The following is a 72,089-nucleotide window of genomic DNA, read 5'->3' as shown; positions in this document are numbered from 1 at the left end:
ACTAAGTCATTCACTAAATAAATCATATCCACTTGAGCCACATAGGAAACAACAATAATTCTGATAAGTCATGCACTAGATAATTCATCGCCAAGTAAGTCATACATTAGGTCCTACATCAAACATTTCCACCATCAATATCAAATCCATCTAATGATTCATATAAGTAGTTTCACATGTCCAACTAAATGCATCAATATTACATAGCGTTCATAAATAAATAACATGGAACTGTAAAATAGAACCTTAGCATAGGTAGCTGTCTAAGTAAAAAAAAAATGGTTAACCCCCATCTCAAAATGATCTACTTTAATTCTGCCCTTATGGATAAGATTTTATTGCAGTTATTGGATGAACCAAACCCAGTTTAACAGATATCCAAATCACAATCGGCTCTGATCTCAAAGCCACCTTCTCTGAAACAGGAGATGACTCAGATGAGCTTCGATGAATTAGGAAACAGACCAAACAAGTTCATCATATTCCCAAATCAATTCCTATTTGACATCTACCTTTCTAAAGAGAATTTGTGCTTGTAACTACAGGAATGACCAACATTTAGCTCATTGATATCCAAAATTACTGTGAACTCAAGCCTCGCTGCCCTGAACAAAATGTTTTGCATGTAACTAAAGGAGAAACAAACCAAAATTAATTTATCTTCACCCCTAATTAGCTCTAATATCACGTCCCACTTCTACACAATATGTTGTTCTAGCAAGTACCAAGAATCAATCCAGATTTAATTTATCTTGTTCTGGAATTCATAACTGATGAATAAGGCAATACACTTGTAACTAAAGAAGAAATCAACAAAATCATCAACTCTTTATCACCTCTGCTTTGACACGTATCCTCCTTGAATAGCAAGCTGCAATTATCTATCCTCCATGAATAGAAACTTGCACCCACAACAAATAATAAACAGTTGAGGCCAAATGCAATCACTACGTTTGAAAAAAAAGAAAAAGAAAGAACCCTACCTGTCGTAGCATCTTAGCCAAAAAAAAATTCTTGTGAATCTCATCTATGAGAACAGACTGCTTATGGTGCCTAACATAATTGGGCCACTTGTGACACTTCTGGGGTTTAAAGGAAGCATTTAAGGGAGAGAGAGAAAAAGAGAGAATGTAGGTTGCACAACTGTAAAGTCAATTGCTAGCAGAGGTCTAACATTAACAAGAAAACATGTGTTGACATCCAACGATCGATATTTAATCATTAGTGAGACATCTTACATTAAAACCTTTGCTATGATTGAAGTTAGTTGCTAACAGACAATAAATTACACATGACATTAACATGGTTTATGACATGCCACTCAACATTTAAAAGAAATGCAATAGAAAAGACAATATAACATCCTAAACAAATTACAGCTGAGAAAGATCCAATATGTTTGAAATCCACCAAAACGATCAGATCATGACTCGATTATATTTTCCATACTAGAACTACCATGTCAAATATATGTCTGATCAACAGTTTGCCCACTTCTTTTCATTAATGCTAGTAATTGTGTCATAATCTAGAGGGTGTTCACATATCCTTTATCTAGGATCCCCATCTATATTAAAATATGATCTGTCAACAAGTAACATTTCAATCCACTAACAAATTTACCTCTAAAGAGTTCGATAAAATGTGCAAAAATTACATGTCATTAATAACAATTAACAGATCCCCCATTATTACAGCCAAAGGCTTGGGAGTAATTAAACCGTGGTCAAAGTTAATCATAATATTTAGCGTTGCAGTTAGATCAAACTTTGGTCCTTGTGTGATAGTATTAGATCCCACATTAGGGAATTCCTAGCCTTGAAAAGGATAAAAAATTTCCAGCTTAAGATAAACAAAACTAAACAATGATTAAGTGTTAGTCTTCAATCAACATTAAGCAAAGCTTAACAAAACATTCCTAAACCAAATCAACTCAGGCTTATAGAGAAGGGGCATATTCATGTTATATATGACCCAGACTGACTAGTAAACCTGTCACCGTTTAAAAATTGTATTCGAATCCAAAACTGCAATGTTGTGAACAAAAATATTCCCTTATGATATAACAAAAGAAATGAATAAATTATATTACCACCACCGCATTCATCTTACAAAGTTTGGAAAATGTCTAAAGAAAGGCTTCTCTATTTGCAAATATATCTATGAATGCATGATTAAATGCATTATAGGTTCTTTGAAGCAATGAATGAGGGATGTAAGAGGTTGAACTCATCTTTGACTTCAAGAGGTGATGCAGTTTCATTCCCTGTCCGTTTGACTTTTGGCATATTCAGACTCTTGTCCTTGAAACCATGAATCTGTAGTATTTGGTTGTCTGCAAAATTGAAATCCCTTTCCATACTCTTCAGACAACGCTCAACAGGGTAATCTTCGTAGTTACCACAAGGTTTGCACCCCACAAAATGAGTGACAAAAGGCCACCTTTCATCTCCAAGTCCAAGATGGTAGGTCTGGATCATGTCCTCGTACTTGTCCACCACAACAACCCAAAAACCATGAAGAAAATATGAGCTTTCCAGAAACACTTTGTCACCCCAAAGTTTTTTTTTTTTTGAGAGATCAATAAATATATCAAGGCAGATTGATCATCTTCCTCAAATGTCAGTCTACCCTCCAAATGAGTAGTCAAAACCTTCCCTGCTTCTTCTTTGATCCTATCCTTTGGACCCATTGGTTCCCATGCATCCAATATATCTAAATACCATTGACAGTTCTGAATAAGGAAGCTGCCAGTATTCAACCCGATCCAAGACTGCTTGCCATAAACCAAATTCTCCCAGCCATGGAGAACAAAATTATAGTTCTTGTATTTATCCAACGACAACTCAAAACCCATATCAGTGAACATAGAATCATTGTCCATCCACCATATCCATTCCACTTCTGGATGTGACATCATAAGCCTTTGGAGTAGAGGCAACTTGGCCCAATAACCAACCATCTCCTTATCCAAATGAGCCATGTTATAGACAATCTCAATGCCATGAAACCTGCAGTAATCAAACTTGTCCTTGATTCCCTTTAGAAAATAATGATCCCCAATTGAGCTATCACATGGGTTGGGTTGGGACCTAGTGACAAGCAAAATCCTAGGTTTTCCATTCACATAACTGGGAAATTGAGGATTTCCTTAATCCAAGTTATTCTTTACTGATCCCAGTCACTGATCTGGGGTCCAAAGTATAAGTTACCTTAGGATAGGTTGCATTACCATCTATCTGCATCCTCGTCTCATTCTCTCCATCAGGATCATCCTTCCTCCTAATCCCTTCTAGCGCCCTGACATTCTCCTTTGCCACCTTTTGGCTTGCTCCACCATCCCCCATATCTTGGCCACCCAAATTACCTACTCCTATGGTGCCCCTGAAAACAAGTATGGTTACGAAACCACACAAAATTATAATTTTCAAATTGTTAAACATTTTCTGAATCGACCTCGCTTTGGGCAGAGCTAGAGATATACCATTTGCAGCCCCCCTCACAGAGGGTAGACCCCTCTTGACGCTCTCCCTTATTGAAACACCAAAAAAAACAATCCTAGATCCCGTTATCTGCTATTCTATATATCTATGTTTTAAACAAAATTACATAAACCTAAACAGGCCTCTTACCTGAATGATCCTGCTGATGACCTCCGAAATTTATATAAAACACGAACTGCTAGTACCTAGGTCAAGCCCACTGGCAGAGTGGATCCAGATTTGTTTATTCAATGAAACTTCTCTAAACAAAAGTCTGAGTACCAGTCTTCTTTACTATAACTTGTTCCATCTTTTACATTGCTTTGCATATGGTGGAAAACTAAAACTGGACATTGCATTATGCTCATATCTCATGGTATCCTTTCTTTATCTTGTTTGGAAAGGGAAATACACTATATGAGAAAAAAAAATGTCAACAAATGTTTTCTGAAACTGTCAACAAATGTTTTCTGAAACTGTCATATTGTACAATAGATGATATAGAAAGTATTCATCATTGGTCAAAGAGCTCAACGAAAAATTTTACTCACAGAATCTTCAGCTCTGAAAGCTTTCCAAACTCAGAAGGAATTATGCCACTCAAAATTTTCCTAAAGATATAAAGCTCTCAGCTGTGTGCAATTTCCCAAGTTTGGAGGAATGGTGCCAAAAGATTGTTGTCATGTAGCACTAACCTTTCTAAGTGACTCAGCTTTTCCATTTCAGGTGATATAGAACCATGAAGTTTGTGATAAGGAAGATTCAAGTAAACAATGCATTTCAACACATTATCACAAGTAACACCCTTCCAACCACAAGGATTTGGATCCTCTTTTTTTCATCGATTAAGAATACCATCAGAATCAATGATTTGTGACTTGAAAGCAAGTAGCACTTCACCATCAGGATTCAATTCATTGCTAGGGTCATTCAGAGTCAAACAAAATAGGATAGAGATGAGGATCGATAGTCTAACTGTCACTGGCACAAAAGCCCATTGATGATATACATCTGCTATGTTAGAAATCTCCTCTCTTCGCCCAAAGCAGTCCTTTCTCAGTTCCTACATTGGATATCCACATACCCTAGCCAGTACCATAGTTCTATGAGATCGTTAGCCTCAAATTGACTACCTTTGCTACTACATAATTGTCAGCCATCCATGAAGTTATTTTATCTGTTTAATCATTAGTCTGTGACAATCCATGTTTATCTCTCTACTTGACCCACCACAACTTAATTGATTCTGATCTGATTTTCAGCAAGAAAAGCTCAGGTCTCAAATTTAACTACGTTATTTTTATTTGGATGAAGAACTATTGAGATAATATAACTTTCAACTCTCTGTAAGAAGATGTTATTGATTGTTCAGCTCATTCATAACACAAACTCTAGAAAATCTACGATAAGTATGATGAGAGCCACAACATGGCAGGCAGAATCCCAGAGGAATATGAGTGCAGGGGTGGATCTCTACTTCAAGCAAGGCCCAGATATTTCAAAGCCTAGAGTTGAAGTGGGTTCTCGGAAGTCAGCCTTCAAGCTCCATGAGAGAAGACAGAGCATGAGAAAACTGGAGATTAAAATAGGTCTAACGTTTCTTCGCCACAATCCTTCAAGTGGGTTGTCTCCCAGAACATCAGGTGGGCTTCGATCCCCTAACCCCCAAGACATTCCTGCACTTGTTCCTAGCCCAGTTACCCCTCTTGGATCGTATCCGTTTGGAAATGGGTATAGCCCATCTAGTGTCACTACTACTCCAACTTCCTGCAATGCTGCATATGACCCTCCTACAACATAGACCCTAGAATTCAAGATGAAGGCAGAACAAAGATCCCTAGCCTTAATCATGTCAGGAAGGGTTTCCCACCCATTCTTTTTAATGTCAAATCTTTCAGCTGTTTTGAGATTCTTTTTAATGAAATCGCTGCCACCAGTGACATAGACAAGGGTTCCCAGAGCAGCCAGACTGGAGAAATATAAACCCTGGTTTGGCCATATATAAAAGTTGTTCTCAGATTCTAAACATCAATCCATATGCGTTGTAACAGCTTACAGTATTTACTTTCCAAAAAATCACTTTTTCTGTAAAATTCAAGCAAGTCAGGTCGCCTAAATGATTGTCCCCAAGAGTTCTTATACCGAGGTAGAGTCATCCAGTGGTATTGGATTTGAAAGTCCTATTTTAGGAGTCTATCGGCAAATGGAAGGCAGACAGCAATGGATGCCAGAACAAGCCCCACAGCTTCTGATCTTAACTGTGCTGGAGTCGCTGAATTTTGGGACAAAATATGATTTAACCCCAACAGAAGGCCACATACAATTGCAATGACTCGAGGCAGATTGGGCTCGTCAAAACCCGGTATTCCCAGAGTAAAGCGGAATACAGATAAGTCAATTTCTGAAGCCATATTTCGATCCTCTTCTCTCGAATTGGTGGCATGAGCCACCAAGCTTTTCTTTCGTGTTCCCTCTCTCTGGAAAGCATGGCATTCAGATTTTTTTTTTTTTTTCACGATTGGGTAGAAACTAGGATTGTTGCATACTCTCGATTTTCACCGTCGTAAAAAGTATGATATTGATATTGGGATTGATATCGAAAAAAATGGCACACCGATATCGAAAACCAACAACATAAATGGGTGGCAGGAAGCGGCCATTACCTTCCCCAGAGCATAAAAACAAAATAAAATAACCACTATATTGACATGACCATGATTCAGGATAAGAAGATAATTTAAACGTGTCCACTTTAATATTACTATATTTGTGGGGAGTTTCCATCGTTGAACAAGTGGGGAGTTGCAAAGTCAACAAGTCCCTCCCTTGGGGTATGTAACTCTAATTCTTTGCCGAGCGAGACTGGTGCTTAGAGAGCAGCATATCCAGCAACCGAGGTTCATATGGTTGTTTATGACTTGAAGTAAAAGAATATCCAGATCCATATTCACCCCAGATTTATTAATCAAGGTGATGGATCGAAGAACCCAAATTTATTAATCAAAGAGGCGGACTATATTTTTTTTTTCTTTCTATTAGGTAGGCTTCAAGGTCCAGATTTTGAACCTGGCTTTGATACCACGTGTAAGACTCGATCCAGGTTCCTCTAACAGAACTAAGTTCTTTATTTCTAAATATAAATAAACGAAAAATAATTTATTTCTAAACATTTAATCGATGACAATTTACCATTCAAAATTAATTTCCAATAATTAAATAGTGAGCATTTCATTTCAATCACCTACATGAGTAATCTTTAAATAAAAGAATACATGTTCTGATAGCGTGGTTGAGATGCCCCTGAGCTCCTGATCCTGCTAGGATGCTCCTCCTGACTAACGACTGGATTTACCTCCCAGCCAACTAGGAAGTAATTCCTAGCCCAGGAAACCTCCATAGGTTCCCTAGCCCTCCGAGCCCAAGTCCAACTAGATGTAGTGTGTCCAAGATGAATAATACTCTCCTTCTCTTCCTCCTCTCTTCCCTACCTTACTCTCAAAACAATCCTCCAAAACCACAACCAAACCAAAAGCAAGACCAAGGATCCCCCCTCCTCCCCTCATCCTTCCCCTTTTATGCCCCCCCTTCTCCTCTCCACCTCAACCACCTCTCATTAATGTCATAACTACTCCCTCATCCTTACATTTGACTTCTCTTCTCCCAAGTAAACATGAGAGGACATTTGGGGATGTGATATGAATATAAAATTGGGTAATTAATTGGAGAGGACCATGTCTTCTCCCAAGTAAATATTTTGGGGATGAGAGATGAATATATAAATTGGTAATTAATTGGAGAGGACCATGTTTTCTCCCAAGTAAATATTTTGGGGATGAGAGATGAATATATAAATTGGTAATTAATTGGAGAGGACCATGTCTTATCCCAAATAAATTTGAGAGGACATTTTGGAGATGTGGATATTTAAATTGGAATAAATGGAAGGAAACCATATCCTATCAAAAGGTAAATTTGAGGAGGTAAGTTGGGAATTGAATAATAACAAAACTTATATCAGTAATAAATTTATAATTTCACCAATATAGGTATGTACCAATATTTCTTGATAATTATAAGTCAATATTTTAAGATCATTTAAACACTTAGTAAAATTTGCATGAAAAGATTAAGTAAGGCATTACAGGTAACCTAAAGGAATCAACAACTGGGTCAGTCTCGTACTCATGTGAACGGGGTTGATTTCTAGCCATTACTGTTATACCTTTAGGGGCCTACAACTTGTCTTCCTCTCCATAGACTGGGTCACGATCAACGATTGAACCTTGGATCTCTTAGCTTGCAGAACTTCACATCACTTTGATCACCAATAGAGCTGCCACTCCCCCCCCCAATGCTCAGATCCATTTTTATGACCTGTAGATTTTATATTTATGACATGTTTGACGAAATGCTTGTCATGGCTAATAGAGGTTATATCGAGTATTTGTATCAATGATTGAATTAGTAGCCTTATTCCATTGTTATTTATCATTTTTGAAAGTTTCATGAAGTTATGAGCATTGGACTGAGACCTGGCCTTGAAAAAGTGGCACAAAATTCGGGGTCGCTAGCTCAAAAAAGGCTGAAAAATTTCACAGTCGCTGGCATGCCTTGTTGTAGGAGCAACTGGAAGGCCTCAGTTGCATGCATGGCTTGTCATGGGAGCGACTGAGGGTCCATATCAGTGAAATTTCAAGTTGTCTCAGGGGTTGGTCACCTAGAAAGGTTGGTTGACTCCTAAAGGTTTTGTAGCATGTGTGGAAGGTCATAATGGTTTTGTTTTGTCAATTCCACTTCCTTAACTATACATCGGGAGTTGAGTCACATCATAGTAACCTCTCGTCACATGTTTACCCAGATGGACCAGTTAAATTGGGAGGAGGGTGTTACACTAATGGTGTGCCAGAACCTATGATTGAATTTGAATAATTGTCTAAGAAGTTTTATGTAAATGATGTTTGCATGATAAATTGAAATATATATTTTAACTTTCACATGATCTTACATGAACTTATGAGTCATTTCTATGTTTGTTGGATTATATGTTTTAATTATGAAGATTCAATTTGTTTCAAATATCCACAATGCAACAATAACTTTGAGAAATAATCTGTGTCTTTTTTTGGTAACCTAAAGGAATCGACAACTGGGTCAGTCTCGTACTCATGTGAACGGGGTCGATTTCTAGCCATTACCACTATACCTTTAGGGGCATATGACTTGTCTTCCTCTCCGTAGACTAGGTCATGATTGAGGGATTGAACCTTGGATCTCTTAGTTTGCAGAACTTCACATCACTTCGATCACCAATAGAGCTGCCACCCCCGCCCCCCTCCTCCCCCACCCTTGGACAATTTTTTATTTTATTTTATTTATTTATTTATTTTTTATTCAATTTACGGAGCAGTATCAAGATATTTTGATTAAAAGTAAAAAATATTAGCAATTAATGTTTAATTTTAAAATTATATGGTGATGTTGTCATGATATTATTTATTGTTATGATTTGATAGACCATAATTAAAAAAATGTTGCAATTTTAATGCCCCATTAAAAAGGGGATACTTTAATTTGATAGTTGATTTTTAAGTTTTCGTTTCAATGGAACAAGTTGCCTTAGGCTAAGATTTCAAAAGATTATTGTTATAATTTGATAGACCATAGTTAAAAAATTGTTGCAATTTTAATGGCCCATTAAAAAGGGGATACTTCAGTTTGATGGTTGATTTTTAAAATTTTGTTGCAATGGTACAACTTGTCTTAGGTTAAGATTTCAAAAGAGCTATACTTTTAGCCTTTAAAATAAAAATTACTCTTGGTATAATGACTCTTTGATTTAGGTGTTCATTTTTAAAGTTTTTTTTAGTCATAATATTTGGTCCATAATGCCATGGTTGAAATATGTTGAAAATTTAAGGTTTTTTGTACTCATGATATTTAGTTTTAATTCCATGGTTGAAAAACGCCAAAATTTTAAGTTTTTTCAAAGTGATAATTAATTAATTAATTTTTATTATTATTATTTATTTATTTATTTATTATTATTATTATTATTATTATTTTTATCTCTAACGCGATGGTTGAAAATAGTTAGAAGTTGTGATATTTTATCTTTAACGCCATGGCTAAAAATTGTTGGAATTTTAATGCTTTTCAGCGTCATGATATTTTATCTTTAATGCCATTTCTAAACAATGTTGGGATCTTAACTCGAAAAAAAAAAACGATGATGCAACTGTTAGCACTTTGTAATTTCCCTAGGCTAAAGAAGGAATTGCAGAGGTAACCACAAACCACTTCTAGGTCATAATCTAGCCCTTCTCACATGGAGAGGGCTCTCTCACTCAGGTTACATAGAAAATATGATATTAGGCTAGGTAATAAGCTCAACAAAGTTTGATTTTTAAAGGTTTGTTGATGAGAAAAGGGGCAGATCCATTGGGCATGGAGTCATGTCAAATCAGATTTTGTCCAGTGAGATGATGGAAAAGAGAGGGTTTCTCCACAGGGGCAAGGTAGGAAGCTTTGGTGGTGGATTTAGATCAAATTGTTGTAGGAGGTGAATGTAGAAAAGGTGAAAAACTAACACATTAGAGCATCAAATCATGGATGAATTCTAAAGTGTTGCTTTTAGCTGAAAACATTGATAACTTGGCAAACTAAAACAAAGCATTCATTAAAGATGAATTTTGAATTAATCATTTGGTTTTCCAAGCAAGAAGATGCACATTAAAGAGATGTAAACACATAGATTAAATTACAAGACCAAAGGAGCACAAAACCACCAAAATTCTGACTCAAGAATCCCTGCAAATTTCACCTTTGTATTTCATTCATTCACTGGAAAAAAGTCTTCAAAAATACAATGCACAAAGTCTTATCCTCTAATCTCAAGCAATAGAACCATTTACAATGTTTTTTATATCTTTATACATCATTAAAGATTCGATCTCCTACCCTAGGTGGTCGAATTCATTGACCAAAACCAACTTTAACTAGATACATCCAAATACTAATGCATATACTAAAAAATAGGATTAGTTTCACCTACTACCAATCACTATGTAATACATCATTGACTTAGAATATTTGCAATTCAGTTTTAATTACATCTCCTAAAATAGAATGCCACCTATCCATATGATCTAACTACTTCTAGGAGCCAAAATTCGAAATTTGAAACCAAAATAGAGTTGACTGTCCAGACTCGCAATGCATTAGGCAGACTCACTGCGCATTGAAGTGGCTTCCATGATTTATATAATTGCGGCCCTTATCTATTAAAAAGAAGAAAATGGGTATGCTTTAAATATCCATGTGATGGTGATGGTCCTCCTAAACCAGATCCAAAACACGTATAGACATCCCTTCGACATTATAGAGTTCAGGCTTCTGTGATCCATATCAAGATTGTGAGAGATTTTTCAGCGAAAATCACATGGAGTATTATTTGTCGACGCGTTTCGAACCAACTAGTGTGGTTCATCGTCAAGACAAGTTGAAGAACAGATCCAGCTTAGCATGATAAATAGCCTGAGCAGAGTCTCCAACGGCTAGATTGATTAACGACTAATTTTGACCCTAGGAGCCAGGTCAAAATTATAATTTATTAATTTAATATTTTTACTATTTTTATTATTATTTTTCTATGGAAATAAGATAAATTAGGTAAATGGTTGGTTTTAAAGGAATTTATTTATAAAAATTAATAAATATAATTATAATACTAGGTTATTAAAAGTTAGGGTTAATCATTTCAATGGTTGATTTGAAAAGAAAAGAAAATTTATTTATTTATTTAAATTATTTAATAAATTAATATTGGTATTATACATATATATAAATATTTTTATACTTAAAATCATAATAATAGGTTGACGAGTATTTTTATTCAATCATAGATTAATGGTTAGTTTATTCAAAAGATGTTACGTTAGTTAGAAAATTAGTTAAAAATAATTAGATTAGAATATCAACGTAAAATTAGTTATATAAAGGACCTTAAGGTAATGTAAAATATATATAAAATTAATTGAAAAGGGAGCTGATTTCTAAGTACTATCAAACTTAAAAGAAAATTGGAAAAAAGTAATATTAAAATTTTAAAAGGGAACAATAATTAAATAATATTAAATCAGTTCAAAATAATGTTAGTTACAAAAAAATAATAATAAATTAATTAATTAATTAATTAAAAATAAATAAATAAATCAATAAATAATAATAATAAAATAAATAAATAAATAAAAATAAAATAAAATAAAATAATAATAAATAAATAAATAAATAAATAATAATAATAATAATAAATAAATAATAAAAATAAATAAATAAATAACTAACCTAAAAAAAATAATAAATAAAAAATAATAATAATAATAATAAATAAATAAATAAAAATAATAAAAATATAAATAAAGAAATATAAATAAGTAAATAAATAAATAAGTAAAAATGAAATAAAGTAATAATAATTAAAAATAAAGATAAAACCTAAAGAGGAGGGCGGAAAAACGACTAGGACGAGAGTGCAGGGACCCAACACCTACTGACTTTCCAGCCATCCTCTCTATTGAGATTGCTTGGTCTCTTTTCAATCTCAAGCGCTTCCCTAAATTTTCGATGATGGAAATGCGAGACCTTAGCAATAACACTAGCCTCCTCAATACAAACATGATGATTGGTTTTCTCAGCATGTTCAGCTAAAGCGGAAGACTTAGCTCTCCTATGCCTAAGATCCGCTGCGTGCTCGCTAATTCTTTGATTAATGAAGCGACCAGTCTCCCCAATATAGGGGGTCCCACAGGAACAAGGAATCAGATAAACGCCCTTCATGTCCTTAGGGTCGATTGGATCCTTCACAGATTTGAGGGACATACGAATGGTGTTCAGGGGCCTAAAGGTCACAGGGATACTATGCTTCCTAAGAATCCTTCCAATTCTATCGGTGGTCCCCTGAACATACGGAAGATGGACACCAGGAATTCGCTCTTTCGGTTCTCTTTTAGACAGAGAATTCTTGGAAGCTTTAAGGAAAGCCCTCTGACCCATGTATCTACTATAACCATTCTCAACAAAGACATCAAGCAAATGAGATTTTTCTTTCTCAAAGCTCTTCTTGTCCGAGATCCTCAGGGCCCGAGTAGCAAGGGTATTAAGAACACCCATCTTTTGAGCCGGGAAATGGTGGGAACTGGCATGAAGATACTGCTCCGTATGAGTTTTCTTTCGAAAAACTTGATGGGCGAGGGAACCATCACTATTCTTCGAAATAAGAATATCAAGGAATGGAAGGCATCCATCAACTTCCTGCTCCTTAGTGAACTTAATGGCTGAGGATTGCTTGTTGAGATGATCAAAGAAGAGATCCAGCTCATCCTGGCCATGAGACCAAATGACATTGGTGTCATCCACATACCTTCTCCATAGTTTGGGCAAGAGCCGAGAAGAGTTCAGAGCCTTGGACTCAAAATCCTCCAAAAACAAGTTCGTAACAACAGGGGAAAGGGGTGAGCCCATCGCAACGCCACAGGTCTGCTCGAAGAACTCTCCCTCAAAACTGAAGAAAGTGGAAGTGAGACAGATCTCAACCAACCTGGCCGTGTCAGGATATTTATATATATGTATAATACCAATATTAATTTATTAAATAATTTAAATAAATAAATAAATTTTCTTTTCTTTTCAAATCAACCATTGAAATGATTAATCCTAACTTTTAATAACCTAGTATTATAATTATATTTATTAATTTTTATAAATAAATTCCTTTAAAACCAACCATTTACCTAATTTATCTTATTTCCATAGAAAAATAATAATAAAAATAGTAAAAATATTAAATTAATAAATTATAATTTTGACCTGGCTCCTAGGGTCAAAATTAGTCATTAATCAATCTAGCCGTTGGAGACTCTGCTCAGGCTATTTATCATGCTAAGCTGGATCTGTTCTTCAACTTGTCCTGACGATGAACCACACTAGTTGGTTCGAAACGCGTCGACAAATAATACTCCATGTGATTTTCGCTGAAAAATCTCTCACAATCCCTTCGACATGTACCCCATTTTCGCAGCGCCTCCAAAACTGAAACACATGGTGACTTTTCCTTAATGTGAAATGTTGGAAACATCAAAATGAGTGTTGGAACCTTCATAGAACTCCTTCATGACAACAAAACTTCCAACTTCACTATCCCACAATTGTCAAAATTTATATATGAAAACCACATTAAGCCCCTTGATGTGTTTTTTGCAATTTTCATTATTTTATTTTTTTGATCTTCTGAGCCAAAAACAACGTTTCAGAGTTGGGCTAAGAATTCCTGCTGGAGATTCACCTTTGTACTAGCCTCTGCAAGTAAGTCCAACTTACCTCTCTTCCTCTTCCTTCCAGCTTCTTTGACTTTAGTGAGCTTGCTCTTCACCAACCTGAGTCTTCTTTTGAGGACCAAGTTTTGTACATATAAATTTTTTACTTGCCTATGCAGAGGCAAGTTCCACTTTAGTTTATACTTAACTTTGTCAAGTATTGGTATAACAACCTCTACCTCTCTAAACAAGGCCAACTTGTCCCTATGATCTTTCTCTGCAAGTTGATCTACTTGATATTGTATCCCTTCAAGTTGTTCCAGTAGCTTCTCAAATTCCTTTTGTTCATCAAAAACCACAACTGAACAATATCCTTTTCTTGCATATGTACCTTAGCAGCAGACCTAGTCCTAGGTCTCTTAGAATGCTCAACTGGATCCTTTAGCTCTTCGACATCAATGACCATTTTACCTTTTCCTTTGTCAACATGTGCCAATGTTTCCTTTGGTGGCTCTTCTCTTCTAGGTTGGATAGTCTCTTGAGACACTTTATGCCTAAGCTCCCTATTCTCCTGCTGCAAGTAAGCTATTTTCACATGGGCCTTGTCCAACTGATCTTGTAACTCCCCAATTTTCTAGTCCTTTTCATCAATTTCCACTTCTCTTTGTGTGCTCTCTGATTCCATAATTTGAATTGGTGATGATGGAGGAACCACAGGTAATCTCTTGGCTACAACTCTAGTTCTTGGCACCCTTACCACCTTTTCTACCTATGCCACCTTTTCTACCTCAGGGGAAAACTGTAGCTTCTTAGCACTTTTCTTACCAACCAATTTGCTTTTAGTCTTTTGACTGTTTGAAGATTGGGCTACCCATCCTGAAGAAACCAAGAACTCCTGCCATGACTTCTCTTTCTTCTCAAGCTCCTTCATTACCAACAATTTAGTTAATGAAAAATGGAACAAACTAGCCTCAACTTGACTTCCTTTAGTTTGAACCCGTCAACCATTTTACATAAACTCCTAAACAGATAATAGGGAAGATTCAAAGGTTTCTTGCCAGTAAAATGCATTAAGAGCCTAATGTGATAGTGATACACCCTACTGAATCTCCCCTCACATGTGAAGTACCTTTGGATGACCTCCAACAATTTGCTATGATGATCTTGTAAATAACTCCTTGGAACAGATGAACCATACCATTTCCTATGTTTTGGCTTGAGGAAGTCCTTGAAAGCAACCAAATCAAAATCCATTCCTTTAAACCATTCCTCTCCACTCAAAGGTATCTCAGTGGCCTCAACTATTGATTGAGTTGAGATTGGAAAAGTCATACTTCCCACCTTTGCTTGTACACCATCAAAACCCCTAGCAAATTCCTTTGTCAATTGCAAATGATATCCCTGAATTCTCTGACAGAATCACATACACCCTGCTTTTCAAAAGCCATCCTAATGGATGGATATGCATTAATGATTGTGATGTCCTGTGGTTCAAAATGTACAATGTCTCCCCCTTTATGTTTTTTGTCTTCTGGTGTTGTCATGGTTTCTCTTTTGCAGTAATGGATATTTTGAATTTATGAACAACTTGCTTGGGAAATAATGGAGGTGTTATGGTTTTTAAATCTTGTAACAATATCTTAAAACACAACCCAACAATTTCACCAAGAATCACAACCACAAACTTTCTTAGGCAAACCCTAGAGGACTCAGAATTTTGTAACTGTTGGCCAAAGATTAAATTAGGAACAATCACAGCACACAAGCCAGAAACACAACACTAAGGAAAATTTGACCACTAGACACCCTTGAGCATGAATTTTAAGGGAAAAACTTAGTTACAGTCTTTAGACCAAGGCAACAATTTGCATGTAGAGGCTCTCACGGTGAAAAGGAAAATTGACAACAAGAAAAGAAGGAAAAGTCTCACTGTGTGGATTCATAGTGAGTTGGGATGAAAGCGCAGCGCGGAAGAGGAAAAGCAAAACAAATCTCAGAAAAAGGCAGCGATGGTAAATTTATCCTATTTGCAAGCTCTAAATAGTGTGCACTGGCTTCAAAATGCAATTTTAGGGTTCCAATATGATTGAAGGACAAAGGGAAAACTGAATTTGCACCTGTGAGAAGATTTGGACCGTCGAGATGCAAAAAATTGAACAATGTGTGGATTTGCAGCACCCCTGCTTCCCTTTTGCAGCAAAAGAACCAAACCTCTTGAGATTTCTGATGCTAATAATGAAGACTTGAGCGTTGAGAGATAATAATGCAAGTTCAAATGATCATCTTGAATGGTCTGGGATGAGAGTGAATGTGCTAATTATGATTTGGAGAGAAACATCATGAATGCACAACATTTGTTTCTTCTTTTGAAAACGCAACACATTGGGAATTTAAATGACTGTCCTCTAACCATTATCCTTTGCTGAGCTCACATGATGTCATTTTTAAATGACATCCAAACCGATGTAAGAAAGCCTCCAAAACTTGGTCACGATCATTGCATGATTGCTTTGATGAAGACATTATTATCGCACTTAGGTGGCCTACTAACTCTGACTTAAGATGGAACTATACCACCATACTAACTAAAGACTTGTGACATGATTTTTGTACCCTTTTACAAGTGACCAAAGACCTTTCATAATTTCCCTTTGTAAGGAAAAACATAACTCTAGGCATTGGCCTCTTAATCAAAATGACAAGCCTTACATGATACCCAATCTAGACCTAGACCTTTTAACAATAATTATTAGTGATTCATGACTAATATTTACAATTTTGACCTTAGATACATAACAAGACTAAGATTCCTAGACATAGGACACTAACAACAACATTAACACTTTCGTTTTTGGGGTATTTTTTCATTTTTTTGCGTAAATATAGGGGTTTTTTGGGCTAGAGTTCTCATTTTGAGGTTACGGTTCTCATTAAGTTGGTAACTTTATTGTTTCCCAGGGTAAATATTGTGTTTATTTGTAGAGGGTGTGTAAACACTTTTATGTTCTCTATTTTTCACAATTCATTTATTTCATATGTTTAAGCAGGAAACTAGTAATTAAAGAATTTGAGATGATATTGGAAAATTAACCTTCACAATAAAGATTTCAATATTTTATTAGATTTGTTGTGATCAATTGTTCTAGTGGAATATTTGTGGTAGTATAGAGATTACACCATGAGTTTCCCTTATTCAATGAGCATTATAGAAAAAAAATTAGGAGGATTCTTTAGAAGTTGTAGATTATGGGTCTCCTTTCCTCATACCATCTTACTAATTAGCTCTCACATTTAATACATTCTAAAATAATGCTATGTCAGCTTATACTCATGTCAGTGCGATACATGCCATTGCATGGCTTTAATAGAGAAAACGAAGGGGCTTCAACAATGGATCATGCAACCAATAGTAAGAGTCATTAACAAGTACCTTGGTTTTAAAGCTTTTATTTGCCATAGAATGGAGCAAGGAGAATGAAGAATGAAGCAATGACTAGATTATGCAAGGAATCGACCACAAAAATGGAAAAAATAACGTATGGTTTCATGTAAGGAAATGTGAGCAAAGAGTATGGAGAATGAAGTTAGGACCAAACTATGAATATGATAGAATATAATATTTTTATTTACGTCCACAAGAGATCCCGTAGGATCTATGGGACTAAGAATTATATAAAATCACATGTGCAACTTTGATATCATATGTTTCAATAATGTCTCCCCTAGGTATATTCATTTTTGGTGGTATTATGAAAACATCTCATTCCCTATTTTTTAGTTTCCAAACTTAACAGACTGTAAGTTACTCAAATCTTCATGTTAAATTGAGTGCATTGCCATACTTGTTCATATATAGGACAATGCATCATCATATGTATCTCATCCTTAGTTTCTCTTGTGCATGTAATAAACCAAAGAAATGAGAAAAATGAAATAAGTGTTAAGCAAGGAGAGCAACGTGATGACCTACACCCATCAAGTGATGAGCCAAGGAATCAACATAATTGACATAATGCCAACTCCCTTCCCAAAAACTCACTATTACATTGTTACAAGTGGATGGGACACACAATGATTTGTAAGATTATTATGACAATGCTTAAAGGGAAAACCATAAGCACCAAAGATACTATACATTTTACCTTGGAACCTTAATGTAATAGTTTTTCTAGGCATAAACTTTATGACATCAAGGTTCCAATGTAGGGACATCCCATGATGTGTGAGATTGTTATGACAATATTTGTAGGGAAAAATGATGTGTAAGATTGTTATGACGATGTTTAAACAACCAACCTTAAGCACAAGACAAACTTGCCATACATTTAGGGCAGGTCTATATAATGCAAAAGGTTTGTCGTGTTTAAAGAATTTACTCTACAATTAAGGTTTTAGAGAAGATTTATGACAAGTCTATTTTGTGATCGAGATTTGTTGTGTTTGAAGAATTTGATATACAATATGTTATATCGAGATTTTATAATAAAAATTTATGACAAATTTATCTATTATTTTAAGTTTACTATATTTAAAAAACTTACCTCTCCAACCTAAAACATATTATATCAAAATTTCAAAACAAAAATTTATTACGACTTTATATAAAACTTAAAAAGTGCAAAAATTATAATAATGCCTAAAATTATAATAATACTTAATATTTATTTTTATGATGACTTTCCAATATTGTGCCAAAATAACAAAACCATATTGGAGAAGTGTTTTACCTATAATTGCAATCTTAATCCCATAACCATAACCATATTGGAGAAGTGTTTTTCCTATAATTGCAATCTTAATCCCGTAGAAACACATCACATTACAATAAAGATAGCTTAATAACTCTATTTACATTCAACCGGGAATAAACAACACTCAACTATTAAATTTGATTTTAAATTCAATTAAAACTACGTTGAAAATTAAATTTCAACTTATACAATTGAAACTTTGTGATGGAAATCTTTTCCCATTTTAAAACAACTCATATAATCGATATATATATATATATATATATATAATTTAATTTAATTTACTTTACTTTACTAAAAAACAAACTCCACCAAAATGAGGCAATTTGAATGGTAATCGACACCTTGACACCTTTTTGGTCATGTGACACTGTCGCACCAAACCACCAATCGGGTTTGGTGGCTCCACCAACTGGTGGTACCCAACTAAGAACAGTCAAATTGGTTGCTTACTTAAAGAAGCTGGCAGTGAAGTGAGTAGCTTGATCTTTGAGTAGAATTATCTTTATCGGTTTCTGATTTCTTTCGCACATTAAAACGTCCATCATCTCCACCTCCATCGGCCTGCGCAATGGCAAATCCAGTGATCCCGCGAGTCAAGTTGGGTAACCAGGGATTAGAGGTATGTTTTTTCACCAATCCTCGCCCATCAAGATCATCATCTACATTTCATTTTGATTCGGCTGAGAATGAATGATTGCATTTATGTTACGAATGAATGAATGCAGCGATTTCGTTTATCTGATTAATGAATGAATGTATGTTTGGAATGGGAGAAGGTGTCTAAAGTGGGATATGGATGCATGGGACTTACTGGAATATACAACAATCCTGTCTCTGAGGAAGATGGCATCTCAATCATCAAGTACGCTTTTGAAAAAGGAATCACCTTCTTTGACACTGCCGATGTGTATGGCGCTACCAAAAACGAAGTCCTGGTTGGCAAGGTACGACTGACTTTTATTATAAATTTGTTCTGCAATTACTCTATTCCACTCGCCATGGCTCTGTGTAATTACTTGTATTCAGACACAAGTTTCTGATTACATGAATTAGGTCTTATTTAGATGGCAAAATGGAGTGGTGATATTCTCCACCAAGGTCTAGGTTTAATTCATTATAGATATGTGTTATGTTTTGTTCCCGATGGGACGAACATACCTTCATTGGTGACTTTTAGTCAAAAGGATCTTTCGAGAGTGTCGTAAGCCAGTGCATTGTAATTTCCTAGGCTGGGGAGGGGTTTGCTTGATGTACAAAGATGATCGGAAGTGTTTCTTTTGTTTTTTGTTTGTCTTTTTGGGGCAAGTTAATGATTATTTCATAACTGCTACGAAACTGAGATTAGTAATTTACAGGCCCTAAAGCAACTCCCTCGCGAAAACGTTCAGCTTGCAACGAAGTTTGGGATTGTAATGGTAGATGGAAAGATGGATGCCAAGGGTACTCCAGAGTATGTTCGGAAATGCTGTGAAGCAAGCCTTAAACGCCTTGATGTAGATTATATTGATCTTTATTACCAGCATAGAGTGGACACAACAGTCCCCATAGAAGAAACAGTAAGTATCTTGCTATGGTTTCTAAAAGATATTAGAATGCTAGATGGCAATCTATTTTGCTTCTTATTCATTTCATGATGCGATCATTGTTTTTACTACAGCCTTTCTATCGTACGTCTTGTTACATTTTTGAGGCAAGATAGCAAGTGCATGTATGTTGAAGCAATTTGATCTGTGACATGATTTATTGGTGTTGCTCCTTGCTGTTTTCTCTGGCAGCTATTTAATGTAACTTTTTCTTGTTGATAAACATAGATTGGGGAGCTTAAAAAGCTTGTGGAAGAGGGCAAAATAAAATATATTGGGCTCTCAGAGGCTAGTGTTGACACCATTAGAAGGGCCCATGCAGTGCATCCTATTACTGCTGTTCAGCTTGAATGGTCTCTTTGGACTCGTGACATAGAGGAAAGCATAGTCCCTGTGTGCAGGTTCTTTCAAGCCTGACTCTATTTTTATTTTATTTTTACATTCGTCACTTGAATCCATTATTATGGAACTAACCTTTATGTTGATTCTTATTCTATTTTGTTTATATTGTTAGAATTTTATTCACATAGAGAAGCCTCTGCAACTTGAAAGCTATCCGGGGATTTGTCAAAACTGTAATATCCATATGCAGACTTGGACTTGACATTCCTTCAGCTTAGAAAGCGTATTTCTGATCAATAACTAAGAGGACTCCTGAGGACATTCATCTTTGTATGTTCTTAAGATTGCTTAGTTATTCCTTTCGTTCCATATCAGGGCCTGTTTTAGCTCACTGTCAAACAAGAAGAAACCAAGCTAGGGGCGTTGTTAGCTGTATTTATCAAAGCTAAACAAGTTTTGCAGGAAATGAAGCGTAATCTGGAAGCAATTTTGAGGTGTTTCCGTTAAGTGTTTGATGTGAGAGGGCTATGTATTTGAAGAATGATATGCTTTTAAGACTAGGAATTACATTTAGAAAGTAGGTAGAATATTGTTCATCTTGAATTATTTTGAGCATCATTTGTGAGGCTACAACAAGTTTGAGATGTTTCGCTTAAGTGTTTGAACTTTGATGTGATTTTTATTTTTAAGTAAGTAAAATCAGATGCTTTTAAGAGTAGATGTTGCACATAGAAAAGTATGGAGAATATTGGTTATCTTGAATTATTTTGAGCATCATTTGCAAGGCTAAAAAAGGACAAGTGTGAGTATAATCAAGGCGTGGTACAATTTTACTGGCCCAGTACTGATTCCAGTCTTATCATTGTAGAGATACTACTTTGTGTCAATGTTTTAAATACCAAAACTGGTCAAGGGTCCAAACTTGCAATGCTGACCGGGCTTCTCCCTTTGCTTATTCCACATCAATACTAAATCACCTGAATTGAATTCTCTTGGTGTAGCCTTCTTAACACACAACCTCTGGAATTTGCCTTGATTTCCCACCAATTGGTCAAACACTTCTCTTCTATTTTCGTCTAACACAACAGGCTGATTTATTTTTGCTTGAAATGCTTCTTTTTCATTTGTGAAATGTTTGAGCAATTGGTACAAAGAGAGTAACAAACAAATAAGCGAAGTCACATTCATCCCGTATACTAACTTGAAAGGGCTATGTCCAGTGGATTGCTTCTTTGGGATCTTGTCAGCCCAAAGAGCATACTTAATTTTACTGTCCCAACTCTTCTTATTATCACCCATTATTTTTTGGATGATGGCTATTAAATTCATATTACTTAAATCAACAAGGCCATTCTTGTGGATCAATGTGGAAAAAGTCAAAGTTGGGATTAAATCGGCTAGGGTCCAAAAATTGAAAAAGTTGGCAAAATTAAAAAATACAAAAATATTCAATTTTTTAGCATCCAAAGTATCCACAATATCAAATAAATGCATTTCCACATAAACATGAAAAGAAAGCTAATATATAATATGTTTATGAAGTCTAGTGCTACATCGCATATCAAAATAGTGAATCAAGTCATGAATCTCGAGTCCTGTCTCAGACTTTAGTCTCAACTCTCAAGACTCAAAATATCAACAAAAAATATAATAAATGTATATCATGAGTCATCTACATGTCATAAAGTAATCAATCACTAAGATCCTCTGCCCCTTTTATGGGAATAGGGAATGACTTTGCCTTTTCCTCTAGAGGAAGAAGGCCCTGCCCCTAGGGCTACAAATGGACTTTGTCGTCCTCTAGAAGCCAAAAAAGAGGTGGCCTCTGTCCTCTGCTGCTGCCCATCCTAGATGGTGTCACCTCCTTCTCATCCTCCTCCTGCTCTGCCTCCTGACCTTGCCTCTCAGTGTCAACCCTCCATGCAGTAGTGGTATCAACACTGTCCAATGAGATGGCTTCCACATCAGAAGTTTTCTGAAGTTGTCTCACCCACAATCGAAGATTGTAGTAGATGTAGATCATGTCATTGAGGCATTGGGACTTTAATCTTTATTAGGGTCATAGATTGTAAATTAGTACTTAGAAAATTTAAATATTAAAAATAATAAAAAGAATTAAAAAATTTAATTTGAAATTTTTTTACTTGTTGCACTTTTTGCAATGTATTTTGTCAAATACACTCCAGTTGCACTCACACCTAGAGGAATTGCATGTTTGGTTGAGCACTCGAATGGAAAGCTTTTGGAGATGGGGTACTCTGCCACCATAACTTGTCCACCAAGCATCTACAAGTTAAAAGAAAAATGAGGAACATAAAAAAAAAAAGTTGAAACATTGAAATTCTAAAGAGACAATGAATTATGAAATTTGAAAGTTGAAAGTTGAAACAAACTAAAATTTACCTGGCATTTTGGTCGTCCTATTCTTAATAGCCATGGTAAAACCAAATGTGCCACTTGCCATGCTATATATCTCTAGTTCTTTAGAAATATCTTCACGTTCTTGCTCAGATGCCACCATCCTCTCGACACAAGTGAGGAATCCATCCATCACCTCGACATCAAATTTGAAACCACAGGAGTAAGAAAATGAGGGGTTGAGGTAGATACCTGCAGCATGAATGGGGGCGATGGAGGGTATTGTTCCATCACTCATTAATCACTCTCTATATGACCTGTTGTTTCTCTAACCCCTTGTTTCCCTTATCTTCATAATAAAGTACAAATGGCTTCTTTGGCCCTATCCATGGCCTCATATAAGTAGCCCATTGCGGGCTTGTCTCCATCAACCAACCAAAGAACCCTTACCAAAGGTTCTGAAATGGCACACACCTCCTCTACTTTCGCCCAAAAGGTCTGATCATATGAAACTAGTCTGCATATGCCCTCTCCCTTGGTTTGCGACTAATAGATAAAGCACGCCAATCTTGTGAAAGAAACATGCTCTTCACATCCCACATAGAAAATTCAACAGAGACTGAAGAGATATGAAAGTAGTGGCAAATCGTGTAATGGAAGGACGCACCAACACTTTGTTGTTGTTGAATCTTCTCATCAAGCTAAGCACAGACGCATGATTATATATAAATTTTGTTATGCTCCTGGATGATTCAACAATATCCCTCACAAGAGGAATCTTACCTATATCCTCCAACATCAAGTCAATACAATGAGCAACACAATGTGAAAATTTCTGAATCTACACATCAAAAATCCTACTGCAATCACTGGTTTATCATCTCCTACTTGTTATTCCATTCAACAAGTTATTTAATTTATAAACAGTGATGAAAAACACTACTGTAGACTACACTGACATACAAATCATAAACTGAAATAGGTACGAGACAAAAACTCAAGGGACACCATTATTTTTGGACATGTCCCCGAAAAAACCCAACGTAGGAAAACTGGTGCAACATATAGAGGGCTTGTATTATTAAGCAAGCAAAATTTGAGTACAACAGGTTGCCTCTCACACCGACAAACCTTTCAGAGAAATCTCGGCAGCAAGAAATACATACGAGGGTTTGCATTGTTCTCCAAGTCACAACTGATCCACTGAGTGCCCTGACTCCGGCAAGCACTACGAAAATCCCAGCGCAATCCCTGCGTGGGCCAATGTCTTGCCTCTGGGAGACTGCGTCACTCCTTCTGCTGGATCGATTTGCTGGAGGAAGACTGTTGTTTAGCTCTCCCGGCTCAGAACCTTGCTTCTTCGGCAAAATCTCGAACTTCTGACGATTATCCTGCACTGCCACTGCAAGAGACCCTCTTGGCTTGCGTCAGCTTTGCGTGAGCTCCTTCCTGGGCTGCGTAGGCCTCTGCGCTGCCTCTCTGACTGTTACTCTTTGGCTCGGAACTCCTTTCCGATCCAAATCTATGCTTTTGCCCCTCACTGCAACTTAGATCACCTGTTCGATTTTCTCAAGAAACCTTGCCCCAGAAAAATCGAACTGACTGATCACTTGGTGTATCTCCAACTGACCCTCAAGCCTCCTCTTATACTTTTCCTGTTGATGAATCAACGACCGAGATTAAGTCCCTAATCAACGGCTAAGATTAAAACAGACTTGATCCTCGTCTCTTAGAAGCTTTTCATCCATATTTTTATTAAAACCCATCAATCTTTTGATTTTCCTAAATTTAGAGTTAGGAACCCATTAAAAATATTAATTATTTTAATAACTCATCATCCGGGTGGAATTTCTCCAAACGATTTCCGGGTCTTGGAGATCTTATGTATTCTAGCCCCTCCGCAAAATTTCAGAGCTAAAGCACATTCGATGCTACCCAAAATCAACACACAAGGTGTCCAAAACAAGTTAGGATACCTCTCCATAAGCAACCTGCCAACAACATAATTTGCAGCATTGTCTGTTATGACTTGGACAACATTTTGTGGACCTACTTCCTGAATGAAGATATCTAACAACTCACATAATAAATGTGCATCTTTAATGTGTGTAGATGCATCAACAAATTTCATAAATATTGTCCCCTTGGGACAAATAACCAAGAAATTAAGAAGGGTCCTACCCTTTTGGTCAATCCAACCATCTGACACGACTGTGCATCCAGTGTGTTCTCATGATGCCCTAAACTCCTCCAATCTAGCATTGCAATCAACCTTTTTATCTTGAAGAAGAGTCCCTCCCAACTCTGCAAAGGTAGGGGCTTTGTAGCTCGGGTCAATGACAGTAACAACATCAAACATAGGTTGGTAGAATGGTTTGTCTTGGCAATGTTGAAAGGAACATCACTCCATCGAAGACACTTAGTGACCAACTTGTCAGTTTCTACCTTTTCCTTTTTTTTAAGTGTCAATTTGATGCCAGGCTGTGCACTAGGTGTGGTTCTAGGAACAAAAAAGATGAGAAAGCTGAGGGGTTGGGATATGTGGGTGTGGAATGTGATGTTGAAGAACCACTCTCACTTCCCCCCACCCTTGAGGCCCCTACAAGTTGGTTTTTTATTGCTACCCTGGTGTCTTTGCCCTCCTCTTTATCCATAAATGATTTAATGCCCTGCTAGATGATTTTTGGAGTTGGATTTGGGGCAAAGTTCTATATTTTGCCCCAAATGGAATTTTAATCTGTTGACATGATCCAAATGTAAAATGACATCCACCCATGGTATTCATCCACCCATGGTATGCATCTACCCATGGAATTTACCCGTAGTATTGTAAGTGGCATCCACCCATGGTATTTATCCACCCATGGAATTTACCCATGGCATTGTAAGTGGTACCCACCCATGGTATTCATTCACCCATGGTACTATAAGTGACATCAACCCATAGTATTTAAACACCCATGGAATTTACCTGTGGTATTGTAACAAAAAAAGGCTATAAGTAACAAGTCGCATTTTGTAAAATGACAGATTGTCCACCACAATGTAGCCTTTACAGTTATCTGTTTTAATAAAAAAAAGTTTCTTTGTGGTTTTTTTATTGTGTGTTCTCCTGGCATTTCAATTTTTCGGACCTTGGGGGCCTCTCCCCCCAAGATCCATTTCAATTTTTTAGATCTTGGGGGCCTCCCCCCAAGATTCGGATCAGTGGTATCAGATTCAGGTTACGATTCCATGGGAATGAGGGTTTGATGCATATTTCAGTTTCAAATTTTTGTAGCAATATTCAACAAACTTTAGGCACGTGCTACGACCTCCACAAAGCACTTTCTTGGGCAAAGTGGGAATAATTTTTTTTTAACAGATATTTTTTTTAGGCGTCGAGTTTTAAGATCAGATCTGAAAGTTTTGGTGCAATATTTACAAAAACAAATATCAGACCTGGATTCCTTGCGAAAAAATACCCAAATTAAAAAAAAAATCAACTGAATCGGAGTCCGGACGAGGGAGATATTGCTGATTTAAAATCAGTTATGTTGCAGAAAGTTTTCTAGCGGCAATTCGTGGATGGCAACTTTCCTATCATTTTTTGCAGTTTTTGTGAAGAATTTCAGAAAATTGATTGTAGATCTTAGCTCCTCTCGCAAAATGACCCAATTTAAAAAATAAAATGGGTCGAATTGGATTTCGAATGAGAGAGATATCGTTGATTTAAAATCAACATTTTTTTCAGAACTTTTTTGACGGTAGAACAGTTGTAGCGCGAATCTGAGTTTCCAGAGTGTCCAGATAGAGATTTCAAACACATGAGAAGATGCAGAATGGTCATTCTATTTCCAAAAACAGGTTATAATAAATATTTTGAGTTATATTGACCGAGTTATGTCAATTTTAAATTTGGAGCAACATTCGGAGTGGGTTCCCTTCGGAGACGTGCTCTCCCACCCTGCTTTACATTCATTGGTTTCAGCATAGTAGCATCCGACTTGGGTTCTTTGGAGACGTGCCCTTCCACCCTAGGCTATGTAGGCATCTACTACTTCATCAACGGTCAACATGACGGTTATGGGTCAACCACATCAAATCCTTGTCATCGAAGTCCATTTGCTAGGCTGCACACTATTAGTATCACAGTTGGTCACAAGCATTACAAGGTATCTCTATCCTCGGATCTTCGTTTGTCATGGTTATGGGTCATCCCCAAACCCATACTTCATCAAAGTCCATGTGCTAGGTCGTAAACTGTCAGTATCACAATTGGTCACAAGCATTATAGAGTATCTCTATCCTTAGATCTTCGTTCATCACAGTTATGGGTTAACCACACAAAGCCTTTCTATTTAGTGGCTCTTCATATTCAACAAAGACTTCTCAGGAGGGAACTTCACGCAATGGGGACCATTGCTTTTCAAGGAGGGAGGAATGATCCGAATGTAAAATGGCATCCACCCATGGAATTTACTATTGACTACACTTTTCTTTGGCTCACTTATAGTTCTAGAGGAGCTTGCTTGGTTGGATGTTGCACACATATTCTTCTCAACCTTAATGGCAAACTCTTGTGCAGTGGCAATGTGTCTAGGCTCTTGTTGCCTTAAGCAGAATCCCCACTCTCCATAAAAAATGTCCAAGCAATAGTTAAGGATTACTTGCTCTGAGGGCTTAATGTTTTGGTTCAGCTTTTGGACAATTTGAGTAAATCTCTGGCTGAATTCTTTAGTTGTCTGATTTTCATTTCTCTTGGCCGAACTAGGTGCAAACAATAAATACCTATTGTCCTTTTTCTCACCCCATTTTTCCAGAAAAACATTTTCAAACTCAGCCATTGCACCAATGCTATTTGTAGGAAATGCTATAAACCAATGTGATACATCATCTTCCAAAGAGAGTGCAAACAGTCTCATTTTTAGATCAAACTGATTGCTAGCAAATTTCATAGTCATAGTTTTGAAGGATCTCCAATAATTTGCTGTTGAAACAACATTGTTTCTTGAAAATTGGGCAACTTGTCAATAGCTTTCTTAGGAATATTGTGGGGATAGCCTTGGATGTTCATAAGATTAAAAGGCATATTTGATTCAGTAAGCCATTCACCCATTGTTGGTTGAATGTTTTGTACAATATCACCCTCAAATGAGTATTAGGTATTAGGAGAGTCTAGGTAGTCTTCAAATATTGGGGGTTGCTTGATCCTATGGATTCGTTGGTGGAAATATCTTTTGTATTCTTGGATCAAAGGAAAGGTGCCTTGAGAAGATCTTCTTCCAGAATATGTCCTACGTGAGGGTTTATTTCGTGGAGTCGCTAGATAAGCTCATCCAAAGCTCATTAAAATTTAAAACTAGAAATTCTTAACTCTGAATGTAAACTTTCTCCCCGATAGTGGCACTAAAATGTTATGGCTCAAACTCTCACCTAAAGGGAAAAGTCCAAACCCTATTAGGAGAGCCTAGAGGTAACTCCCAGGCAATCCGCCCACTGTCACCTTAGTGGCCTTGCCCCACTCTTTAGACTAAGGAAAGAAGTGTCTTAGTCAAGGGGGGAAACCCTATTGATCAATCAAGCTAAATCATTGTATAGGATGAGTGTTATCCTAGCTTGAATTGCAAAGAGATTGAATGATCAATAACCAACCTATTTTAGGATGCGAAGAAAGATTTAGTGAGCAATGTGTTTAGCAAACCACAGATTTAAGCAGTGTTATCAAAATCGGGCAGGACCTGTGGAACCAGCTGATCCGAGGTTCCAAATTGGAAATGACAGGTTTAATGTCGAACTGGCCTTTTATCACTGAATCAACCGGTTTTCTACCAAACCGACCGGCTCCATATAAGTTGATCAAAGATGTTTGAAACACAATTTTTTAAAGACAAAATGGAAATATTTGAGTGGGGCAGCCTAATATTCAAGCATATGGCCATGGCATTGCTATGTAATTCATGGTAATTTTAAATTCTTAAAGTAAAAGTGACATTCTCCTTTATCTTTCATTTTCATCCTTTTACTTAAATTTTAACATTACCATGAAATGAATCAGGATTTTTGAGAGTGGTTCCAACCTCATTGGATTTCATATGGAGAAAGTAGAATTTTAGATCTCACTCAAAATCCAACAAACTTAATAGTTTTCCAAGATTTCAGAATTGGGGGGATTGCAATGTTTCCATCTGATTTGGTCATTTGCGAGGGTATGGAACTAGTATTTAATCAAGAGCAGCAAACCCTCTATGTACCTTGATGTTAGTGGCATTGGTTGTTGAACTCCTCTACCATGACCCTATTAAAAATGTACTCATCACACAAACAAAATCTTGAATCGAGATGCCACATTTTTTCTATCTTATTTTAATGCTTAGAGGGTGATATTGATGACAAAAATCCCAATATAGGCAATGATTTTGATGATAGGTAGGCATTTGTTGTAGCATGATTTTTTTGGGATGATTGAGGCCATCTAGAGCCCATGTATTGATGTATTTTCGGTTAAGAGATGGATTGCACTCGATGCTATTTTGGTCATGTGCACCCTTGCATGCTATATAAATGAGAACTTTTGCTTGTTTGTGCATAAATGATTTAGATTCATATGAATGCATATGAATATCTATGTTTTTCTTTAAAATTTGAATATTTTACATGTTTTTGGTAGACCGTTTTTTTGGTTCAGTTTTTTATCGATTCTAGTTTGGTTCCAACCGGTTCCCGGTTCAGAGGGTTTTCCAGTTCGGTTCCAATAACATTGGATTTAAGCAAGTTTCAAATAAGATATCGGTTATAGAGCATGCTTGTGTTATGTTGGAAATTGCTTTGAACAAATGTGGCAAAGAGTAAATCAAATTTCCTATGCTCACATCAACAATGTAACATCAAAGGGTAGCAGGAGTAAATGTAACTGATAGTTCATTGTGGAACTAAGAGTCCATTAGCCTAATTATGTTTGTGTCTGCAATGACGTGGATATCAAATTAATTATTCAGTTATCAACTTCAAACATGAATGGTCTGAAGTATGAGTCCGATCATTCATTTAATCTCATCATTTCTTTCAACCATCTCATCAAAGTTTATCATCAAATGCCGGAAAATGAGAAATGCCACTAGATTTCAAGAGGTTTAACCATAACACATCACTATTCAAAGGAATTCAAGGCGCATGCATTAATGAGTTTAGGTGAGGTGTAGTGACTTTTGAGGCATTTCACAGTTCCTAAGGAAAAGTTATTTATTTGTCATTTCTCACCACTTTGGGTCATCTCACATCATGTGATGCATTTCTACATATATTGAGACATTACTCATCATCTTGTGGACTTTGGACATCATTGTAACAGGCTCTATTTTTGATATGTTAGTTTGTATTTATAAAAGAGGGTATGAAAAAATAAAGAATAAAAATGAGAAAATGAAAAAAATAGAAAATAAAAAGAGATGAAATAAAACCCCATCAAAAGAAAATCAAGATTTGTAAAAGTGAGCCCGTTTAAGTGCCACTTTATAGAAATAAATTCCATTGTAATAAATTAAGGTTTTGTGTGCAGTTTGTTTAAATGCCACAACCTTTTGTTGATTTGAATCATATTGTTTAATCATGATCAAATCATTTAAATTTATGTTTTAGATTAGTGAATAAGTTCGCCAAATTGTTTAATCTTGGTGGAACATTATCTGTTAGGATAGAATAGAATAAATTGATGGCCTAATATGCTCAAAATTTGGCCAAAGATGTATTAGATTAGGGTTATAAATAAATTAGGCAAAATAATGGCTGCTAGTCCAAATGCGCCAAAAGTTAGATTAAGATTAGATTAGGACTTAATTACCTTTTATGGGTGATTAATTTTTGTACAAATAAACATTGTAAAGTTTTAAGTCAAAGTCACAAAACGACAAACTCGTTTTGTCGAGAAGCACTAAGTGACGGACATTTTTTAACGGTGATCCGCTTCCCCGCCCAAATCAATGGTGCAGAAGCCATTTCGCACCCCCTTCCACTGTTGTGCGATAATGGTAGGGGGGGGGGTTTCAAAAAGTGGTTTCATTTCGTGTGGGCCACTCGCTACGTGGCACCTCCTCCGCACTTCGCACTCCCTTCCCGCTCCCTCTATTCCCAATCGCTACATGTCGCGTGTCTTATCCGTTGCTGCCTATCTGCCTATCCGTTTTTTCTGTCGTTACTGTTCTTCCCTCTGCATTAATGCCAATCTTTCCGTTCAACAACGGCTTTTCCGTAACTGTAATCCATCCCTGTTATAAATAATTCCCTCACCCCCATTATGCGATTTTCCCTAACTTGTCTTATATCCCGATTCACTATTTTCTAAGTTCTCTGTTTCCTGTTTCTGCTTTACGCCACCACTGAACTTACCACCAGAACGACAGACCTTGAGGTATTTTTCTCCTTATCCTCTATTATCCCTTCATCTTAATTCTGCAAATTATGGCTCCTAAGAGAAAAGAACAACCCTCTGCTAGTCAGAGTTCATCACAGGAAAACCCCAAGCTCTCTAAGACCTTAGACTTGGATCATATAACCTTTGCTGACCAATTCTTAAAAATTACAAATACAGAATGCGAATTTGACATGTTCGAATTGCACCATTGGCTAAAACAGACCTATCTCGGCTCTGAAGATGAAATCAACCTATGGGAATCCTTATTGCCCCTGTATATGTTTCCTCAAGCTCATCCTTTTCCTGATCTAGTCATGTGGTGTTAAGCTAAGTATAATCCCCTACAGAGAACCGTGGTAGCTCAGAATGGAGACATTCTGATATCTATCACCCTTGAAACTATCAACAACATGCTTTTGATCCCTGAAAACAATTCCCTTAGCGTTTTCTCCACTGCTGCTTTAATGGACCTATACCATAAGTTCACTTTCCCCCAAAGAGCTCAAATTTTTGAGATCTTCCTCCCAGAAGACACTGAACTTCCTAAAAAGAACCCTCCCTATCCAACATCTATGTTTCCTGAGAGAGCTAAACACATCATTTCCCTAGTTTCTTTCTTGTTAGGCTACCAAACAGATCAATGGGTAGATGAATCTATCCTAGGTTATCTATCCATTTTCTCTAAAGAAAACAAACTTGCTTTCATGTATAATTACAATGAATTTTTGGTTGAACGTATGCATGAACAACTGATGAAAATTACTACTGAAGGAGTGTTTAAATATTCCTTTGTGTTAGTGCAAATGATTATTTTTCAACAGGGAGACAGGTTACCTATTGTTTTACACAAGCAGGATGATCAACAAGTGATTCAGGCAGTCACATGGTGGACTTCTTTGATCAGGAGGAACTCAACTGAGTTCAAGTTTTCAGACTTCATTGATTGTTTTATTCATCCAGTTGCACAACTTCTCAGTAGCCAAAGTGAGCCCAGGATGAGTCCAGAAATCAAAAGGATCCTACACCTCAGTGACCAAGCTAGAACAGGAGACTGGTATCTTTACTAGAATTATACAAAGATTAGAGTATATGGCTACGAACTGGCTCCATATAAATTGGCCAAATATGTTCCAATGAGAATATTCTCTCTGGAATATATTAGGAAAATGATTAATATGGATGAACTTCATTTCATTCAAGGGAAGAGGAAATCTCAGTTTAAATTCAAGTCACAGGTAGGACCATTCATTTGTAATACTAGCTCAGCAGGTATTGAGGCAGATGCAATCCTCAAACAGATGGGTTTCCAACCAAGTTTCACCTGGTCTTATGACCCATTCAATATTGTCTCAAACTTAAGGGTGGAACTCAAAACCACACCTTACAATCATACTCCAAGACCAGAGATTGAGAAGTACATAAATCAAGACCAGTGGGAGGAGAATACACTTAAAGAAGCAAAAGAACAGATTTTACCTCCTTCTACTCTCCAAACTCCCACTTCTCAAAGCAAGGAGGACAAGAGGCTCAGAGAAGAATCTTCATCGTTAGCAAAAGGTGAAAAGGAATTCATTCATTATCAGAAGAAATCAAGGACTGAATCCAAAGGCACTACCACTAGTCAAGGTCAGAAGGAGCCTATAATCATCAATTTGGATGATTCACAGGTTTCTACAGGGACAGAAGAAGCTGCAATCACTACTCCATCTTCCTCTTCAACTTCACAAAATTTGTTAGAAATTACCCAATCTGCAGGAGTAAGTGAGCAAGAGGAGCCAATCATCTTCACAAATTTCCTTCAAATTAAACAGAGGAATGAATCTTTGAAGGCAAATATATATGCTCAGTTTTGGAAACAGACATCTACTTCACAACATAGGTTATTAACAACTTTTGACAGTGAAAAGGGCTAGATGCAAATGGCATTCCTACAAGCCCAAGTGCCTTTTCCAAAGGCTTCTTCAGATTATAAGAAGAATGCATTTTCTTTTGATGCCAATCAGATACACCCAATTGATTAGATGGACATGCATAAGCAGTCTGGTGAGGTGCTTTTCTCTACCATGACCAACACTGCTATGGCATTGTCAAAACTTAGAACAACTCTTTCAAATGTACAGTTGCAATTGAAGATTGAAAAGATATCCTCTTTGGCAAAGGATAACAAGGTCAAATCATTAGAAGATTTAGTAATTAAAATTGGGTATGACCCCACTGATGTTAAAGCTGCAGAGGACATTATCAAAAAGAAGAATGCAGACATTACAACATTAAGGAAGCATCTCAAACTACCTTCTACAGGGGATCCTCAAACCAAGGAGATAGTAGAAAGTGAGCAGCACAAAGAAGAAATGCTCAAGTTGATCATTGAGTAGGATGTACAGATAAAGACCATGGAAGAGAAAATTGAGAAATTGCTTAAAGAAAAGGAGCAATATGCTCAAGTAGCCATAGCTCCCATTACAACTATACCTATTACAGTGTCAAAAATAGTAGGGGAATCGACATCAGCAACAATAGAGTCTACATCAACAACAGGAGATTTAAACAGGAGATTTAAATAAAGTCATACAAGAGCTGTCTCTCCAGAGACAAGAGAATGAAAAGCTTCACAAGAAATTCAAGAATCTGGAGACTCAGAAGATTAAAAATGACACTCTTTATGTTGAAGAAATGCAGAAGACCCACAGATTGACTGGAAGGATAGAAGAGTTGGAAAGTGAGTCATTAATGGCTCAAACCTTGGCCCAAGCTAAGGAAAACATTTGGGCAGATATCAGTCAGGCCATAACTGAAGTATGGCCCTCCATACAGATCATTTTTTAGTAGGAAGAACTTATAAACAGATGCTAGATAACTATTGAAGAAGTTAGAGAACTTCTTAAAGACAAAGTGAAGCTACATACATGATCAAAGTTCTCAATTCAAAAACCAGGGCCGAGTTGGGGCAGACTCAGATTTTGGACATAACAGAAATCATTCTGGAGATTAAGAAGGTTTTGCAGAAAAATAACCTCATGACTCAGTTGGAGACCAAGTGCCAAGCCTTGAAGACTGTTGTTGAAAGGTTTCATTTTAAATTTAATTTACTCAATCAGAGAGGACTGCCAGGATTAGTGGCACCAAATGATAGGTTGATCAGTGCGGAGGAATATTTTCAAAAGCTTTATGCAATGGCAACTGATAAATCAAGTTTTGCAGGTATAAAGGGTCATCTTATAGGGAAACAAATGTTAGCGGATTTAGATTTAGATTTAACAATCAAGCATGAAATTAAACACATTTTTGATGAAGTTTATAGGAAATTGGTTAATCTTTCTATACCAAGTGAAGATAGATGGGATCACTTATGTGAAATTATCAAGTAACTTTCATCACTAACTGACAGACAACTGGGCAACACTTTTTGGGGACCAGATCATCAATAAATTCCTAAAAGATAGTGCCAACACTGAGCAGTTTTTAGATTCCTGTAGTTTTGTACTATTTTTGTAAGTTTTGTTAGAAATATCTCTAGAAGATTTTTATTTTTGTATAAATAACTCCTCCTTCGAGTTATTAAGGGTTGAACCATTGGATGAGCTTTCAAAGCAGGATTGTAATCAAGCTGGAGATTTGCTTCAAATTAATGAAAGGATTCTGAATTTGCCTCCTATAGTTTGTCTCCTTGTGAGTTTTTCTTATGTGCTTATTTCATTATGTTTTTCTTCATGTATTTAAACCTTTATGCAGAAATCTGGGTAAGATCATACTGAGTATCAGTCCGTCTTAAATCCCCTGTGAAGTTATAAACAATAACTAGGAAATAATTTATAAAATTGTTTGTTATTTTAAACTCCTCTATATCAGTTAATTGTCACACCCATCTGCATTAGATTAAATATATTTTGTTGTACAGGAAAACATTGTTTACCTGTATTCTTTCTTATAACCAATTAAATATTCTGTTTGACTATTTAGTAAGTTATATTTCATCAAGACTCCGCTATTCACCCATTTAACATCAATTAACTATTTTAGACAAGTAAACGACCCTTTCATTCTATTGGGCAAGTGTTAAGGTTCAAGCACCTGTTTTCAAATTGTTCATAACATTGGTCATCCAAAAACTTAAAAAACAAACAAAACATTTTAGATGCTCTGGCATGATTAATTAACCTAGAATCATCTTAGAGGACAACATTAGATTGGCGCCGTTGCCAGGGAACTAAAATTTAAGTATTTTCCCTGGGACAACGATTAAGACTTTTCCTTTAAGGTGAATAAAGGAATTGTAGGTTAAAATCTTTCACCTGGCGACTCCACAAGACCAAGTTGGCTCCTTCAAAACATACCAGATCTCATTTTGATTCTCAAATTGTTTCCCCATTATCTGATCCAGAAAGATTGGTAAGAGAAGCCTCATTTAGAAGGAGACTTGAAGCTTCTGCCTCTTCCATACCATTACAGCCTGAAGATATTTCAGGTTCCGATCCCTTTAGGTCTGTTCCATCCCAATTAGACTTGGCTGATCTAACACCTATGGTTTTAGAACTATTATCTAAAGGAGTTGATCTGCAGTAAACTCTCTTAGTCCAATCTTTGGAATTATATAAAATCCCTGAAATATTTTCAGATTCTCCCAAGTGAGAAGAAGAATTAGATGCACATATACCGGAGTTAAAACCTACTGATTTTATCCCCCCCACTCATTATACATTTCCATCTACTTCTGCCCAACCTGAGGAAACTTTTTCTGTATATTCAAACCCTTTATTTGAAAAGAAAGAAGAAGTCGAAACAGAAGTTCAAAAGCTAGTTATTAGAACACCTTTAAAAGCTTTTAGGGATCCTCCACTTTCTCACCCTCCTCCTCCTCCTACCATTACACCTCCATCTTCACCTACAGTGTCACCATCTTCCTCTTCATCCTCTACTACATCATCTCCCACCACTTTTATTATTTCATCTTCATCCTCATCTTCAAATATCGCTGCCTTTCAACCAATTGTCCACGCTAGGTATGCTGCCTTGCACCTTCCTAACCAGCTCAATAATTTTCCTGATGGGTATTTAAAACACCTACCAAAGTTTAATGGAGAAACTGGTTTGTCTGCTAAAGATAATTTAGTTGCCTTCTTGGATTTTGCTGATAATATGAACATTGAACATGAAGATGTATATATGAGATTGTTTGTTCAATCTCTAGAGGGGAACGTTAGGATTTGGTTTAGGCAATTAAGAGCTGATTCAATTCATGCTTGGAATGAATTAACTACCATATTTAAGAACCGGTGGGGTGTTAAAAAAGATCCGGTTTGCTATCTTACAGAGTTTGAAGAACTGAAAAGAAACCATGGTGAACCAGTGGCAGATTTCATAAAAAGATTCAATAAACTTTATCATAAGATGCCACCTGACTGTAAATCCCCAGTAACAGCAGCAAAAGTTAGGTTTTCCAAAGCCTTTGATGATGATTTTGCAGTCATGCTTAGGGAAAGGACATCCCATACCCTACAAGACATGCAAACAAATGCTATAGAAGTTGGAGCTAATAGGTCAGCATCAGCTAAACTCAAAGCTAAGGCTGAAAATGCTGAAAGAAAAGTGAAAGCTAAGGAAGAAGGATCTTCCTAAAAAAATAAAAATGATGATCAAAAGATCGATGAGATCACATCATTACTTAGAAATCTTTCAAATAGGATTTCTAAGATAGAAACTCAACCTAGAATGATACAAAAAAGACAAACTGCTGCTAGACTTCAAACTCAATTTAGAAGAGCCCCCCAAACACAAATTTTGCAAAGACCCTATCCTAATCAATAGATCCAACCCCCATTGATGATTGATGACCAGCAACCAGAAGATGATGACCCTTTAATTTCTGAAGAGATAAATAATCTGGATCATTCATCTTTACAACATGCTATTGTTTCTCTTCCTTCAAATCAGTCTTCTCAAGATCAAGAAGACTCTCAAATTTCAAAATATCAGGCCTTTTCTGAGTTCTTAATTGCAGAGTTGAATAGGAGATACGGTTTAAGACCTAGGGCAGGGCCTGGTAGACCCCCAAAAACCCCCATTGTAAACGAACCTCAAATCAAATCTACCGAAACTCAAACAACTATAATTCAACCATTGAATCAAACAATTGAAACAACTTTAAATGATAAAACTGTTTTAACAACTTTCAAATGTTGAAAGAGATCTAGAAAGAGTTAAAATTCCCATCCCTCTATTTGAACTTTGAAAGAATCCAGGGTATGAAAACCAAGTTTCTAAATGGATCCAGTCATCCAGTGTTGACGCTGAAGGAGATGTGATAAGCCTTCAAGATGAAAAATCTTCAGTAGTCTTTGGTCCCAGCTCAGACATGATTGATGAAAATGTACCACCTTTTTATGTGACTCTAAAATTTCATGATTTCTTGTTATATAACTGCATGTTAGATTCTTGGGTGTCCCATAATCTGATGCCAAAGGTAATCATGGACCAACTGCAATTAGAGGTCACTAGAACTTATCATGATCTTTACACTTTTGACTCCAAGAAAGTACCTTGTCTTGGACTGATAAAAGATCTGGTGGTTACTTTAGCTCAGATCCCTGTTAAGAGTGTGGTTTTAGACATTGTAGTCACTGACATTCCTCCCAAATTTGGCATGTTATTATCAAGATCTTGTTGCGCCAAACTAGGAGGAAGCCTTCAAATGGACATGTCTTATGCCATTATTCCTGTATATGGGGGTGAGCATCTTAGATTACATAGAGAGGTAAGATTCATCAATACTGTTTGTAAATCTGATCAAGCTAGGAATCATCCTATTTATGCAGTGGATCAAGACTTTGGATGTTTTGAATTATCAGCTAATAGTTCACAAAACACTCAGCGTACTATTGAGAACATTGTTGACAAGCCTAAAACTATCAACGCTGATATTTGGAAATTATACTTTGATGGTTCTTGCTCAAAGGAAGGAGCAGGAATTGGAATTGTATGAATTTCACCAGACAAAGAAAATATTACCCAATCCTACAAACTTGAATTCGATGTAACTAATAATGTAGCAGAGTATGAAGCTTTCCTGTTAGGATTGGAATTAGCAAGAAGTCTTATAGTGCAGAATTTAAGTGTATTCAGTGATTCTGAACTTATTGTCAGACAAGTAAGGAATCTTTGTCAAACTAAGCACCCTAGACTTAGACCTTATAGAAATGAGATTTGGGATTCAATTGAAAATTTCTTTTCAGCATTTAATATCACTGCTATTCCCAAAGACCAAAACATTCATACAGATTCCTTGGCTGTTTTTGCTAGTTCTTTTAAGATTCTAGATCAAATGCTTGTCCAATATCAAATTCAAGTTAAGTATAAACCATCTATTGCTGACAATCTTAAGCATTGGCAAATATTTGATGACGATGAGCAATTAAAATCCTTTTTGCAAGTAATTGATGAATTCTCAAACCTGCAAATTGAGGAAGAACAACTTGATAATCATCAATTATAAGGAAAATCAAACACCACAATTTGACTCAAAATTTGCTGATCATAACATTATTCAACTATCTAACAATTTTATTCCTAAAGGGTTAGTCCCTCTTGAAAAGCTTTTTGATCATAATGATATTCCCAAAAGTCCATTACCAAATTCACTTGAGGAAAATATTTAAATTTGTAAAATCAGAAATCTTAAAATTTCTGCATCCCTGTCAATGGAAGCCAAAGACAAATATTTAGCCCTCCTTAAAGCCTACAAAGATGTTTCTGCCTGGTCTTATAATGAATTAAAAACATATGGTACATCTCTCATTGAACATAAAATTCCATTAAAACCAGAGGCAAAACCTTTTAAGCAAAAATTGAGGAGAATTAATCCTATCCTCCTTCCTGTTATTGAAAAAGAACTCAAAGGCTACTTGATGCTAAAATTATAGCTCCATTGAGATATTTTGATTGGGTAGCTAATTAGTTCTAGTGGGAAAAAAGAATGGTGAAATTAGATTATGTGTGGATTTTAGAAATTTGAATAAATCATCTTTGAAAGATAATTATCCATTACCCAAAATGGATCAATTACTTCAGAAAGTTTCAGGAGCTAATAGAATTTCTATGTTAGATGGTTTTTCTGGATATAATCAGATTATGGTTAGTCCAGAGGATAGAGAAAAGACTGCATTCACAACTCCTTGGGGCACATTCATGTATGCCTGGATGCCTTTTGGGTTAACTAACGCTGGAGCTATGTTTCAACGAGCTATGGACTTAGCATTTGTGGGTAAGACAAACAAATTTGTTGTTATTTATCTAGATGATTTGACTGTTTTTTCCAATTCTGACCAAAAGCATTTAAAGCATTTGAGAAAGGTTTTTGACAGGTGTAGAAAGTTTGGGATTTCTCTTAATCCCAAAAAGTTTTTGTTTGCACTCCAAGAAGGAAAATTGCTTGGCCATATTATTTCTAAGGAAGGAGTAGTCATTGATCCTAAAAGAGTTTCAGCTATACAAGCACTTTCATTACCAAGGAATAAGAAGGAAATTCAGGCTTTCCTTGGGAAAATAATTTTTTTAAGAAGGTTTATTCCTAATTATGCTGAAATAGTTAAGGATATCACTGATATGCTGAGAAAGAATCATGAAGTTAAATGGACCATTCCTGCAAGGTATGCATTTGATCAGATTAAAAAGGATATTGCAGAAGCTCCCATTTTAGCCAGCCCAGATTACTCTGAACCATTTAGTATCTTTTCTTTTGCCTTTGAAACTACCTTAGCTATTGTTCTTTTGCAAAAGAATAAAGATGGAGATGACCAACCTATTGCCTTTTTTAGTAAAGTCATGAGAGATGCTGAGCTAAAGTATGACATCATTGAAAAACAAGCCTATTCTTTAGTTCAAGCTCTGAAAGCCTTTAGAGTCTATCTCCTCCACTCTTCTATTATTGCTTATGTACCCAATAGTGCTGTTAAAACTGTTTTAACTCAACCTGATACTGATGGAAGGAGAGGGAGATGGATAACTAAGATTTTAGAGTATGATCTCATTATCAAGACTACGAAGCTGGTAAAAGGTCAAGGCCTAGCTAAGCTCCTTGCTGAGTCCAATTGTAAGATCTTGGGAATAAATTCTGTTTTTGAAATCCCAACTGAGAAGAATCCACAAGAACCTTCTGAAATCCCAACTGAGAAGAATCCACAAGAATCTTCTGCATTAGACCAGTCAATTCTGATTCACATTGATGAGAAATTTTTATTATCAGATTGGTACTCTGATATTGTGAATTTTCTTAGAGATTTTGAGTGTCCATCTGAATTTACCAAGAATCAATGTAAAACACTGAAGTTGAAGGCCATAAAATATTGTATTGTTAATGCAAATCTGTATTGGAAGGATCCTCTTAACATCCTTTTACTTTGCTTAATAGAAAATGAGACAGAAGGGATCATTGATCAATTTCATGCAGGTATTTGTGGAGGGCACTATGCTTGGAGGGCTACAACATACAAGATTTTAAGAGCAGGGTTTTATTGGCCTATTCTGTTTGCACAAGTGGGAGCAAAGGTTAGAAGTTGTACTCAATGTCAAATGTTTGCTGGAAAGCAGAGATTAGCAACACTTCCATTAGTTCTAGTACTAGTCCAAGCACCTTTCCTTCAATGGGGATTGGATTTCATTGGTGAAATTCATCCTCCATCAAGCAGTCAACATAGATGGATATTGACTGCCACAGATTACTTTACCAAATGGGTAGAGGCCATTCCAGTTAGAAATGCAACTGATACTGTAGTTATCAAATTTATTGAAGAATACATATTGTCTAGATTTGGATGCCCTAGGCAAATAGTGACAGACAATGCAACAACATTCAACAATGTCAAGATGATTGAATTCTGTCAGAAATATCAAATTTTGTTGCATCATTCTACTCCATACTATCCACAAGGAAATGGACTAGCAGAGTCCTCAAACAAAAGTTTGGTTAAAGTTATAAAGAAAACATTGGAGGATCATAAAAGGAGTTGGGATAACCATCTCATTTATGCACTTTGGGCCAACAAGATTTCACCAAAAAGATCGACAGGTAAATCTCCTTTTCAGCTTGTTTATGGTAAAGAAGCTATATTTCCCACACATTTAGCTTTTCCTGTCATGAAGTTCTTACAAGAATCAAATGAAGAGCCTGATGATTTCACTAGAAGAATAAATTAGATTATAGAACTTAATGAAGATAAAGACGAAGTTCATTACAAGCTCAAGAAATATCAGAACAAAATGAAAAGCTTGTTTGATAGAAAAGATAGGGAAAGGGATTTTGGGGAAGGTGATTTGGTATTAAGATGGGATGCTAGAAGAGAAGACAAAGGAAAGCATGGAAAGTTTGGTAACCTCTGGTTTGGACCTATTAGCATTGCTGAGGTTAAGGGTAATAACACTTTCATCCTGCAAAATTTGGAAGGACAGTATTCGTCATTTCCTATCATTGGAAATACTTGAAGCACTACATTCAGTATTGAGAAGTTCCCATTCATTCATCATTATATATCATCGAAGAGTTTATTTTACATGCAGTGTGTATTTGTTTCAACAGAGACCCCATTAGCCCGAGGAGAAGGCACATGGATCTGCAAGTTCTCTGCAACCTACAGGAGGAAGTAGTCCCCAGTTGTAGCCGATGTAGTAACATGCTTTATTTTTGATATGTTAGTTTGTATTTATAAAAGAGGGTATGAAAAAATAGAGAATAAAAATGAGAAAATGAAAAAAATAGAAAATAAAAAGAGATGAAATAAAACCCCATCAAAAGAAAAACAAAATTTGTACAAGTGAGCCTGTTTAAGTGCCACTTTATAGAAATAAATTCCATTGTAATAAATTAAGGTTTTGTGTGCAACTTGTTTAAATGCCACAACCTTTGGTTTATTTGAATCATATTGTTTAATCATAATCAAATCATTTAAATTTTTGTTTTAGATTAGTGAATAAGTTCGCGAAATTGTTTAATCTTGGTGGAACATTTTTTTTTTTTTTTCTCCGTAAATACTAATTCTATTAAAAAAGTGAAAAAATATATACAATGAGGTCAAGACCTCAGAGGAGGCCGAAGCCTTTCCTTAGCCAAAAAATCAGGGACATTACAGTTCAGCCCTTCAGCCAGATTTACATTACAGACTTCAAAAATTTTGCTTTGGTTCCTGACATATTGACCCAACTTACCAGACCTACCATCTTCATTACCTACATTGACCAAAAAAACAAAGTAGCAACTAGCATAGGCATTTTTAAGACAAAATTAAGCTTGTATTGGCTGTTGTTACTGCCTGTAGCATGAGAATAAACCATACATAGACCTCTAACTTCAGACTCAAAAACACAAGACCAAGATTGCATAGCATATAAGCGAGAAAGCGACCCGTCAGAAAGGAGTTGTGATCAATCTGCATGACTTGGTGAAGCTGGCGTATCCTCCTTTGCCTGGCTAGTAGAAGCTACCCAGGTCACGAGACCGTCTTCGTCCAGTACCGGCTCACCTCCATCAGGATTAGTAACCAAATGTAGAATACCAGCTTCTCGTTGAGATGTCCTGCAAGCTAAATCATCTTCCTGTATTGGATCAGGCTGCTGAGGCGCTTCCGAAACAGGGGCATCCTCTTGCATGTGGTCCGCATGAAACACTCTCCCCGTCAGGTCCCCTAGCAGAACACTATCATCCTGAGAAAGTGAGGGAACGGAAGGAGACGAACTGAACTGGTTGCTCTCCTCCTCCGAGACAAATATGGTAAAATCTACTGTCACCATGGGCCTGTTGAGCCGACTTTGGAAGGTAAACCTGGAGGTCTGATAAGAATGATTTGGGAGAAGCCTATCTTGGTCCGAAGGCGGAGAAGAAGGAGGAGCTAAGGCGATGGGTGCAACATTCTGAGGGGCATGTCGAAGAAGGCTTCCTCTGTTCCCTGAGTGACTGCCTCTGTGCGGGATTCCTTGTCTTCGAGGCATGGTTACAGAGACTGAAGGACTGGGAGAACGATTGAAACAGAGCAAACCAGAAGTAATGAAAGTGCTGAGAAATTCAGGGCATTTCCAGAACCTTTCTAACATCCAGACCCGAATGACTATACAGCGGATCTGAAGCGACTTTGCTTCATAATAAACATAGTCATTAACTGCGTTACGCGGATCCATGTCAATGAGCCAAAGTGTATGCAGAGCATAATCTTGGTGGAACATTATCAGTTAGGATAAAATAGAATACATTGATGGCCTAATATGCTCAAAATTTGGTCAAAGATGTATTAGATTAGGGTTATAAATAAATTAGGCAAAATAATGGTTGCTAGTCCAAATGCGCCAAAAGTTAGATTAAGATTAGATTAGGACTTAATTACCTTTTATGGGTGATTAATTTTTGTACAAATAAATATTGTAAAGTTTTAAGTCAAAGTCACAAAACGACAAACTTGTTTTGTCGTGAAGTGCTAAGTGACGGACGCTTTTTAATGGTGATCTGCTTCCCCGCCTAGATCAATGGCGGGGAAGCCATTTCGCACCCCCTTCCACCATTGTGTGATAACGGTGGGGGGGGGGGGGGGGGGGCGGGTTCCAAAAAGTGGTTTCATTCCGCACGGGCCCCTCGCTACGTGGCACCTCCTCCGCACTTCACACCCCCCCTCTCATTAACCCTTATCACCACCCCCCCTTTGAAATCCGCCTATCGATATCGCCCCAACGCTAACACTCTTCCCACATCTTCCATTCCCAATTGCTACATGCCGTGTGTCTTATCCATTGCCGCCTATCTGTTTTTTCTGTCGTTACTGTTCTTCCCTCTGCATTAATGCCAATCTTTCTGTTCAGCAACGACTTTTCCGTAATGGTAATCCATCCCTATTATAAATAATTCCCTCATCCCCGTTACACGATTTTCCCTAACTGGTCTTATATCTCGATTCACTGTTTTCTAAGTTCTTTGTTTCCTGTTTCTGCGTTACGCCACCGCTGAACTTACCACCAGAACGACATACCTTGAGGTATTTTTCTCCTTATCCTCTGTTATCGCTTCATCTTAATTCTGCAAATTATGGCTCCTAAGAGAAAAGATCAGCCCTCTGCTAGTCAGAGTTCATCATAGGAAAACCCCAAGCTCTCTGAGACCTTAGACCTAGATCATATTCCCTTAGCCGACCAATTCTTCAAAATTACAGATATAGAATGCGAATTTGACATGTTCGAATTGCCCCATTGGCTAAAACAGACCTATCTCGACTCTGAAGATGAAATCAACCTATGGGAATCCTTATTGCCCCTGTATATGTTTCCTCAAACTCATCATTTTCCTGATCTAGTCATGTGGTGTCAAGCTAAGTATAATCCCCTACAGAGAACTGTGGTAGCTCAGAATGGAGACATTTTGATATCTATCACCCCTAAAACTATCAACAAGATGCTTTTGATCCCTGAAAACAATTCCCTTAGCTTTTTCTCCATTGCTGTTTTAATGGACCTATACCATAAGCTCACTTTCCCCCAAAGAGCTCAAATTTTTGAGATCTTCCTCCCAGAAGATGCTGAACTTCCTAAAAAGAACCCTCCCTATCTAGCATCCATGTTCCCTAAGAGAGCTAAACACATCATTTCCCTAGTTTCTTGCTTGTTAGGCTACCAAACAGATCAATGGGTAGATGAATCTATCCTAGGTTATCTATCCATTTTCTCTAAAGAAAACAAACCTGCTTTCATGTATAATTACAATCAATTTTTGGCTGAAAGTATGCATGAACAACTGATGAAAATTACTACTGAAGGAGTGTTTAAATATTCCTTTGTGTTAGTGCATATGATTATTTTTCAACAGGGAGACAGGTTACCTATTGTTTTACACAAGCAGGATGATCAACAAGTGATTCAAGCAGTCACATAGTGGACTTCATTGATAAGGAGGAACTCAACTGAGTTCAAGTTTTCAGACTTCATTGACTGTTTTATTCATCCAGTTGCATAGCTTCTCAGCAGCCAGAGTGAGCCCAGGATCAGTCTAGAAATCAAAAGGATCCTGCACCTTAGTGACCAAGCTAGAATAGGAGACTGATATCTTTACCAGAATTATACAGAGATTAGAGTATATGGTTGCGAACTGGCTCCATATAAATTACCCAAATATGTTCCAATGAGAATATTTTCTCTGGAGTATATTAGGCAAATGATTAATATGGATGAACTTCATTTCATTTCAGGGAAGAGGAAATCTCAGTTTAAAATCAAGTCACAGGTAGGACCATTCATTTGTAATACTAGATCAGCAGGTATTGAAGCAGATGCAATCCTCAAACAGATGGGTTTCCAACCAAGTTTCACTTGGTCTTATGACCCATTTAGTATTGTCTCCAACTTAAGGGTGGAACTCAAAACCACACCTTACAATCATACTCCAAGACTAGAGATTGAGAAGTACAGAAATCAAGAACAATGGGAGGATAATACACTTCAAGAAGCAGAAGAACAGATTTTACCTCCTTCTACTCTCCAGACAACCACTTCTCAAAGCAAGCAGGACAAGAGGCCCAGAGAAAAATCTCCATCATCAGCAAAAGGTGAAAAGGAATTCATTCATTATCAGAAGAAATCAAGGACTGAATCCAAAGGCACTACCACTACTCAAGGTCAGAAGGAGCCTATAATCATCAATTTGGATGATTCACAGGTTTCTACAGGGACAAAAGAAGCTGCAATCACTACTCCATCTTCCTCTCTAGCTTCACAAAATTTGTTAGAAATTATCCAATATGCAGGAGTAAGTGAGCAAGAGGAGCCAATCATCTTCACAAATTTCCTTGAAATTAAACAGAGGAATGAATCTTTGAAGGCAAATGTATATGCTCAATTTTGGAAACAGACATCTACTTCACAACATAGGTTATTAACAACTTTTGACAGTGAAAAGGGTAGGATGCAAATGGCATTCCTACAAGTCCAAGTGCCTTTTCCAAAGGCTTCTTCAGATTATAAGAAGACTGTATTTTCTTTTGATGCCAATCAGATACTCCCAATTAATCAGATGGACATGCATAAGCAATTTGGTGAGATACTTTTCTCTACCATGACCAACACTGCTATGGCATTGTCAAAACTTAGAACAACTCTTTCAAATGTACAGTTGCAATTGAATATTGAAAAGATATCCTATTTGGCAAAGGATAACAGGGTCAAATCATTAAAAGATTTAGTAATTAAAATTGGGTATGACCCCATTGATGTTAAAGCTGCAGAGGACATTATCAAAAAGAAGAATGCATACATTACAACATTAAGGAAGCAGCTCAAACTACCTTCTACAGAGGATCCTCAAACCAAGGAGATAGCAGAAAGTGAGCAGCACAAGGAAGAAATGCTCAAGTTGATCATTGAGCAGAATGTACAGATAAAGACCATGGAAGAGAAAATTGAGAAATTGCTTAAAGAAAAAGAGAAATCTGCTCAAGTAGCTATAGCTCCCATTACAACTATACCTATTACAGTGTCAAGAACAATAGGGGAATCGACATCAGCAACAACAGAGTCTACATCAACAACAGGAGATTTAAATAAAGTCATACAAGAGTTGTCTCTCCAAAGACAAGAGAATGAAAAGCTTCACAAGAAATTCAAGAATCTAGAGACTCAGAAGATTAAAAATGCCACTCTTTATGTTGAAGAAATGTAGAAGACCCACATATTGACTAGAAGGATAGAAGAGTTGGAAAGTGAGCCATTAATGGCTCAAACCTTGGCTCAAGCTAAGGAAAACATTTGGGAAAATATCAGTCAGGCCATAACTGAAGTATGGCCCTCCATACAGATCATTTTTGAGCAAGAAGAAGTTATAAATAGATGATAGATAACTATTGAAGAAGTTAGAGAACTTCTTAAAGACAAACCAAGTGAAGCCACAAACATGATCAAAGTTCTCAATTCAAAAACCAGGTTCGAGTTGGAGCAGATTCAGATATTGGACAAAACAGAAACCATTTTGGAGATTAAGAAGGTTTTGCAGAAAAAGAACCTCATGATTCAGTTGGAGACCAAGTGCCAAGCCTTGAAGACTACTGTTCAAAGGTTTCATTTTAAATTTAATTTACTCATTCAGAGAGGATTGCCAGGATTAGTGGCACCAAATGACAGGTTGATTAGTTTGGAGGAGTATTGTCAAAAGCTTTATGTAATGGCAACTGATAAATCAAGTTTTGCAGGTATAAAGGGTCATCTTACAGGGAAACAAATGTTAGAGGCTTTAGATTTTGATTTAACTATCAAGCATGAAATTAAACACATTTTTGTTAATAAGCCTACTTTTGAAAAGTACACTGAGGTTGATGAAGTTTACAGGAATTTGGTTAATCTTTGTATACCAAGTGAAGATAGATGGGATCACTTATGTGAAATTATCAAGTAACTTTCATCACCAATTGACAGACAGCTGGGCAACACTTTTTGGGGACCAGATCATCAACAAATTCCTAAAAGATAGTGCCAACACTTAGCAGTTTTTAGATTCCTATAGTTTTGTACTATTTTTGTAATTTTTGTTAGAAATATCTCTAGAAGATTTTTATTTTTGTATAAATAACTCCTCCTTCGAGTTATTAAGGGTTGAAGCCTTGGATGAGCTTTCAAAGCAGAATTGTAATCAAGCTGGAGATTTGCTTCAAATTAATGAAAGGATTTTGAATTTGCCTCCTATAGTTTTTCTCCTTGTGAGTTTTTCTTATGTGCTTATTTCATTATATTTTTCTTCATGTATTTAAGCCTTTATGCAGAAAATCTGGGTAAGATCATACTGAGTATCAGTCCGTCTTAAATCCCCTGTGAAGTTATAAACAATAATTAGGGAATAGTTTATAAAATTGTCTGTTATTATAAACTCCTCTATATCAATTAATTGTCACATCCATCTGCATTAGATTAAATAAATTTTGTTGTACAGGAAAACATTGTTTACTTGTATTCTTTCTTATAACCAATTAAATATTCTGTCTGACTATTTAGTAAGTTATATTTCATCAAGACTCTGCTATTCACCCACTTAAAATCAATTAACTATTTTAGACAAGTAAACAACTCTTTCATTCTATTGGGTAAGTGTTAAGGTTCAAGCACTTGTTTTCAAATTGTTCATAACTTTGGTCATCCAAAAACTTTAAAAACAAACAAAACATTTTAGATGCTTTGGCATGATTAATTAACCTAGAATCATCTCAGAGGACAATAGACATCATCTACTAGGCAAAGAAAAAAGATGATTGAGAATGCCCTTATGATAGGATGGCAAGTGCCATCTAAATTCCTTCTCACGTGGTCAAAGCTTACCCTAGAGAGAATGGCCATCATTCTAGAGGGCTCTTGGGGGCTTTCATGGCAAGGTTAGAGGGTCAAAAGCACAAAGGAGTGGTCCAATTAGGCTCTTTGCAAGGTAAAGAAGAAAGGGTCAGATGCTAAACCACCTAATTTGAGGAATGCCCAAGCTAAAAGGAAGATAAGTGGTAGTTATGTATTATCTTAATGAAGGATTATGATCCGATATGAGGAGTGCTCCCCCTTTCCTTGAGTATGATTGCTATTTTGGGAGAAGTTACTAGGTCTTTCTCGAAGAACACTCAATTTAGAAAAGGGACATATGGAAATGAAACCCTAAGAATAAGGTCAAACACACATGATTTAGGGGAATGCCCTTCATTGGAAGGTGGCATGTGGCAAACAAGAGCCAAGACCTATTCAAGCCCCATTTTGTGCATCTTTTTGCCTTTAATGAGAGCACAACTCAAAGGAAGATCCTATACATTCATACGTAGTTTAATAATTTTATTATTTGTCTAGACTCTAGAATCATAGCTCTAGAAGCTACGAAATAATATTTTATCCTAAAATAGTTGAGAAGCTCTATAAAAGGAAGAGAGCTCTCGTTTGCAAAGGGATGTTTGGAATTGTGGGAGTTCCTCTCCAAGCTTTGTTGAAGATCTTTTAGAAAGAAGAAGTTAAGAGGCATTCTAATATGAGGTTCTTCACCTTTCTTCTATTTTTTATTGGGTTGTTTTAATGGTTGGAAATTACTTGTATAAATTTGCTGTAATAATCTTCGTAGAAGGGTATTCTTTCTCCTCCAAAATGAAGACGTTAGGGTTGAGGTGAGAGTCGAGACCCTCCCTTCATCTTGTTGTAATCATTGTGTTTATTGAAGGTTTTTGCTAGTGTAATTTGATGGTTGGGATTGTCCATTCCCTTTTGAGTGTTGCCCTAGCTAGGGTTTCAAGGTTAAGAGTGGCACATCTGAGCTCTCTTGTTCTTGTGGTGAAATTTATGCTTGAAGACCGATGTATTGTTGGTGGATCAATCTATAAGGAAGCCTTCCTACTTGTGTCTCCTTCATTTATGATTGAATGTGTGGTAGTTCTTAACGATTCATGGTTACATATTCCTTAGTTGCTTTTGTACTTGTTGTGAGGGGCATCTTGAAAGGTCTTGCTATCGATCGGATTAGCAAGGTTGCAAAGATCTGGGCAGCCTGCTATGATGGGCACACATAGGGTAAGGGCCCATTGTCACCTCGGCCTGTACCCCCACTCTTTAGGCCGAACTTCCACCTAAAAGGCCAAGGGAGGATTCCCACTCAATGCCTCAACCAATTAAATGGGGTCAAAAGGTGAGGTGGAGGAGTTAATTAGGTTTGTTCTGCTGATTTTCTATATGTAAATCTGCAGCAGAAAGCTAAAACTAGCAAAACATTACACTCAACAGTGTTAGATATAACATTTAAGTATTCGAAATTGTTGTAGAGAAAATGTACTAATAAGATCTAAAGTTGTTTTTATGTTTGGGTCATTGGTTAGAGGGGATTTAGAACAAATCAACTTGCTGCCCTGTAACTACAGACTATAAAGTCCGCAGAAAATTGCAGGGACAGCAATTTAATTCCTCTTAAAAGGCCACCTAATTAGTACCTAAGCATGTTGCACTACTAGATCACCAATCTAGGGGTGGGAAGCTGGAAGGTGTTAGATTGATCTTAAAAGATCACTTTCATGCCTTTGTACAACAATAAGTGACAATTTATAGCAAGCTGGAAATTGAATTTCTATAGTTCTAGGATTAAATCCGTCTAGGTGTTAAGCCCATTTGAATGGTGAAATACAATCCCCTCACTTGATTGAAGCTCCCTATTGAATGGTCAAATCTTCATTGGAGCGACCCACCTGCAACAAGAGAACAAAGTGGGTTGCACCCTAGTTTTCCTCCTCCATGTGACTCTGTGGCCCCTTAATGGATCGAGCCTATAGCTTTTGTGTGTTCTTACTGTTGGGATGTGGAATTGGCACTCTTTTTGCTTCCATTTTGCCTATCTTTCTCACCATTTTGACCTTGATAGCCACATCTTGTTACTCTATTAATTGCCTTTTGACCAATGTATGCCTCTATTCAATGTCACCTTAATTTATTCAACTTTGCTTGTATTTTAATATGAAGTTGACTGTTTTAGGCGATTTTATTAACAAAATTGACAAGGGGCTGTTTTAGGGAAGTTTGGCTCGCTTAGATGCTGCTACAGGGATATCTGCTATTTCTCCCAAATTTTTCTGCCAATGCAAGAACAAATACCTTGCTGATATTGCTGCTATTGTGCGGATTCTTTGCCTTAGGATGCTCTGTTTTTCCAACGATAGTAAGGATGGTCAATGGGAGCTATCACTCAGTCACGGTCAACATTGACTGTTGTGCCAACAAAGCAAATTACTTGTTGATAATGCAACCAAAGTCGGCTGAGACAATTATGATCTCCTAGTCGTTGGCCTTTCTCATTATTTGGAAAGATTGTTACAGTACTGCTTATTCACAGTAAACTGTTGTAATTCGTTATGTGAGGTTCTTGGTTTGGGTAGCATGAGGATTGAAAGATTCTCATGGCCGATTTTGTTTCTAGGATAGATGTAATGTAATCTAGATTCTATAAGACTAAGGCCCCTCTGCGTCGCAGGGGGCGACGTCATTATTGTAATTTCGGAGAAACTGTGTAATTGCAATCTTTGTCTAATATCAATGCAACTCTCATGATTTGTGGCTTCATATCTCTCCATTGATTAGCATGTGAGCTGTGTGTTACTGGCTCCCTGCTAAGGAGGAAGGACACTCCTCTTTAGCAGGGATCACTGAGACAGTGAGGTATTGTAGCAGTGTGCTTAGTTTCTCTCAATTATATTTTATGATTATTTTACTATTATTGTAATAGATTTCTTTGATGCATTGCAGTTACTGATTGGTTGATTTGCATAATAGTAATCTTCGTCACTCGTGTAACAACATAAGTCTTGGATCGGTCCACTTGCTGATGTGTGTGTTGCTTGTTAATTTACTGTTACAACTCTTAGATTTTAATTGATGATTTGTTGTGTGTTTGTTACAACGTAATTATTCAGATCGATTGAGTGATGTTACAATGAGTTCTTTTATTTAATGAGATGTTGAGTGAATGATTTCCAGGAGTGTTGTTTTCCTTCCACAAGAATGACTGAGTAGTCAAGTGCTTTGTTCTGCAAGAGTGTTTTATTCTGCAAGAATGTTTTCCTTTCAGAACTGTGTGCAAGGTGTGTTGAATATTGGAGTGTGACAACAATAGTTTTGGTGTGCTGAGAGTGACAATTACAATGACTTGATTTCGAGAGTTTAATATTAAATAGTGCTAGTTGGCATTGTTACCTGCATATACTTTGCATGATAACCTTGAAATAAAAGGCTTACCCTGGTTGACAATTTATGTATGAGTGATTATTTGATCATAATTTAAAGACAATTAGTTCGCCCAACATTTTGGCACCATTGCCAGGGAGGTTATTAGAGGTGCATATGTGTGACTAGCATTGTTTAAAAGTGTGTTAGGTGTGTTTTTGGATTTGCGGTGACAGGGCAGTAAGAACCTGCGCATCGCTTCGACATACTGAAGCGAGATCGACCTCATAAGGAGTCAGGGAACAAATGATTGCATGAATAGAGAAGAAGAAAAAAACAATGCCCCCAAAAATACTAATCGTGTAGGTAAGAGAGGATGTGGGAGAAAGAAGAATCAAAATCTGGGAAGAGTAACATACATTCAAGAGCTGATTTCAAAAGCTGAGGCAAAATCATCTGCCCAAGGAACAACCTCTAGGAGGAAGGGGTCCAACAAGACTATTCCAAGAAGGTCAGCAACCCCAAAATCATCTGTGTTGGGAGCACACATCAAAGAAATAGAATCTTATGAGCCTTCAACCTCAAAAGCAAGCCTGAGGATTTCTGGTCTATTTGTATCAGTAGAGGAAGAATATCAAGACTTGCTGGAAGGACAAGGGGGTACAAACGAGCACAATTTGGAATATTACGAATTGAGCCTAGAAAAACAACCACTTGATCATTCTATTTTAGATTTAGGAAGTGTTGTGAAACAATTTGATGGTCATAATGATGTATATTTAGAGAGCGTTGTAAGACAGCCTGGGTCACTTGAATAGTTTGAACAACTTGAGCAGCCTGAACAACCTGAGTAACTAGTGGAAGATTCCCCTTAACTAAGGAAACAACAAATACCTGAGCTTGTGTGGCACAATTTTGAAACTTTGAAGGAAGAAAAGATGGCAAAAGAAACAATTACTACCTTTGAGTTCCCTATTGGAAATATTCAAGAGCAACATCAAATGAAAAATATTCCCTTATCAGACCTTCCATTTTTCAAAAGTACTACCAGTGAAGATCGTGATACCTTCCTTTTTGAATTTGATGTCTTATGTAGAAGTTATGATTATACCTCAGAAGCCCAAAAATTAAAATTATTCCTTGCTACTCTAAAAGGAGTGGCTTTAAGGTGGTTTATGGGGCTAGGGGGCTCATCTATTTCTTCATGGGAAGATATGAAGAAAACCTTCTTGGATAAGTACCGGGACTATTATAGGACTAGGGACCAAAGGGAGGAGTTATTTAGAATGTCCAAAGAGACAAAGAAAGCTTGGAAGACTATATAGAACATCTTCATTATAATTTGCAGAGATCCAAGCATAGTAATTTGGATAAGGACATATTGAAGACTATTTTGATTAGAGGAATGAAGGAGGATTGCTTAGATATGCTAAATCTCATGGGAAAAGGGGATATATCTAAATAACCCTATGATACAATTGTTGCACTTTGCTTGAGAAGCTCTAGAGGATCAACAAGAAGTAAGGTTTCGGCATGAGATGCCTCTGCCAAGATACAAAGGTCAGCCAGTGGTGGGGTAACAAGGGCAGAAATCAGAAATCTATTAGAAGATTTTAAAACTGACATTATGAGTTCCCTATCTTCTCAGCTTGATGTGTTACAGGCAAAACAAAGGCAGATTGATGCAGAACAATCTTTGCCCATATTCTGCCCTAAATGCAGAAAAAGGCATCTTCTCAGGGAATGCCCACTTAACAATATAGGGACCTGTAACATTTGTGAATGGGAACATTCTATAGAATAATGCCCATCATTGCCATGACTAAAGCAGTTTACAAGGAGTCAAAAGAAGAGGTCGAAACAACATATTTTGCTGGTTCCAAGAAGCCATGGCAACCTCGACCACTTGGTATGGTCCAAGATCCTCTCTTCTTTTAATTCTTGGTCTGATATGTATAATCCTCAACAAATTTCTCAGCAAATGCAATACTTTGTAGCTCCATGGCAACTTCCTACCCCTCCTCTAGTTCAGCATCCAATGTCAAGGCCACAGTGGCCTTCTCCTCCAAATCAATCACTTTCGTTTTGTCAAGCACGGTGAGGGACCACTTTCCCTAATCAACTACCTGTACATTTACCATTGCAACAACAGTAGTTGCAACTTCCTTCAAATGTACCAACAAGTAGTCCTCCTCTACGACCTCAGTTACTTGTACAACCTAACCCTAATCCCAATAATAAAGTAGTACAGCAAATTGAAACATCAGTTACCCCCACTTATTATATCTCACTCGTGAAATGTAATGAGGCACAATTACGATCAAGGAGAATAGTAAATCCGAGAGTTTTCCTTGTTATCACAGAACATGAGGAAGATAGTCCATCAAGGGAAGAAACTCTAACTCATGGATCATTTGATAAACAACAAGCTGAAACCTCTGTAGCAGCCTCTGTAGCAGCCAATAATACTGTTGCTACAACTGATACCACTGTAATAGCTAGTACCACTGTAACAACTAATATCTCTATTACAACTAATACTACTATAATAGCTGGACCTTCTGAAACAGTTGAGGTCACTACTACTGTAGGGCCTGTAACAACCGAAGATGTTGTTAGTACTGAGATCTCTCTAGAGTCTACACCCACCATATCCTGAAATATTAACGGTAGTCAAGGCTACCCCTCAGTCTAAGTCCGACTTTCTAAAAGAATTGAAAAATTTACATGTCTGAATCCCATTGTTCCAAGCAATCCGAGATGTTCCAATTTTGACCTGAAGCTTGGTGAAGAGCTAAATACACTACTGGATAGTTTGACTTGGAGCTTGGCAAAGAGCTCAGTACACTACTAGATGATTTGACCTGGAGCTTGGCGAAGTTGCAACCACTGACACATCAAGTTTTGTAGATAACCATCAAGTTAGAAATGTTGTCGAAGGGCTTAACAAAAGGTGCCTCTGGTAGTAATTTGCAAAAAGGTGGAACTGCTAGATTGGGCCTCGTTGAGTTTGACATAGATCTCAAGTGAGTTAGATTGGGATTTCCACCAAGCTTTTGCCACATTTTAGTAGGTATTCTATGATTTGTAGGTGTGTGGCCTCATTCATGTTAGGACAAGTCTTGAAGTATGCAGTGAGAATGTAGACTGAGAGTCCAGTATATCTTTCTGTATTTGGCTGCCATATTTGGGCAAAGAGATGTGTATGTAACTAGAATTCTGGAGTGGGAACTTGAGGCTGTATTTGCATTGCCCCCTTGAAAGCAAGGCCCAATGCCTATCTTGCATTGGAAAGAGGTGGTTCAACATCCTTTGAAGAAGAATTGTGGTGGAGAGACTTTGTTATTGGAAGGCATGGAGATGAACCTTGAAAAAATGGGGATTGGTTGGAGGAGGCCTAAAAGGAACCTAGGGAGAGGTAGTGAAACAATGTTGGGTGGGTGTGGGGCCAAAAGAACTAGAACAAAAATATGAAAAATAGTGGGGGTGGAGGAGGATGCCTTAAAATGAGCCAAAGAGCACTAGAGGAAAGCCCCAAATCATAGGCTCTAACAACAAATGAAATGGCTCATTGTTCAACAATGAAGTAAACACATTCAGAAGAAAACACGAGCCAAAAGATATTGTCTATCCTTTGTTCAACCAATAATAGCTTTATATAGATTTACAAAGGATCCATCTAATTTTATTTGACAAAGTTAACTTTAACTACTCAAGAAATAACTTAGCAACAACTTGCATGTAGCGCAAGGCTGAAAATGAGCCTATTTATTACAATCTAGAGAGGCAAGCTCATGGAGAGGTATGCCCTTGTGGCATAACATGCTTTTATATCTAGCAAAGCATTAAGCTTTCTTTTCACTAAATTATTCCTTATTTGTTGCTCTTCTAAACCATTTTTGTGCTCGGGAAGACTTGTATTAGACATGCACTAGCTAGAACTTTATTTAACTAGTTCATTGAATCTTGATCCAACAATGTGTATGCCCTTCAACTTTGTGTATCTCACAAACCGACCGTGGGATTGACTTGGAACTCGAAGGGCATGTGGAGGACACCCCAAGGCAACTCCTCACCAACTCCCTGAGCAAACCAATGGCTAAATTGGAAATCGTTGGAAGCCAAAGGTAAGCCATCTAGGGTTAGGGTAGAAAAATTTAGAGAAGGAGGTGAAATTGTGGTGATCACTAAGGACTTGTAGACCAGTGCCTAGCCAATTGTGGAGAATGTAGTCAAAGGGAAATTGATTAAGGATTTTTGCTCTAACAAGGAGCCTTCTTGCAACTTTGCATGCCCCAGAGAAGCACCTACAAGGTCACAATAAAGATTTATACTTCAGTTTTCCAAGTAATGGAGTTTCAAGGTGCAAAGTGTTAACCCACCCCTTTGGAATCTTTCGATCTTCTTGCCAATATGAATAATATATGCAACGAGCCAAGGTTATGAAGTGTTTAAGAATTTTGCATCACAATTAGTGCACAAAATAACCATAGCAATAGTGTTCCATACATTAGACCATAAACATGAAAGATTTCACATAAGAAAAGCACTTACATGACATGAAGATTATATCCATCCATTAGACTTGCAAAGAATGAAGCTCCAAGACAAATAACAAATATCCAAACATCAAAATGCATCAATTGATCTCCAATTCATCCAACAATAGCAAGTTCGAAATCTTTTCTCCAAAGAGATACAAATCCAAGTGATGATGATTGAGAGAGAATGCCTCTCTTCTATTTATACAATCCTCTAAGGGATTCAATTAGCCTATTTTAGCCTAGTAATGCCCCTAAAGTAAAATAATGTGCAAAATAACAATACTTCTGGTGACAAGCCCACCAAATAGCTCCATAATATGAAAAATAAGCCTCTGGGTTGAAATGGTAATACAATAGCTAGGAGGGCCTTTGAAAGGCCAAATGGAGTCCAACATGTGCCGAAATGAAAAGGCTCCAAAAATGTTGATGAAGGGGATGACCCCTTGACCTCCAAGCAAACAACCTGTGTTGCTCCCAAGTGGCTGTGGGGGCACAAAAACATCCTCATGGGTCTCCAACTGGATCAAACAAGCATGTATCCCATTTACAAGGGCTAGAATAGTGATGCAAGCCCTCCCTTTGTCTCCCACGGTGAGACAAAACCCCATCTGGGCCCTTGATCAACTGCCAAGTGTGTGGTGCAAGTGTGTAGTTGGTTGGGTAAGGTGGTCCAGGTGCATCATCATCGTCAAATAAATAGGACACGAGCGAGAAATGAATGGTGCTAAAAGATCTAATGGCATGGTAATCTACTCTCTACAATAGTGGAGGCCCATGGCTCTCAATGCAAATCCTACAAGTGTCATTATGATCCTCTGGAAGGCTTGGACCCCGTATAGGTAGACCAAAACCAATATGAAGACCCACTTGCAATCCTGTATAAGATCCAATGCATCTCCTCACCTTCCAGTACAACAAATCATTACTGTAATTGAGCAAATGAGCTTACAAACCATGGAATCAAGTGGGCACTTCATAGTGGCATGCCCTTCTTTAATGGGATTTAGAATGTATAGACGTCTCCAACTTCAAGAAGGAGTTTAATCAAGGACCTTATTAGGTGGTTTCAACCTCTAAGGGAGAGACAGGTCCATGGTACATTCATCATATGGCTGGTGGCATGTGGTACAATGATGGAACGAAATGGGGCATCAGGGGAAGGCTCCAATCCACATGCCATGGTACAAGGGTAGTTAGGATGGGGGAAGCCCACACTTGGGTGTACAGATGTAGGAGGGAACAATTGTGGTACATGAGTTGCCTCGACCTTTGTTTTTCCACCCTTCTTCATATGCCTTTTTCCTTTTATTGATTTTTCTTTTACAACTGCTTGGGGCTTTGGGGGATGAGAGCATGATGCATGAGATGTAATAGTGAACACCCCCTTAAGGCTGGGCAGTTCATTGCCCACCAGGGGTTGGGACAATCATGGGTTCCTTAATGATGCAAAGGGGCCAATATAAGGGGCCCTAGGAACCGGGGTGATGGCCATAATGAGAGGGGTAGAGCTCATGTTGGCTTTTGCCCATGTGCTAAATTTGTATGTCCTGACCATCTTCTGCATTTTATGGTACAGTTACTGTTGAGAGTGGCCAAATTATGCTTTTTACTTTCTTTCTAGCTGCATCTACCTCCGAGGCATCATTCCAAGCCTGACCCAAAGTATGGACAAGGGGAGGGGGAATGCTACCTCCTTGTGGACCCAATGGACAAATGTGGACCCAATTGGGAAATATGTGAAAGGGGTAATAATGAGCGAAGGGGAGTGATATATGTGGTATTGAGAAGCAAGACCACGCAACCAAAATTAGGGTTTCCCATGAAGCGGCCCTCCTAAAGAGGGGTAATAATGAGCGAAGGGGAGTGATATATGTGGTATTGAGAAGCAAGACCACACAACCAAAATCAGGATTTCCCATGAAGTGCCCCTCTTAAAGCTAGTAGCCAATAAAGGAGATCCCACGGGACTAGGATACAAGGCTAACCACCAAATTGGATAAGGGGACAAGAGTACAAACTGCAAACCAATCCCATTCTTTTTGCCGAATCCCCCCAATAATCCATGCCCAAAAGTGTCCATGATAAGAAAGCAAAAATACTCAACTACATAATGAAAGCCATACCTTCGGGGTTAGAAGGCCCACCTTCAAAACATATGATCATGATAGATAGGCGAGGGTGCATAGTAGCTGGCTCAGGTGGCGGAGATAATGGCACATCAAGCTATTTGGGGCCGCAAGGGGCTGCCGGCTGCCAGTTGAAGACAATCTAGGAGAAAACATTCTGCTATGGGTGTCACCCACAGGTGGTGGGTAACATCTGGCTCCAACTAGGACATGATCTCTCAGTAGAGTGTACGAACGTATTCAAACGGGGAGGTCATGATAACAAGACAATCTCTTGGGACCATAGACCTATTACCTGCACATCAAAGACTAAGCACACAGGGCAACATGTTTTTGTGGTGTCTTATGATCACCCATGCTTATGTTAGGCCATAAAATCAACAAGAAATAAAATTTACTCTAGATGCAATTCTAATCTAAATGCCACTACTCTAGCATGATAAAAGAATATGATGTTAGTTCTAATGCGAAAATCGATATGTGATGCATCCTACCCTAACATGCAGATCCTTTCAGGTCAATACAAAGTGTAATCATAGAGCCAATGCAACCAACATATCATTAGATCAATATAATAATTCTTTCCCATATGATTACTTATGCAACAAACCCAAAATCCAACATAGAAACAAACACATGGAGGATGATGCGGGTGGGAGACGGGAAAATATGATATCCATATGATGTAGAAAGGAATCCTGGATGAGGGGAAAGATACCAATTTAGAGGTTCAAAGCCTTTCCTGTAAGCACAAAATGGAAGAATGAATGACCAAGCTCAAGAACTCCCTATCATGATCATTGTTCATAACTTCATGCTTCGTGGTCGCCTCAAGGTCATGATGGGAAGGAAAAGGGGACCCAGGATAAGGATGGACACAACAAACTTATTGCTCGATATGATGGTCACATTGAAAAAGGGCAACACTTGTGTGCTCACAGTCCTGAGGGTATGACTGGGGAGAAGGGATACATCTAATGAGTGGCTCTTACTCAACATCATACTCAAGAGGGGTGAAGGGTTTATCAATATTAGTGATGGTATGAGAACGGGCAAGGCAAGGGCTTATAAATAATTTATCCATGTCATTAGGATCTTGGAGAAGGCATGGGAAAGTAAAGCCTTTGTCAGTTTCATGATCGATATCATAAATGGAGCCAACTACCTCCAATAGGCCTTCTTCATGCACGGGAAAACAATGATCCTCCTTCTCAGGGGTGTGAATAAGTATATCGTTGTGAGTAGTACCTTGAAGAAAGGGACAACCAATTTCAATTTCATTGTCAGTATCATAAATAAGTTCATTGTCAAACTGATAGCTGCCCACATCCCATTTTCCCTCACGAATACATAAAAAATCAGAAATGTCAACCTTACAGGGAGCTCTAATATCCATATCCTCCAATGCCTTTTCTTGAACAAGAAACCCTCTTTCATGATGTTCATCCTTATGGGCTTGAATAGGGCTTTCATTCATACCATGCTCATTCCCAGTCTCCAAATTTGCAACTCAAAGTCCCTCCATGGGATGATGGTCATCATTATCTCCCTTAGAGTCATTCCATCTTTCCATATATCCCTCATTCTCATGAGGGTCCCTATTATCTAAATTTTCTTTAGGGTCATCTTGACCATCCAATTGATTCCATTCTGTGGGGCTTCGTTGTTGATTATAATATTTTTCATTGACTAGGTTAATCAGGATATTAAGGTACAAGTATGGTGAGCAAGCTCAAGGAGACGATTGGGATCCCATTTATAGGCACACTGTACATGGTATAGTTCATTACTCTTCAATCTACAATATTCAAATATGAAATCCCTATCCTTGTGCTTCATCAAATACTCATAATACTCAACACATTGGTCCACACTTTCCTACTATTTTTGAAGGTCTTCATGATCAATTTTATTGAAAGGAAAGTGAAGAGTGATTTTTTTTTCCATAACAAGCCATCATTCATGATTTTGCATTTAGGATAAAAATGGAGTCGCCAGGGTGAATGTAAATGCCTTGATAGATGCTTGCCTCACCCTACAAGCATTTAACTTTGAAGTTCAAATGAAGAACTAGGCATCATTCTTCCAATGGAGTTGCCAAGAATGATGTTTTGATAATGTCGTAAGAGAACAAGACACATGTCTCGTGTCGTCGACGCCAAAAGTGTTGCTGCTCAATATAGCAGGATCCTAGGAGGGCTTCCAAAGGGACAACTACTAGACCAAGTGATAACAATGGGACAAGGACCCACTGTCACCTCAGTCGATGTCCCCTACTCTTTACGAACTTTCACCGATGGGAGGAGTCCCGGTATAAGGGAAATCCCTATGAATGATAAGTCAATGATGGGATAGATAATGATTTCAAGAGCCCATTCATAGGAGAGACTCAAATGATAGGGTTTACTTGTTCTAGAAGCAAGGTGTGGGGCTCTCCAAGAAAGGCTCAAAGGAGGCCTATACCTAGGGATTAGAGGTATTCCTTGCTAAGGGATGCCCTAGATCTTAAGATTCCTAAGAGAGGAGGGTTTCTAAGTGGCCTTGTGAGATTAAGAATGACGGGGGTTTCTAGTATGATATAATATGTTTTTGATGCCATTTTGGCATTGGAATTCTTATATCCTCGTACAAAGTAACCAATAATAAGAATCTGACAATAGTTCAAAGGTAGAGCTAGTACAAATTTACAATACCTGATTTTTAAGGTCAAAACTAAAGCTTGTGATGATGGAGTTCAATATAGAGTATCTATCCTTTTGTTACAACAAAAATATAATGTGAATGTAAGTTATTCATTTCCCTAAGAAGCTGCCATTTTCATACGTACTCTTAAAATGGGTGACCTCTATACTGTTATGAAACTAGATCGCTCGAGAGTTGAAACGGGTTGCTTGGAGTTGATTCACTTCAAACTAGGTTGTTGTAGTAGAAGTGAAGTATAGACATGGTATGAGAAAAACTTTGATATAGAATTGTGCTAAAATGCCTAAAATACCCTAGATTTAACTTTGAAGAATAAAGATAAAGTTGCTTCATAAATGTAATAGAAACACACATTAATTGATGAGGTGGTGTTGTGACTATGGGAAAATGGTCCTCCACATCGCTGTAATTACTAGTATGTTTGCGCATGCATAGGTTGGTTCCCCTATAGTGTTTTAGGACAAAATATAAAAAAGCTCATATCATGTGACCCTCCTGTCACTAACCAATCTTCAATTTAACCCCTAAAAAAGCTCATTTTTTCCAATCTAACTAAGCTATCTTTAAGACACATGGTGCTTTTCTATCTTATTGGTGATTTCATCTAGGGAAGTAACACTTTGGACCTATAGCTCAGTTGTAGAACATGTGACTATATTAAAAATCATTTCTTGTCCAAAGGGGTTGGATCTAATGGTGGAAAGCGAGGAGCTTTTCACCATTGGGAAAGTTTCAATTCCCATGAGGGCCTAACCTAAAGCCATGGAGGCCCCTTGAATAAGTGATCGAACGTGTGGTTGCACCCAAAGAAACCATATTAAAAATAGTTTCGTGACTCGTGCACACATAAGTGGATCAAAGCCCATCGCCATATCCTTCAATTGTTGAAGTCCATTGGGCTAGGCCAAATGGTGGACACAAGAAGGTGTTTTCCAACCAATATAGGGGACCTGCCTAGGTTCAAAACTTGGTTTACTTGTCTAGCATGGCTTGTGGGCGGTTGCATTAGGCTCAGGAATATAGTGGCAATCCCACTGACTCAATCCCAAATCTCCTCAGTGATAGAGGGCAGTGCGAAAATTCGGGAAACCCCGAATCACTACTGCAACAACTGATTAAGTTTCTTCTATTTGTTGAATAACTGAAAAAATTATTTACTGTGTTCTATGGTAAATATTGAAACCAATACACTACAACCTCCACTAATTAAATTATATGCAGAAACAAGAACTGAGCAAGAAAGAAATAACACACAAGTGACACAGTTGTTTTTGGAAAAATGTCCCCAGAAAAACCCAATGCGGGAAAACCAGTGTAGCAGCTGAGGGTTTGTATCTTTATGTAGTAGTTTTCTGAATACACTCTTTGGATGCCTTACTGGCTATCCAATGTAGAGAATTTGATTGACAGAGAGATGAGTGAGATATACTTCACAGTATCATTGGTGATCCCAGACTGATCTAGCCCCTAGCTGCCTTTGAGCAATCACTACGTTGCTCTGTGTCACAGCTTCTGGGGCCTGCATCACTCCTTTTGGCTAATCGTTATGCTTGTGGAACTTTGACTTCTGCCCTCTTGGTCTCACACCTCGGCTTTTGGCTCTGGAACTCGATTCTCTAGTAAATTTCGGATCTCCTCTCAGGCTCTGCGTTGCCTTTGCATGGCCCTAGGCTGCCCAGCGTGGATCTGCATTGCCTCTTCTGGATCTCTCTCTGCCTTCTCTGTGATGTATCCCCAGATCAGGAAACTCTCCAACTGGAAACTATCTCTGCCCCTCACTGTAAGAAATCACCTCGATCACTTCTCCGGCAACTGCTGTGCTGCTCTCTTCAGAAATCGATCTCTTGATCTCTTACTCGATGTGTTTTCCAAATGCCCATCAAGCTCCTTCTTATAATCCTCTCGTTGATCAATCAACGGCCCAGATTAACTTCTAATCAATGGCTTGGAAACTATCTCTGCCCCTCACTGTAAGAAATCACCTCGATCACTTCTCCGGCAACTGCTGTGCTGCTCTCTTCAGAAATCGATCTCTTGATCTCTTACTCGATGTGTTTTCCAAATGCCCATCAAGCTCCTTCTTATAATCCTCTCATTGATCAATCAACAGCCCAGATTAACTTCTAATCAATGGCTCAGATCATATTGACTTGATCCTCGTCTTCTTCTAGAAGTTTCACCCCCAGTTTGATTAATACCCTTTAATTATTTTAATTTCCTAAGTTCAGACTTAGGCACCCATTAAAAATAATTAATTATTTTAATAAAACTGTTTCCGGGTGGAACTTCCCAAAATGATTTCTGGGTATTTTGGAATACATGTGTCCAAGCCTCCTTGCAAATTTTGAGGCTTAGAGCACATCCGATCCTACCAGAAATAAACACTCCCTCTTAGCGAGGAATGTGCTCTAGTAATGCACCCTGTTGAAGCATCACTCTGATTCTGTAACATCTCCCTCTGCGCTGCTGATGTCTGACATCTACCCACCAACTATTGCGCAAGTGTTGCATCTGTGCTGTTGTTGGCCTTGCAACTGCCAACACTGCATCTGCACTGCACCCCTCGCAAATATTACATCTGTGCTGCTGCTGGCCCTGCTACTAGCAACACTGCATCTGCACTGCAATCGTTTCCAACTGCTCCTGCCGCTGCAACAACAACAGAAAAACATCCAAAATACTGAACCAAAGGTGTTCAGCATGATGCATCTGTTGCTAGAGTTCTAACTACTGCTAGTCTTTGCATTGACTCTCTGAACTCTTTGTGTGGCTGCTGACTCTATATTGTGCCAATTACACTGCTTCCAACTCTACTCTGCGCTGCTTAGTCTCTGGCGCTCCTAGGCACTGCAACTGTCACTCCTGCACTCCTCTGCACCAACTGACACTGGTCCATCCTGCTACTTCTGTTATGGGCTCTCGTAGCAAGGTATTCATCCATGAGGTGGACTCCTCAATGGATCCTGCCCATCTACAGTTCTTTCGAACTATAGTACTAGATCACCCCACCTCTCCCCTAGAGGTATATGGGCCAAATGGTGGACACCATAAGGTGTTTGCCAACCAATATAGGGGACCTGCCCAGGTTCAAAACTTGGTTTACTTGTCTAGCATGGCTTGTGGGCGGTTGCATTAGGCTTAGGAATATAGTGGCAGTCTCACTGACTCAATCCCAAATCTCCTCAGTGATAGAGGGCAATGCGAAAATTCGGGAAACCTCGAATCACTATTGTAGCAATTGATTAAGTTTCTTCTATTTGTTGAATAACTGAACAAATTATTTACTGTTTTCTACGGTAAATATCGAAACCAATACACTGCAACCTCCACTAATTAAATTATATGCAGAAACAAGAACTGAGCAAGAAAGAAATAACACACAAGTGACACCGTTGTTTTTGGAAAAATGTCGATGGAAAAACCCAATGCGGGTAAACTAGTGCAACAACTGAGGGTTTGTTTTTTTATGCAGTAGTTTTCTGAATACACTCTTTGGATGCCTTACTGGCTATCCAATGTAGAGAATCTGACTGACAGAGAGATGAGTGAATATACCTCACAGTATCACTGGTGATCCCAGACTGATCCAACCCCTAGCTGCCTCTGCGCAATCACTGTGCTGCTCTATGTCATAGGTTTTGGGGCCCGTGTCACTCCTTTTGGCTGATCGATTTGCTTCTGGAACTTCGACTTCTGCCCTCCTGGTCTCACACCCCAGCTTCTGGCTTTGGAACTCGATTCTCCAGCAAATTTCAGATCTCCTATCAGGCTCTGCGTTGCCTTTGTGTGGCCCTGCGCTGCCCAGTGAGGCTATGCTCTACCTCTTCTAGATCTCTCTCTGCCTTCTCTGCGATGTATCCCTGGATCAGGAAACTCTCCAACCAGAAACTATCTCCTCCCCTCACTACAAGAAATCACCTCGATCACTTCTCCGGCAACTGCTGCGTTGCTCTCTTCAAAAATCAATCTTTTGATCTCTTATTCGATTTGTTTTTCAAATACCCATCAAGCTCCTTCCTAGAATCCTCTCGTTGATCAATCAACGACCCAGATTAACTTCTAATCAATGACTAAGATCATATTGACTTTATCCTCGTCTTCTTCTAGAAGTTTCACCTCCAGTTTGATTAATACCCTTTAATTATTTTAATTTCCTAAGTTTAGACTTAGGCACCCATTAAAAATAATTAATTATTTTAATAAAACTGTCTCCAGGTGGAACCCAAAATGATTTCTGGGTATTTTGGAATACATGTGTCCAAGCCTCCCTGCAAATTTTGAGGCTTAGAGCACATCCGATGCTATCAGAAATCAACAGACAGGTCTACCGATTCTCCTGATTTAAAAAAACACTTTGAGGCTCTTCATTTTGATCATAGAGTTTATTAATTGCTTAGAGTATGCAGCTGCTCAAAAATCTATATGATATTGCGTGTCATTATTTATGTCCGACGTTTGTGTTTTCCATTAAACCGTTATCATAAAATGTTAGCTCCATGTAATGTATAACCTTCACAGGGTTTGGTAAACAACATAACTTTAAGAACGGAAAATTTAATATTTACAAATAAAATAGTCCCAAACAGTTCCTTTTTGATGGTATGACAGATAAAATACGAAATAAGTTTAGTGAATTCTTACTAAATTTAGTAAGTTTATGGAAAAGTTCCACAAGCGTACTTGGGATAAGGAGCTAGGAAGAAAGAAAAAATAATATATTGAAGTGTTTAATCCCACTCATAGTCATCAACCAAAAGCATACATAGAGGCCAATATCTCTTGGAGAGCCAAAATTCTTATTGCTCAATTAAGGACTAATTCTCATCAACTCCGTTGTGAAACAAGGCGCTGGAAAAGGCCAAAGGAAGTGTGGGAGGAAAGAGTATGCATTTTTTGTTCTTCCGGAAAAATGGAAACAGAAAAACATTTCATTTTAGAATGTGAGGCCTTCAAAGACAACAGGGAAAGTTATGCAGATATGCTGGCAGCTAGCTCTTGGGATAATCTATTTAGCGAGGGGTTTGTCGAGAAACTGGGAGCATTTATTTTGAAGCTTCACAGAAAAAGGGCTGAATACATCAAGCAGATGAAGAAGCAATCTGTCCCATAGGCTATCTTTAGCCTCGTGGACGTTAAAATAATTTCTTTCTTTCTTCTTTCTAATGCCTAATTATCTTTTACTCGTTTCAACTTTATGAGAGTGTTCTTTTTTGTTCGTTTATTTTCTTCCTTCCTTTGGTTTTTATTCTCCCCTCCACCTATAATCCCTTTCATTCTTGTATTGGCCCTTGGACATTCAAAGCCATGATGGGTATACCAACCTACCTTGAAGGAATGAGTAGCGATAGAACGATGCTACAGGAGTGGTGTATTACTCGAGCTATCTTAGGAATTTAAGAAAAAAGGCAAGAAAAGCAGTACAAATATTAGAACAATCTACTTGAAGGCTTCTCTGCAATAAACAACAGATCTACTATTAGGCTAAACTTGGAAAAAATTATCTCCATGAAACCATGTAAAGTTGCAGGTCAACATTTGTGCATTCTCAACAATGGGACTATAATATGAAGCTTTTCATGGGCACTTCTCTCTTGCAAAACATGATGAACATTCGAACAAATAAATCCCATAACTGGATAAGTCCAGCAGGCTATGTTTTAGCAGTAAGGCAGGGTGCTTATCGTGATGATGACGCCCAGGTTCAAGCTTGCTAGGCATGCTTTCTCATGTTAATCCAAGCCTGCGATGATGCAGTGCCAGCAGATGACTTTTGACAACATAGATGCTGCTTAGCTGCAGCAGTTAAGGTGGAAGTCTCAAGGTATTTTGTGTTTGACAGCACATTATACAATGTTAATAGGGTACTGTTTTCTTGTTTAGCTACCAAAAAGAAATCTTTTACTTGATGATGTTATCAACCAGATGGATCTAATACTGCCCTTCGGAGTCTAGCGCACTCTCTTATCTCGAGTTGGGGAGCCTCAATCAAGAATATTTTTTCCTTATTTTAGGATATGTTCAGAGATGATATTTTAACCTGTATATGGAACTCGAGATGTAGAAACAGTGGTCTGGGTTGAAAACTGAGATTACTGGATGTAAAAGTAAAAAACACTTGGTTTGAGAATGAAACACTGAAAGTCATCAAAGTAGAAATGCACAGGGTGAGCAAGAACTGCATCTCTAACCTAATAAGAAATTTTAATAGTCATGGCAAATGTCATCTGGATGTGCAGCAGTCGTTCAAATGAGATTGGAAACATATGGTCATCGTCAAAACTCTTATAAAATATTCTTTTCTTGTAGAATGATAGGATGCTTTGGTGTTTTATGATTCAATATACAGTCTTATATTAATGGGATCTTTATATGGAAGAAATAGTGAATCTGCAATGTAGTACTTGGTAGTCTCATAATTGACAGTAACAGATACTCCTGTTTGTCTTCAGGGAACTGGGCATTGGAATTGTACCATACAGTCCTCTTGGTAGAGGATTCTTCTCTGGTAAAGCAGTTGTGGAGAGCTTACCAGAAAATAGTTCACTGGTATATTTCACCTTTTCAATTAAAAATGACCTTTAATACATTTTCACTATGTGCTGATCCATTGAGTGAACTTGTACAAGATGCTTGAGGAAAAATAAGATGCCCTGCTTTCACGCAGTTCTATCTTTGATATTTAATTCAAAATTTTGTGTCCTTGCCTCTTATTGTTGGAGTCAGGTTTCTCATCCAAGATTTAAGGGGGAAAATCTGGAGAAGAACAAAATTTTCTACACACATATCGCGAATTTAGCTAAAAAGCATGGGTGCACACCTGGTCAACTAGCTCTTGCATGGCTTTTGCATCAGGGTGATGATGTTGTTCCCATCCCTGGTGAGTATTACTAACACTTCTCTTTATTCAAGCTGGTAAAAATATCTCTGAAAGTATAGCTAGTGATGCTAGTAAGTTTTCTGTTCAATTTGATTTTTGGGCAGGAACGACAAAAGCAAAGAACCTGGATGAGAATATTGGCTCGTTGAATGTCGAACTTTCCCAGCAGGACTTGGAAGAAATTGCTGGTTCTCTACCCATTGATGAAGTTGCAGGGCTCCGAACTTATGAATCCATGCATCACAAATCATGGCTATTTGCAGACACTCCACAAAAATGATATTCTGGATAATTGCTTTATCAGAAGTGTCCAACTATAAATTATTGATAGGATTTTATTGGTTGGAAACTCAGATCTATAGAGATTTGGCCTTGGTTATAAACTTAGATCTATAGATCTCAGCGTGCAATTGCTAAGTTTGCAAATTCACTTATTTTTCCTTTCTGCATTGGTTCTTACTTAATTAAAAACTAAATTTATCTGAATTAATGTTTTTACCGCATTTAAAAAAAATGAATTATACTATTTCATAAAACAAAGAAGTACATCATAGAACTGAGAGTTACTTTTTTGTGTTGAGTCTGGGTTCTGGACTCCACATTCATTGTAAGTTTGGGAAGAATTTGATTCCATGGGACTCAGAAATGTTGTCAACGGGCAAGTTGTTTCATTGTCAATGACATATCCCAAGATCCATTTTCACTACACCCTGCTACGAATAGAAGCCAAAACCAGGCTAGCTGCTATTAGAATCACAAATATCCCGTACTGTCTCGATATAATGTACTTTCCAAGTAATTAATTACACAGATTCTCTGATGCCAAGCAGTTGGTTAGATCTATCCTTATACCTGAAAAATTTATGCGTGTTATAAGGATTTACTGATGACACTGAAGTAGAAGCTAATTTACTCCACAAAATCTAATCAGTTGTCAGTTGCCAGCATATTCCATAATAAAGTATTTGTCTTAGTAGGATAGATCATACAGTTCTAGTCCAAGGAACAATCGTATCTCTACTTTTGTGCCTGATTTGCAAGCTAATGAACTCCACAAAATCTAATCAGTTCTGTCAGTTTCCAGTATATTCCATATTAGGGTATTTGTCTTTGTAGGATAGACCATACAGTTCTAGTCCAAGCAACAATCATCTCTATTTTTGTGCCCGACATGCAATTAATTAAATATACCTGATGGATATGCTCACCTTTGATCATATTGAATTGCTGTTTTCTTAATATGACAAATATCTGTAGAATAACTGGAATTGTAGTGCAGTGTCCATTTTTCTTAGGAGTAAAAGGGTTGATATTGTCTTTGCAACTGTATAATATGATGGGAAATCAGACTTATTGGGTCTTTACGAATCTTGAATATAAACTTTACAAATTAGCATAAACTGTATGTAGAGTTTAGACAGAATAAACACATATAGGTTAATTGTACGAAGTGTAATTCAATCCGTGAGAGCACAAGACATTTACAAGCAACATTTCCAACTGAGCACTAGTGAGCAAGATCAGACTATAAATCACAAAAGTCTAAGAGTTAAACATAGATTTTGCATAGTATTATCTTGAAATATTCAATGGTGGCTTCCTAGATGGGTGAAAACTAGGTGTTATGATTCTCCATCGAAGTTCAAGTCTTTCCAACAATATTCGTGCTTATTCCTAGGCAATTTCGGCAGAATAAATACCACCACTTGTGGCTCCTTGGCCAAAGGATTTCAATTTGAATGTTGTAAGATGGCTTTTAATTGTAAACTCTCCTAGAATGGGGAAGGATAAACTTGCTGCATTAGGGTAATTGAAACTAGTCAAAAGGATTAACTTACTGCATCAGAGTAATTGGAAACTAGTTAAAAGGATGAACTTGCTGTATGAACTTGCTGTATCAGGGTAATTGGAAACTAGTCAAAAGCAAATCCTATTGAAATTCCATATTAATCACAGATTCATTAGATACCTCTCTTTGCCTAAAATTTTGGAGGATAAGATAGATCTATGCTAACTTAACTTTTTACTTTGTAAAAATTAATATTTTTTAATCACTTTACTTTTTGATTTTTTTTTTCTCTGGTATTTATGATGTCCACTGTAAATTGTTTTGTTTTATTTTATTGGTATGATACCAACCCATGAGGAGTTGACCTACCTTGCACCCCATGCTGTAACCCTATCTCGCTTCTCTAGTTGCAATACCAGTGTGAAACAATTGACTAAATTTATTCAACTCTCTTGAAACACGTCTGGTTGATTATTTTAAGTATGTTGTGTGAAAAGTATCCGTGCCTCTTAGGATATCTTAAAAACTATTTCATATGGTTAAAATTAATTGCAAACATAAACCAACCAAGTAGACATGCCCATGGCATAGACCATTAGACGCCACAAATAATTGCTAGTTTACGAGAGATTTTTCGGCGTAAATCACATGATATTTCATTTATCAACACATTTTGAACCAACCATTGTGGTTTATCGTTAGGACAAGTTGAAGAATCAGATCCAGCTTTGCATGTTAAATAGTCATAGCAAAGCCTCCAACGGCTAAATTGACCAATGGCTAAATTTAACTGGGGATCAGTTAGTTGGACCAGGGTCATAATTTTTATGACCCTGGTCCAACTAACTGATCCCTAGTCAAATTTAGCCGTTGGAGGCTCTGCTCTGACTATTTAACATGCAAAGCTGGATCTGATTCTTCAACTTGTCTTGACGATGAACCACACTGGTTGGTTCGAAACGCGTCGACAAATGAAATATCATGTGATTTACGTCGAAAAATCTCTCGTAAACTTGATATGGATCACAGAAGCCTCAATTCAACAATTTCTAGTTTAATTATTTCAAATTAGATTGATCAATGGATAATATATAAAAAATAAAATAAAATTGAAAAGCTTCCTTGTATCTACAAATTTTTTATGCCCTAGGCTTGAAGCAAGGGTTCATCACCAAAGCATAGATGCACTGAAAGGAAACAAACAAATTGTCTCATGTCTTTGTTGAATAAACGTCAAACGAAGGTAAAAGATTGAATGGAAAATGAATTAGATTCTCAATTTGTATCTACACTATAATGAATTATGAACAAATTGCATTGATTTTAATGTGTATTACAAACATCTAGTACATTGTTCTGTAATTTCTATCACTTTTTCGAATTATATGTTTTGTCGAAAATCCTAAGTATAGGGTTTCATTAAAATTAAAATCATGGTTATGCTAAATTAATGATGAGTAATTCATATACCAACAAATATATATGATTGCAACATTGTAAATTCTAACCCAAAAGGTTTTTATTAGTGGTTGAGTGAGCCAAATTCGCTACTTTAATATATTGATTGTGTTGATGGACATTGGATTCAACGCTCCCCATTTGCTTTGTGACATGGACTAACTGCTTCTCATGGATCCTAATTTTGGTGATTATAACGAAGACTAACGCCTGTGGGTTTTGGTATGACGACAATCGTGATTCCAACAAGTGGTTTTAGAGGGACAAGACTCGAGTTCGAAACTTACTCGGCTTTTGCTGGGGGACATTGTTGGACATTGCGTTCATCGCTCCCCATGTGTTTCACGACATCGACTAACTGCCTCTTTTTCCTTTATCTTCTCTCCTTGTATCCCACTTGAGCACTAGGTCACCTTTCTTGAAATTTCTCTCTCTAGCCTTTCTATCAAAAAGCTCTTTCATCTTGTTTTGGTATTTCCTTAGTTTGTACTGAATTTCATCCCTGTCTTCATTCAACTCAATTATTTGATTAATCGTTCTTGAGAAATAATCTTTTTCTTCATAAGATTCTTGGAGGAACCTCATAACAGGAAAATCTAAATGAGTAGGAAAAGTTACTTCCTCGCCATAAACTAATTGGAAAGGAGACTTGCTTGTTGATCTTTTAGGAGAAAGTTGTTTGCCCAAATGGCATGAATAAGATGGTTGTC

At 37.4% G+C, this 72,089-nt stretch overlaps 1 protein-coding gene and 1 pseudogene across 1 annotated transcript; one reads left to right on the top strand and one right to left on the bottom strand.

Annotated features, from left to right (window-relative positions):
- Positions 1–2,183: 2,183 nt before the first annotated feature.
- On the bottom strand, positions 2,184–5,893 carry LOC149142913 (putative xyloglucan 6-xylosyltransferase 5 pseudogene; annotated as a pseudogene).
- A 13,095-nt stretch (positions 5,894–18,988) lies between these two features.
- LOC149142912 (putative aldo-keto reductase 1) lies at positions 18,989–68,618 on the top strand. The gene is made up of 7 exons (XM_089451373.1): positions 18,989–19,165; positions 19,323–19,490; positions 19,902–20,102; positions 20,358–20,530; positions 67,705–67,801; positions 67,979–68,132; positions 68,237–68,618. The coding sequence occupies exons 1-7, from the start codon at positions 19,115–19,117 to the stop codon at positions 68,410–68,412; spliced, it is 1,020 nt and encodes a 339-aa protein (XP_089307499.1). The 5' UTR covers positions 18,989–19,114; the 3' UTR covers positions 68,413–68,618.
- Positions 68,619–72,089: the final 3,471 nt, after the last annotated feature.

This window comes from Pinus tabuliformis, chromosome X (assembly GCF_031772625.1).
Source record: "Pinus tabuliformis cultivar Carrire ecotype Pingquan chromosome X, CPIR1, whole genome shotgun sequence".
Classification (NCBI taxonomy): domain Eukaryota; kingdom Viridiplantae; phylum Streptophyta; class Pinopsida; order Pinales; family Pinaceae; genus Pinus; species Pinus tabuliformis.
This window is presented reverse-complemented; position numbering and strand designations above follow the sequence as displayed.

Bases quoted from the DNA above. Each gene is read 5' to 3' on its own strand.
- LOC149142912 (XM_089451373.1), top strand. From the start codon at position 19,115: ATGGCAAATCCAGTGATCCCGCGAGTCAAGTTGGGTAACCAGGGATTA. The intron at 19,166-19,322 runs GTATGTTTTTTC...GAATGGGAGAAG, and splicing joins TGGGTAACCAGGGATTAGAG to GTGTCTAAAGTGGGATATGG. The intron at 20,531-67,704 runs GTTCTTTCAAGC...GTTTGTCTTCAG, and splicing joins AGCATAGTCCCTGTGTGCAG to GGAACTGGGCATTGGAATTG.